Below are 72,089 nucleotides of genomic sequence, written 5' to 3'. Positions count from 1 at the left end.
TGCTATTATCTACATCCTCTGGCAATAATGGTTGCGCATCACTCATTTCTTCCAACTGATGTGTAAATAACTCCTCTGACAGATCAAGTGAAGCAGCTGTGGTGCTAGTGTTGGTGGTGGCAGGCGGGCGAGTGGTAACTTGAGAGGTGCCCGAAGCTGAGCTGGAGGAGGATGGTGCGTCAAGGTTCCGAGCGGAAGCTGTAGAAGATTGGGTGTCCTGTGTTAGCCAGTCAACTATGTCCTCAGAACTTTTTGAGTTCAGGGTACGTGGCCTCTGAACACTGGGCATTATTCTAGGGCCAAAGGAAATCACAGCACCACGACTACGACGGCCCCTTCGGGGTGGCCTGCCTCTGCCTGTCATTTTTTTTTCGATTAGTGGTACTATGCGTGCAAGCTACTGTGACACCAGATATGAGTGGTGGGCACTGGCAGTAGTAGGCACAGTACACGCTGTGGGCCTGACACACATGCTGGCAGGCAACTGCAATTATATTACAGTGAAAAAATTGTTTTACTGTTTTAAATGCAAGCTACTGTCACACCAGATATGAGTGGTAGGCACTGGTAGTAGTGGGCACAGTACACGCTGTGGGCCTGACACACACGCTGGCAGGCAACTGCAATTATATTAGAGAAAAAGAAAAAAAAGCAGACTGATGTACTAGCCCTAAAAAGGGCTTCTTGGGGTGCTGTCAGGACGCTGTCCTTACAGCAGATCAGATGAGTCTTTGAGGACTGGAGTGGACACAGAACACTGGCCTAGCTAACGATTTCCCTATTAAATCAGCAGCATCTGCACTGGCCCTGCTCTCACTAACACTGCAGCTTCCGAATGAATCTAAGATGGATGCTGTTCCTGCTTTTTGATAGGAGGTGGGAGGGTCTGGGAGGGAGGGTATGCTGATTGTTTGGAATGTGTCTGCTGACTGTGAGGTACAGGGTCAAAGTTTGCTCAATGATGACGTATAGGGGGCGGACCGAACATTGCATATGTTCGCCCGCCGCGGCGAACGCGAAAGAAGCTATGTTCGCCGGCGAATAGTTTGGGACATCTCTACTTCTAACCAGGGGTCTTTAGAATCCACCATTACATTTACAATCGTTTTAGTATCCTTGACCTTTGCAATCTTTTTCAAGAAACATTTCATGGTAAATTCTACGCAAACAACTATACAACCAACTATACAATCAAAGTTCCCTGCTATACAATATTACATTCACAAATGTACCTCACAATTACACTCAAACTTCCTACCTGGGGCAAGCCAATTATGCAAGAAATTATTATATATAAATATATACTATATACAATACACCCTCTTACTGGGTCTGATTCGAGGTTGGATGCAATAAATGAGACACAAGAGTGAACGTGTAAAAAAAAAGATATATTGTATAATGTGGAAAATTGATACTATAGTTGTTATTGGTGAGTATATATGGAGTTACAGTGGAACAAAAATAAATAAATATTACATAGAGAGAGACTTATACACACACAACAATAATTACAATTACTTCACCAATCCAAGATGACAAAACTTAAACAACAGACAACTCTTTAAACATTACAGTACATATTTACCACACATGGCCTTTTTAGGTCTGTCCACCAGTCTCCTATCCTGTCCCCTTCCAAGTTTCTCCCAGCCTCCTCCAGCTTCCCCCATATACCCCAAAGCATGGATCTTTTATTCCTTGAAAGCTCTCAATCCCCATCCTTGCCAATGCCCCATATTGGTTATCTGAGAGTCAGTGGGCCTACCCAGAAACTGAATCTTGGTCAACCAGTTATTTTAGCATTTTATGACACTTCTCCACTATTGACGCATTTTGGGTGCCTTTTGTTCTCTACCTATCAGCATAAGTAAGAGATACAGGATATTCCAGGACCTTTATCTGTGAGAATGAGGGTAAGACAAAAGGAGCTAGATACATACTAATGAAGAATACATACGTACAGTCACCTATCCGTCTCTGATTCACACAAATAAATCCCTCATAATCTATAAAATGCGTACATTATTACAAAACCTTTATTTCTTACAAAGGTTGACCTACACATCAATAGATACACCAAAAATTAGCACCAAACATATGTATGTATAAACATGAAAGAGTCTTTATTTAAATATACAGTACATTACTTGTAACATGTATTAAAATATACTTTGTAAAAACAGCAGCAAGGAAGGGGGAAACCTTCAGTGAGTAAAAAATAACCCTAGAGGAGGCTGAGGGGTCAACACACAGGGGTAAATATCCCCAGAAGAAGCCAGGTGTCACTGGCGAAACTGCGTCGGGAGGAGGCGGCTGAGGGTTCCACATGTACTCTTGGGTAGTTTATTGCTTTTCTTTTCCACAAATAGGTCTGTTTATGCCTTACTTTTTGATTCCAATGTCTGATGGCTTCTATTGCTTTATTGGCTTGCCTATGTGTGGCCTTTTCTGTAATCTATATACCCCTGTGTGTTGACCCCTCAGCCTCCTCTAGGGTTGTTTTTTCCTCACTGAAGGTTTCCCCCTTGCTTGCTGCTATTTTTTACAAAGTATATTTTTATACATATTACAAGTAATGTATATTTAAACAAAGACTTTCATGTTTATACATACATGTGTTTGGTGCTAATTTTTGGTGTGTTTAGTATATTCAATCGTTTGGTGCTGTTCTCAGCACTATATATCCCTTATAACCCGGTGATCAAATCTAGTGGGTACTACACATCATTAGGCAGCGGTACTCTTATGGCTGATCAGCATATACTGTATCCGCAAGAGCATAATCTGTCAGCATCATCTACCTGACCATGCATCCACCTGAACGATTTACAAAATAAGAAGAAAGCCCAGCTTGTCTCTCCTGGAATTATGGGGGAGATTTATCAAACTGGTGTAAAGTAGAACTGGCTTAGTTGCCCATAGCAACCATTCAGATTCCACCTTACATTTTTCAGAGCTCCTTTGGAAAACGAAAGGTGGGATCTGATCGCTTGCTATGGGCAACTAAGCCAGTTCTACTTTACACCAGTTTGATAAATCTCCCCCTTTGTGTTTAGATCTCCGATGGGTATTCTTCCACTTTGCAACAATGGGAGTCATTGCAGCAACTATTAAAGTCCTAGCAAGAACACTAATGTAGCTTTGCATTGCTGTTTGATGCAAGAAATAATGCACAATTTATTACACTAACTTTGGATGCAGAAACATTTTCTTTAATTAAAAAGGGAGATTTTATTGTGCAAAAGTTGTAAAACGTAAAAAAAAATATATGTATTTGGTGTCGCTGTAATTGTACCCACCCAGAGAAATAAGTTATTATGTTATTTATGCTGCAAAGGGAAATGTCGCAAAATTTACAATGTAAAAAGTCAGTGATGGAATTGCTGTTTTTCCCGTCCTCTGCACAAAGAGTTAATAAAAGTTAAGCAGTAAGTTATGTGTAACCAAAATGGTGCCATTAAAAACTACAGCTTGTCCCCCCAAAAAACAAGCCTTCATATGACTACATTTGCTTTGAAGGTAGCAGTTCCCATTGTAATGTAATCCTCAGACAATAGTGGAAGAATAGGGTTTGGACACTTAACCGCACTAAGCGGGTTACCTGTTGACAGTGGAGTTTTTTCCCTCAAAACAGATGGCTTACCGATGAGAAAAATCTATTAGTTAGTACAATAAAATGGTAATTTACTAAAAAAAAACATCCTGAAATAGCAGTATATAAGAAGTTACATTACAAAGATTTTTTAAATCAAATTTTCAAGTAAACCATGACCCATGTCCCATCCAGATCATGTACAAACTAGTGACATCCACTCGTACACAATAGATTACACATTTGTACATCGCCAAAGTTCAAGAGAATTGATCGACATGACCATGTACATAGTAGAACAATAGATTATTCTTTTACTCATGAATTCCAGAACATAGAGGAATTCTTTTCTGATACACTTTCATCTTTTCCCTGTTTTAAAATATCTTCCAAGATAAAAATTATGATTTAGCAAATAATTAACTATACTGCAGGCAATGACACCAGTTATCACTAAACTAGCGGTCTAGCTGATATCTGGTCAGTGGGCTCTGCTGCTTCTAAATATTTCCCTGAGATCATATATTTAGTAGACATATTGTAGGCAAATGTTGTTGCTTCGACTACAAATAAAATGGTTAACCCCCAATGATACATTTCGATGAAATGTGTGGTAACGCAGCAGTTCATTTGTACTCTAGTCCTAACAGAACTTGGCACAATTCAGTTATTTTTTTATTATAAAATGTGCATTGTTAAATTTAGTGGAATTTAGGAAATACCCACAACATTTAAAGGGGAGATCTAGGATTAGAGAACCATGGCTACTTTCTTCCAAAAACAGCATCACCACCACAGGATGTGTGTGTATTGCAGCTGTTCCCCTTTGACTCCAATTGAGCTAAGGTACAGAGGCAGACACGACCCATGGACATGGATGGTGCTGTTCTTGGAACAAAGCAGACATGTTTTTCTAATTATGGACAATCCCTTTATGTTTAAACAGATTTTATTTAAGTCAAAAGTACAATAAGGCAATTAAGCACATTTTAAATAAGTGTTCTAAATAAGTGTTCTAAGAACTGATATATCAGTGAGAATTAAGGTTATATTATACCACAGTAAATAGAATAAAACAACATGCTTTATCAAATCTCCAATGTAACCCAGGGAACAAATTTGCCTTCAAACAATTAATATGGAAAACAAAGAAGAAAGGAACAAGGTAGTGAGTGGAAAGAGAGAGAAGAAATAGGAAGAGAAGGATGGGGAAAGGGGGAGCGGGGCAAGGGAGGGAGAGGAAGAAGGGGGGAAGAAGTAAGTCTTAATTGGGTACCGTATGTTATATATTGATATCTCAGCTCAACTGAGAACAGATTAGATAGCCAATAGAGAAAGAAAGTCAGGGGATTCCTGAGCATCTATCCAACATGCCAAAGTCAATGGTATTTGGAAGACAAGTCTGAGGCTTCTGCAGCAATTTCCTCCATCCTAGCTATCTGCTGCATTTCCTGGAACCACTCTCTCATGGTAGGCACATGCGCCGAACGCCAATGTCTAGGAATTACTGCTCTAGCGGACAATCCCTTTATAAAATAAGCTCCTATCACTTCAGATTAGTTGATAGGACGGAGACCCTCTGTGAATAGGATTGCCATAAATAGCTGAAAGTAGCATTTGTTCACTGCTATGGAGAATTGGGTATGCAAGCATGGCCACCTCTTTAAGAACCAGCATTTGGGACCAACTAAATTTGATAAAGTGAACATTTTGTAAGAGACCTTTTTTTTTTTTTTTATTGGCGAGTGTCTTCAATGTCTCATAAAGACAACCCCAATTCATATGACTTATTAGCTTCTGACACCCCTCTATGAACCAGTACAGGCAGTTGCTTGGTAAGAATGGATGGCCATTCACTTGAAAGGCAGTCATGCAATGCCATATCTCTGCAGTGGCAGCCAGAAGCAGCTGCCACCGGTTATAACAGCTGATTGCTTTTATAATACATGCAGTGCGTGGCTGATGGTTTTCTTGACTTAGGCAGCGCCATATCCAGAGAAACATGTCCACTAACCAATGGGGTAGATATGGCTCTGTACTACAGACTGAGAACATGTGGTGCCTTTGTATAGCAATACATTTCTGAAATACAGTACCTCAACAATAAATATGCTAATATAAAACCTAGTACAAACTGCATTTTTTGCAACGTTTCTTCACTTGTGTGTTTTCAGGTCAGTGGCTTTTTTTCTTCAAAAACGTAGCATGCTCGGTCTATGGCTCTTTTTTTATACATTTTGTAATAGGGTTCTCTATAGGACTGAATTTGAACTCTTTCAGACCAAACTTAACAGTGGAAATGATCCTGTCATAAAGGCCCTGCTGATTTAGTCTCTCCTGTTTAGCACCCATGCAGGAAAATGTAGACCATCTGAATCTAGATGAAGACTGGGCCCCTAAAACAGTTATTTTCTTTACCAAAATGGTAGAGGGGCATGGACTGACAGCTGTTTCATAAGTCCAAATTAACTTCTGCACAGCTAACAAGGGGCAAATAGAATAAGAGTTGTGCCTTTTTAAAATATTTTGGGGACAAGAGCCAAAAAGGTATGAGAGTATAATTTTCCAAGGCTAGGACACTAGGTCTATGTTTGCTGCCCCTTCTCTATGGTCTAGGGCAGGGATCAGCAACATTTCACACTCCAGCTATGATGAAACTGCGATTCCCAGTGTGCAAACTTGCTTGGCTGTTCTCTGAACTCGCATAGAAGTGAATGGAGCATGCTGGGAGCTATAATTTCACAACAATTGGAGTGCCAGAGATTGTTGATCCCTGGTCTAGGGAGAAGATTTCCACCTTCCAGTTCTTCTTTGAATAAATGTACTTGAGTCATGACCCACTGATTCAAAATCTGTTTGAATACTCTAGGTAGCCTTGAGCGATTTGACCTTCGGATCATAGATCCAGTCGATACGTTTAAATACTTCGATGTTAATGCTGTTTCTGTAATGTTGTAATTAGGGATGAGCGAATAGACTTTGGATGAAACATCCGAAGTAGATTCGCTCATCCGTAATTACAACATTAGTTGTTACATAGGACACGTTTTGGCCCATCCACTTTGGATTCCTATTTTAAATAGTTTTTAAATGTGCAGATATGAATACAGTAGTAATTCCCCAAAGACTCACGTAACTTCAGGCGAGAGTGCCAATACATTTTAATGCTGTACAGAAACAGCATTACCATTTAAGTATTTGAACGAATCGTTTCGGATCTATGATCCGAAGGTCGAGTCACTCAAGCCTAGCTCTAGGTATAACAAGTAGAGGATCTGGTCAGCACTCAGACTTGTAGCGGTGCGCGTGGAAGGGATGTGGTCCCGGTCTTTTTTTAAAAGCAGATGATCCCAGCACTTGCTTTATTAAATATGCTTTTATTATTACAACTAGGGATGAGCGAATCGACTTCGGATGAAACATCCAAAGTCGATTCGCATAATATTTTGTTTGAATACTGTACAGAGCGAGCTCCTATAACTTCATAGATCAATTTCTACTGTAAAAAAAACATTTCCTGATTTCGGGTTCAGTTGCAAGATACTAATAACTTCGGCTCCTAGGAGCCAATACATTCTAAAGCCTAATTCATACATCAGTGTTCGGTCAATGATTTCAATCCGTGATTTTGAGACACAGCCAGGTGCGGCTCTAAACACAGAACAAGTGCAGATCTTTCCATTAGTCCTTATGTCTGTGAAGGCTCCAATCCTGTTTTTGACTCACAATCACTGATGGAAATCACTGACCTAAACACTGACGTGTGAATGAGGCTTAATACAGAGGTCATTGAAATAAAATGCAGATTAGGATTTCATATTTTCTTATGCTTATCTCAACAGGTCACTTGCCTATCCTTGATTTTGAAGGCCCATCAATAGGTCATCAATATCATAGGCAGGGGTCTGACCCCCGCCAGCTGTTTGAGGTCCAGTGAGCACTGTGATCTCTTGATAGTTTAAAGAGCCGTCCATTTGATAGTGGCTGTGCTTGAATGTGACTGAGCTGCGTCTAGGCCACATGACTGATGTACAGTGATGTCATTGGCCTAAGCGCTCACGGAGTGCTGCAGCATCTTCAAACAGTGGATCAGTTGGACCCCTACCGATCTTGCATTGAGGACTTTCCTGAGGATAGGCCTTCAATATCAAATTCTCAGCTAACCCTTTGAAGATGTATGACTGATGTACAGTGATGTCATTGGCCTAAGAAGAGGCCTAAGCGCTCACGGAGTGCTGCAGCGTCTTCAAACAGTTGAGGGTCCCGGTCGTTGAACCCCTACCAATCTTGTATTGAGGACTTTCCTGAGGATAGGCCTTCAATATCGAATTCTCAGCTAACCCTTTGAAGATGTACTTCTCAGACTCTGGATTCAAATGGCCCTTCTTTAGATTCTTTGTAACTGTCCACCATTTCTGACTTCATGACTTGCAGAGAGATCACAATTTTGAATTTCAGGGAATCCAGATATTTGACCCAAATAGACAGCACCTGCTGTGGAAGAGAACTGGAATAGGTTTGGGTTCACAGAACAGTTTGGATAAAGGACTTAAAAAACAAACAAAAAAAAAAAAACAGGCCTTTCAACTCTGTGATGGTAACTCCCTGGTTTGACTGAAAAAAAAAAAAAAAAAGGGTCTAATCAGCAGGGGGCCTGATCACTAGAACAGGGCCCGTTGATCCCTGTTTGAATGGAGAAGATGTGCGTGTCTGCTCCTCCATTGCACTCTCTGCGTCTAATGGAGATAGTCTAGCACTTGTACTCTACTGTTTTTGGCAGCCTCATATCGATTAATACAGGTGCATGCATGTTTGCTGCTCCAAATGGGAAGTGTGGAAATGAACAGAGTTTCTAACAACTCCGTGAGATCGGTTGGGCTTTCTGACATGATTCAGACCGGTCTTTTATTCCAGAGCTTTTTATTGGACTGAGGAAGAAAGACTTGTGATGAAAATTCGATCACGTAGCATTCCTGAACAAAGAATGTTTCTCTTCCTATACTGTAGATGTCCATTTACTATGCCAGATAGTGGCAACAAAGCTTAGAAAGAGCAGGTTTAAAAGGGTATGGACAAATTCAAGGCAATTTTTTAATGACTGCATTTTACAAATTTTGGGCCAAAAATCTTTTTTTCAATTAATCTTTATTAAAAATGTTCATTCGATTTTGAGATACATGAGTTTGCAGAGTATCACTTCTCAATCTTGTCAATGGACTGCTCATGTGAAGCCTCATCTCTGATCTCTTGACCTCATAAACACTCAAGTGGTATTTTTATCAGTTTGATAAGAGTTTAACTATAATAAGTATTTATGAAGTCAGAAGATCAGCGATAAGGCTTTGCATGAGCAGTCAGCTGACAAGACTGGGGAATGATACTCTGCAAACTGAGATTTTTAACCCTTGTGTCTCAAAAACGACTTAACATTTTTAATAAAGACCAATTGAAAAATGACTTTAGCTCGAAATAAGTAAAATTGAAATCATAACAAAAATTTTTCCCAAAAGGTGCCCATAGCCTAACCCCTTCCCTACCAGAGCCGTACTAGTACAGCGCTGGCCAGGTCTTTAAAGATAGAGCCCTCTCCTGAGTGGAGCAGGCGCCATAGCTGCAAGGTGCATGCCGTTTCACACAGCAGACACCCGCGGGTAATGCCGGTCGCAGACATTTTACACTTCAGATGCCGTGGTAAATGACAGGAAGCTGATGCACGCGTTTCCTATGGAGCCCTTGCCTGTAATAGGGCTCCATAGGAAACTAGTAATTTTCTCATAGACTCCAATGCTAATGCATTGGGTCTATGAGAATAGCAATCTAATGATTGATTGCTATAGTTGCCTATGGGAACTATAAAAAAGTGTAAAAAAAAAAAAAAATTAAAATCATCCCCCTTTTCCCAATATAAAAGAACTAAATAAAAAAAATACACATCATGGGTATCGCCATGTACGAAAATGACCATAGTATAAAAATAACTTCCCCATACGCCAAACGGCAAAATGGAAAAAAAAAAAACTGTCAAAATGGATGATTCACCGTTTTTGGTCGGTTCATTTTCTACAAAAAAAATAAAATAAAAAATGATCAAAAAGTCATACACACCCTCATGAATAAGGATCAGTATTAGAGTATCCAAAACATGTAGACTTGCTTGCCGTGTTGGATTTTTTATTCTGTGTGACATTGGAATAAAGAACTACGTCTTTTTTGGAAGCTGACATCCCGTCTTATTTCTATATAGTCCTAACTGGTGCCTTTTCCAAGCGCAGTCCGTGCTTCCACCGCAAGACTAATCAGGTGAGCGAAGCCCACGGAACGTTTTACCTTTGTGTCTACACCCCAAAATGGTAACATTGAAAAGTACAGACCGCTCTGCAAAAAATGAGCCCTAACAGCGCTCCGTACACATAATTAGGCCTCATGCACACGACCGTTGTGTGCACCCGTGGCTGTTGTGCCGTTTTTTTTTCGCGGACCCATTGACTTTCAATGGGTCCGTGGAAAAATCGGAAAATGCACCGTTTTGCATCCGCATCCGTGATCCGTGTTTCTTGGCCGTGAAAAAAATATGACCTGTCCTATTTTTTTCACGGCCAACGGTTCACGGACCCATTCAAGTCAATGGGTCCGTGAAAGAACACGGATGCACACAAGATTGGCATCCGTGTCCGTGATCCGTAGGTTAGTTTTTATACAGACGGATCTGAAGATCCGTCTGCATAAAAGCTTTTTCATAGCTGAGTTTTCACTTCGTGAAAACTCAGAACCGACAGTATAATCTAACACAGAAGCGTTCCCATGGTGATGGGGACGCTTCAGGTTAGAATATACTAACAGAACTGTGTACATGACTGCCCCCTGCTGCCTGGAAGGTGCTGCCAGGCAGCAGGGGGCAGCGCCCCCCCCCCCCTGTAGTTAACACATTGGTGGCCAGTGGGCCCCCCCTCCCCTGTAGTTAACTCATTGGTGGCCAGTGGGCCCCCCTCCCCTGTAGTTAACTCATTGGTGGCCAGTGGGCCGGCCCCCCTCCCCTGTAGTTAACTCATTGGTGGCCAGTGCGGCCGGCCCCCCTCCCTCGTAGTTAACTCGTTGGTGGCCAGTGGGCCCGGCCCCCCCCCCTCCCTCCCCTGTAGTTAACTCGTTGGTGGCCAGTGGGCCTTCTGTAAGTGACAGGTCATGTCACTTACCAGTAGGAGGAGCTCCCGGCCGGACCTGTCACTTACCAGTAGGAGGAGCTCCCGACCGGACGCAGACCATCGCAGCTCGCAGGTAAGTATAATGGTTCTACAAATTGCTAAGTAACCATGGCAACCGGGGCTGCAGCAGCGTCCTGGTTGCCATGGTTACCGATCGGAGCCCCAGCGATTAAACTGGGACTCCGATCGGTACACTCCGCTGCCACCAATGATAGGGGGGAGATTTTAATTAGGAGGGGGAGGCCACTGGCCACCAACGAGTTAACTACAGGGGAGGGAAGGGGGCCGGCCACACTGGCCACCAATGAGTTAACTACAGGGGAGGGGGGGCCTACTGGCCACCAATGAGTTAACTACAGGGGAGGGGGGGCCGGCTGCACTGGCCACCAATGAGTTAACTACAGGGGAGGGAGGGGGGGGGGCGGCCACACATGTGTTAACTACAGGGGCGGGGGGGGGGGGCTGCCCCCTGCTGCCTGGCAGCACCTGCCAGGCAGCAGGGGGCAGTCATGTACACAGTTCTTTTAGTATATTCTAACCTGAAGCGTCCCCATCACCATGGGAACGCCTCTGTGTTAGAATATACTGTCGGATTTGAGTTTCACAATGTAACTCAAATCCGACGGTATATTCTAACAGAGGCGTTCCCATGGTGATGGGGACGCTTCAAGTTAAAATATACCATCGGATTGGAGAAAACTCAGATCCGATGGCATATTAACTCCTGACTTTACATTGAAAGTCAATGGGGGACGGATCCGTTTGAAATTGCACCATATTGTGTCAACGTCAAACGGATCCTTCCCCATTGACTTGCATTGTAATTCAGGACGGATCCGTTTGGCTTCGCACGGCCAGGCGGACACCAAAACGACTTTTTTTTTCATGTCAGTGGATCCTCAAAAAATCAAGGAAGACCCACGGACGAAAAAACAGAACCCGTTTTGCGGACCGCAAAAAAATACGGTCGTGTGCATGAGGCCTTACAAAGAAGTTATAGGGGTCAAAATATGGTGATGAAAAAATAAAACTGATTTTTTTTTCCAACCTTTTTATTATTTCATCACTATCAAAGTGCAACAAAAACTAAACACAAAAGGTATTGCTGGATTTGTACCGACCTGTAGAATGAAAGTAACTGGTCAGTTTTAATCGCACATCAAATGTTGTGGCGGAATTTCTTTATTATTATTTTTTCAATTTCACCCCATTTGGAATTTTTTTGAGTTGGAAAATACAACTTGTTCTGCAAAAACAAGCCCTCATCCAGCTATGTGAACAGAAAAATAAAAGTTATGGCTCTTGGAAGGCAGGGAGCGCAAAACAAAAAAACCTCCAGGGTAGAAGGGGGTTTTCCGAGATTTTTTTTTTTTTTTTACTGATGACCTATTCTCTGGATAGGTCATCAGTATCTGATCGGGGGAGGTCAAAGACCTAGGAGCAGCTCAGCCCCATTCAAGTGAATGAGGCTGACTGTGATACCACTTACAGACACTATACATGTACGGCGCTGTGCTTGGTAAGCTGCAGAAGGCAGAGGAGCTCACAGCTGCGCCGCTGCCTTCTCAAAACAACTGATCGGCAAACCTATTTGAAGGTTCCCTTTATGAATATAAACACATACTTCACCAGTAAGACACACTTTATGATCCAAGCTGATGTTAATTTTGATGTTGTAAGTAACTTTCCACAATTAAGTTGCAATTGCCATTTGACACCCTTTACTGGAGCTACAGATTTTGTTCCATGAACAAGGCAAAGTAGGCAAATCTTTGCCTCGCATGACCTTTGAGGAAGATTTGATTGCTTTGACCCCATTCTTGGAACTAAATATACGGTCACCTGAATGGTGACTAAGGCCTCTTGCACACGACCGTATGCCCTCCGTGAGGGGGCCATATGTCCCGGAGCGGCATTGATCGTGCGCACATCGGGCCTCCGGCGGGGCTATTGTCCCGCACTCATAAAATTATATGGGAGCGGGACAATAGCCCCACGGGTGGACTGACATGCACAGCATCATTGTAATCGATCCCGTGCGCACGATCATTGGAACGTCCATTCAGAGATCGCAGCTGCACGCTAATTGTGCAGCTGCAGATCGGGTTGCCCGCTGTCAGTGACAGCAGGGCAACCCTTAGAGAAGGCAGGGACAGTTCCCAGGAGTCCCTGCCTTCTAGATCGATGTGTATACAGTGAAGGTAGCGCTATGCTCTTCCTGTCCCGGCCATCATATGACTGCCGGGGTCGGGAGAGTGCAGGAGCTGTCGGGTCTTCCACAGACCTCGATCAGCCCTGCACTGAGGCTGTACAGTGCTGTATTTGGCTGTACAGCCTTCTCTGGGATGTATTTCCCCTGTAACTGGGGCTGACATAGTTAATTTTTTTTTTTTTTTTTTTTAAGTTAAAATGTCCCACAGAGGTCTTGTAAAAAAATAAATATATATATATATATATATATATATTACACACACACACACACACACTCACCTAAATAATTATTAGGAACACCATACTATAATACGATGTTGGACCCCCTTTTGACTTCAGAACTGCCTTAATTCTACGTGGCATTGATTCAACAAGGTGCTGATAGCATTCTTTAAAAATGTTGGCCCATATTGATAGGATAGCATCTTGCAGTTGATGGAGATTTGAGGAATGCACATCCAGGGCACGAAGCTCCCGTTCCACCACATCCCAAAGATGCTCTATTGGGTTGAGATCTGGTGACTGAGATCAGTGAACTCATTGTCATGTTAAAGAAACCAATTTGAAATGATTCAAGCTTTGTGACATGGTGCATTATCCTGCTGGAAGCAGCCATCAGAGGATGGATACATGTTCTCATTCTGTTTACGCCAAATTCGGACTCTACCATTTGAATGTCTCAACAGAAATCGAGACTCATCAGACCAGGCAACATTTTTCCAGTCTTCAACAGTCCAATTTTGGTGAGCTCGTGCAAATTGTAGCCTCTTTTTCCTATTTGTAGTGGAGATGAGTGGTACCCGGTGGGGTCTTCTGCTGTTGTAGCCCATCCGCCTCAAGGTTGTGCGTGTTGTGGCTTCACAAATGCTTTGCTGTATACCTCAGTTGTAACGAGTGGTTATTTCAGTCAACGTTGCTCTTCTATCAGCTTGAATCAGTCGGCCCATTCTCCTCTGACCTCTAGCATCCACAAGGCATTTTTGCCCACAGGACTGCCGCATACTGGATGTTTTTCCCTTTTCACACCATTCTTTGTAAACCCTAGAAATGGTTGTGCGTGAAAATCCCAGTAACTGAGCAGATTGTGAAATACTCAGACCGGCCCGTCTGGCACCAACAACCATGCCACGCTCAAAATTGCTTAAATCACCTTTCTTTCCCATTCTGACATTCAGTTTGGAGTTCAGGAGATTGTCTTGACCAGGACCACACCCCTAAATGCATTGAAGCAACTGCCATGTGATTAGTTGACTAGATAATTGCATTAATGAGAAATAGAACAGGTGTTCCTAATAATATAAATATATATATATATTCATTTATATTAGGAACACCTGTTCTATTTCTCATTAATGCAACTATCTAGTCAACTAATCACATGGCAGTTGCTTCAATGCATTTAGGGGTGTGGTCCTGGTCAAGACAATCTCCTGAACTCCAAACTGAATGTCAGAATGGGAAAGAAAGGTGATTTAAGCAATTTTGAGCGTGGCATGGTTGTTGGTGCCAGACGGGCCGGTCTGAGTATTTCACAATCTGCTCAGTTACTGGGAGTATATGAGTATGTATGTATATATATATATATATATATATATATATATATATATATATATATATATATATATATATATATTCATTCTCAAGAGTTTTGAAAATAATTGTAAAAAAATAAATAAAATCCCACCCAAATCAGTTATTTAAAAACTATCTAAAAAAAATAGACCAAAAATTTTAATTGACATATTTGGTATCACCGCATCCGCAACTGTCTCTATAATAATATCATATGATCTAACCCATCAGGTGAACGCTGTATAAAAAATAAACATTGCGCCAAAACAGATTTTTTTTGTGAGCTCACCTCCTAAAAAAACAATGTTAAATCAATCAAAAAGTTGTATGTACTTCAAAATGGTAGCAATAAAAATGTTACCTCATCCCGAAAAAATGAGCCCCCATACAAGACCATAGCCAGAAAAATAAAAAAATATGGCTCTATGAAAATTGCAACACAATAACACGATTTTCTTTTTCAAAAATGCTCTTATTGTGTAAAATAAAATAAAAAAATACATTTGGTATCGCCACATCTGTAACAATTGGCTCTACAAAAATATCACATGATCTACCCCAAGTGAACGGTGTAAAAAAAAACAATAATTATGCCAAAACATTTTTTTTCAGTCACATCACAAAAAACAATCAAAAAGTTGTATGTACCCCAAAATGGTAGCAATAAAATAGTCACCTCATTCTGCAAAAAACAAGCCCTCACACAAGACTATAGCCAGAAAAATGGAAAAAATATGGCTCTAAGAAAATGGCAACACAAAAAAAAACATTTTTTTTCTAAAAATGTTTGTGTAAAATGCAAAAAAAAAAAACAACCACTAGACATATTTGGCATCATTGTGTCCGTAATGACCGGATCTATAAAAATATCACATGATCAACCCCATCAACTGAACGGTGTAAAAAATAAATTAAATTAAATAAAAATAGAAAAAAGGACACCAAACAGCTTTTTTTGTGACTTCCAAAAAATGAGATAAAAAGCAACCAGAAAGTCAAATGTACTCCAGAACAGTGACAATAAAAACTACAGCTTGTCTCGCACAAAATAAGCCCTCACGCAGCTCATTCAACAAAAACTAAAAAAAGTTATTGCTCTTAAAAACCATGACAGAAAATTCCATGTTAGAAAATCCAGATGCCGCTCCCTCCCTTGTGAGCCCTGGGGTATCCCCAAATAACAGTTTACGACCACAATTGGGGTGTTACTGTATTTAGAAGAAAGTGGGTAGCAAATGGGGGGGGGAATATTCTCCGGTTATCTTTTGTGAAAAAGAAAGTTTGGGCCTAAAACACCATTTTCTTGTTAAAAAAAATGAATTTTTCATTTTTACACCCAAAGTATTAAAAATTCTATGAAACACCTGTTGAGTGAAGTGCTCGCTACACCCCTTAAAAATTCCTTGGGTGGTGTAGTTTACAAAATGTGGTCACTTTTTGGGAGTTTTCACTGTGGGGTTACCTCAGGGTCTCTTCAAATGCAACATGGTGCCCAAAGACCATTCCAGCAAAATCTGCCCTCCAAAAACCATATAGCGCTCCTTGCCTTCTGTGCCCAAACAGCAGTATACAGGGTGGGCCATTTATATGGATACACCTTAATAAAATGGGAATGGTTGGTGATATTAACTTCTTGTTTGTGGCACATTAGTATATGTGAGGAGGGAAACTTTTCAAGATGGGTGGTGACCATGGCGGCCATTTTGAATCCAACTTTTGTTTTTTCAATAGGAAGAGGGTCATGTGACACAAACTTAGTGGGAATTTCACACGGAAAACAATGGTGTGCTTGGATTTAACGTAACTTTATTCTTTCATTAGTTATTTACAAGTCTCTTTGTTTACAGCCATTGACATGTCGCCAAGGTTAACACGTGAGGAGCGGATAGAAATTGTGTTGATGTCTGGTGAACGCAGTAACCGGGTCATTGCAGCAGATTTCAATGCAAGACACCCTACGAGACCACCCATCTCCCATGCTACAGTTAGCAAACTGCTTGCTAAGTTTCGTGAAACTGCTTCAGTGTTGGATTTGCCAAAATGTGGACGCATGAAATCTGTCTCTAATGAAGAAACATCAGTGGCTGTCCTAGCTTCATTCAGCAAGAGCCCACAGCGTAGCACTCGCCGCATGTCACTGGAGAGTGGCATTAGTCGAACATCCCTTCGGCGGATATTAGCTTCTCACAAATGGCACCCTTACAAACTCCAGCTACTGCAGCATCTCAACGAGGATGACCCAGATCGGCGAACTGAATTTGCAGAATGGGCAAAACAAAAATTGGAACAGGACCCTCAGTTTACGCAGAAGATTTTGTTCAGTGATGAGGCAAACTTTTATGTGAATGGTGAAGTTAACAAACAAAACCACCGCTATTGGTCTGACACTAACCCACATTGGATAGATCCCTCCAAGACTGTTGGAACAAAAAAATTGATGGTATGGTGTGGTATATGGGGTACAAAGATAGTGGGGCCATTCTTCATCAATGGAAACCTCAAGGCCACTGGATATGCGAAATTGCTACATGATGATGTGTTTCCCTCTTTATGCACTGAAGCTGGCACGTTCCCTGAGTTTTTCCAGCAAGATGGTGCACCACCACATTATGGGTGTCAGGTCCGAGCATTCATAGATGAACAGTTTCCTGGAAAGTGGATTGGTCGTCGTGGGCCAGTTGAATGGCCCCCAGGGTCTCCCGATCTGACCCCCTTAGACTTTTATCTTTGGGGTCATCTGAAGGCAATTGTCTAGGCTGTGAAGATACGAGATGTGCAGCACCTGAAACTAGGGATACTGGAAGCCTGTGCTAGCATTTCTCCTGCGGTGTTGCTATCAGTGTGTGAAGAGTGGGAGAAGAGGGTTGCATTGACAATCCAACACAATGGGCAGCACATTGAACACACATTTTATAAGTGGTCAGAAACTTATAAATAACTCATGAAAGAATAAAGTTACGTTAAAATCAAGCACACCATTGTTTTTCTTGTGTAATTCCCAATAGTTTGATGTGTCACATGACCCTCTTCCTATTGAAAAAACAAAAGTTGGATTCAAAATGGCCGCCATGGTCACCACCCATCTTGAAAAGTTTCCCCCCTCACATATACTAATGTGCCACAAACAGGAAGTTAATATCACCAACCATTCCCATTTTATTAAGGTGTATCCATATAAATGGCCCTCCCTGTACAACCACATATTGGGGTGTTTCTGCAAACTGCAGAATCAAGGTAATAAATATTGAGGTTTGTTTTGTTGTTAACCCTTGATGTGTTCCAGGAAAATTATTAAAATTGAAAATCTGCAAAAAAAGTAATATTTTCCTGTGGAATAAATGGTTAACAATATTTCTAAAACCAGTTTTGAATAGTTTTAGGGGTGTCATTTCTAAAATGATCACCATCATTTATGGGTTGGTTCTATTATGTAAGCCCCACAAAGTGACTTCAGAACTGAACTGGTCCTTAAAAAAGTTGTTTCTAAAATTCAAAACTTTCTAGCATCCTAAAAAAATTAAATTACTTTACTAAAATGATACCAACATAAAGTAGACATATGTGGAATGTTAATTAATAAATATTTTATGAGGCATCACTACCTGTCTTAAAAGCAGAAAGATTCAAATTTAGAAAACAGTGAATTTTTTCACATTTTTGTTAACTTTTGGATTTATTTTTTTTATAAATAAAAGGTAAAACATATTGACTCAAATTTACCATTAACATGTCACGAGAAAATGTCTGAATGGCTTGGATAAGTAAAAGCGTTCCAAAGTTATTACCACATAAAGTGACATGTCAGATTTGCAAAATTAGGCCTGGTCAGGAAGGGGGCAAATGGCCCAGTCTGGAAGTGGCTAAAGAGCATCTGTCAGCAGATTTGTACCTATGAAACTGGCTGACCTGTTACATGTGTGCTTGGCAGCTGAAGGCATCTGTGTTGGTCCCACTTTCATATGTGCCCGCATTGCTGAGAAAAATGATGTCTTAATATGCAAATGAGCCTGTAGGAGCAACGGGGGTGTTGCCGTTATACCTAGAGGCTCGGCCCTCTGTGCAACTTCTGCACTTCGATTGATAGGGCCAGGCGTGATGAAGTTTATACTGCCTGGTCCTGTCAATCAAAGTGCAGAGGAAGTGGCAGTTGCAGAGAGAGCAGAGCCTCTAGGTGTAACCGCAACACCCCAGTTGCTCCTAGAGACTCATTTGCATAAATTAAAACATTTTTATCCACAATGCGGGCACATATGAACATGGGACCAACACAGATGCTTTCAGCTGCTAAGCACACATGTAACAGGTCAGTCAGTGTCAGATACAAATCTGCTGACAGATGCCCTTTAAGCCTTATGCACACAACAGTATTTTTGGTCCCAGTCAGATCTATTTTTTTTTTTCAGTTCGGTTGAGGAACCACTCATTTCTACGGGGGTGCAAAAAAATTCGGACAGCAAACAGATGTCATCAGTGTGCTGTCTGCATCCAAGTGTCTTTTCTGCAAACTATAGAATGTCCTATTCTTGTCCGTTTTGCGGACAAGAATAAGCATTTCTATAATAGAGACAGAGGGAAGTGCGGGAAGAACATGGCTGGTATCCATAATTTGCGGACCTACAGTTGCGTGCATGAGGCTATAGGGATATCTTGAGCCAAGAGGAAAGGTAAGGAAGGACACATCTATGATGCAGCCAATAACACAATACAGCATATTTTTTAATGCAGATTGTATATTCACGATACAAGCAATCCTGTTGTGTACACTGAGAAAATGCTGATATCACTTATAGGGCTAGTACATAAATCTTAGGTTTCCTGCCGGGTACATTCAGATCACTAAATTCTACAGCTAGTGGGCTGTCTGACAAGTTGTGACGTCAAATCTGCAGTGGAAATTCATTTGAACTACGGAGTGGATACCCATAATGGATTTAGGCTCAGAATCAGCTTGAAAAAAAAAAAAAAAATACACAACCTAACCTTGCAATTAAAAATTACTAAACAATTTTTTTATTGTGCAAGAAGAAACCTGCTGCACAGTTGTGTCTTCATGTAATATGTACAAAATAAACTTATTAGACAACATAAAATGGATATTAATATCTGGTAGTTGTAGCAAAGTATATTTATTTAACCGCTGGTAAAAGTACCAGACTACAGCACAGCAGTCCTTACTGCATTTTAACTCACACCATTTAAAAGGGCAAGGAATACAACTGTACATGTAAATATACATTCATATCGAACAATTTAACTACCACAATGTGCTGTAAAAGAAAATGTAAAAAAAATCTGAAGCAGTGGTAAAAGATTTTAAACTGTTAGTGCTATGCATGGGGGAAAAAAAATACAAGTCACACTATACTGTGTCAACACATTTCATAATTAAGAATGTTTCAGGTTAATGTATATTGACCCAGGAGAAAAACTGTATATACATATCTGAATCCAAAAAAGTACTGTCTATAAACAGTAATGCAAGTTCAATATAATCAAGCACAAAAATAAAATCTAGGAGTTCAAAAGATAAATCATTGATAGTAAGGCCTATATCTAGCCTGATCGGGATGATGTGGCCCAGGGATAGGGGCTTGGTTTGGAGGACCCTGCATTCGTGGAGGTGGTGGAGGTCCCCTTGGTGCAGGCCATATGCCTGGGCTTATTCCCCCAGGCTGTGTAAAGGGTGGGCTAAGAGTTCCTTGCTCTTCACTAAACTGTGGTAAAGAGTTAGGATTATAATGATGTGGAGGAGGGGCATTTACTGGTGGGCCACCATGTTGTGGTGGTGGAGGTCCAGGAGGAGGATGATTCATGTAGGGTGGCAACTGAGCAATTATATGTCCAGGTGGAGGTGTAATTGGTGGTGGAGCAGTTGTCAAAGGTGGTGGGGGTCCTTGGCTGTACACCATGTGAGGTGTACCAGCTCCTTGAGGTGGGTGTTGCATTGGATGACTTATAGGGGGTGGTGGTGGAGGTGGTGGTGCATAATGTTGCTGTGGAGGCATAATATGATGAGGATGAGTTACTACTGGTTGACCAGGATACTCAGGGTGGTGAAGAGTTGGACCAGGTCCTTGAGGAGCTTCCCTAGCCCCAGAACTGGAATCATCTTGAATAGGTACGGTTATTAAATTGCTGTGTTTTCTCGTATTAATTCTGAAAGCATCTTGAGGAACAGTGCGAGGTGGAGCCATGGACATTTCTGCAGGAGAACCACGCATATCTTCGTGTTGCTGATTAAAATGTTCATGAGGCACATGCTGAATAGGGGGTGGGGGCATTAGCATGTGCTGCTTTGGAGGCATGTGACTCAAAAGGTGCTTGTCTGGGGGCATTATGAAACGTTCAGCCAAATCAGTGGGTGGTGGAGCCATTGGAGGATGAATTGGTTCAGGCGGAGGCCGAGTGGCTGGCTTCGCTGCTCTCATATGGCGATGGTTAATATGCGCCTGCAAATCTCTCTGGGACAGATACGTTCTCTTGCATCCTTGCACAATACTGCACATAAAGAGCGTTCCACGTGCACACTGCTCAATTCTCTGAACTGGATCATTACAGCTGAAAAAGACAACCGCGTATTTTAGAAGATAGCGAGCAGATGAGCCTCTCTCTAATAATGGCTTTAATTTTGTTATAAGAAAGAAGTATAGACCATTTCATGAAAATTTGTTCAATTTGCATAGATAGCATGCTTCCCTGCAGTGCCTCAAATTGGGAGTTCAGGGGGCTGCTACGCTTGTTTTTCATAGGGGATCTGAGTTAAAGTGGTTGTCTTACAAAAAATATTCTACAGTTTTCAAGCCAGCACCTGGATGTGAATACTTTTATAATTGTACGTGATACATTTTTTTTTAAATTATAGACAGTGAACTATTCAAAAGAACTATCTGTATAGCGCCATCTACTGTTTGCTCCTTTTCTCACTACTGTCCTGCTCGGAGATGGAAGCATATGTTCTGTTCCATCCCTCAACTACTACCAGCCACAGCAGACAGGACACGCCCTCTGAGAAAGGACACATCCCCTAAACTGCCAACTTGAAATAAATCTAGCAGAACAAACTGGAGCAATGAATGGAGATCCATGTGAGGTACAGGACTAGTTCTAACTTTGTTAGAAATAGGCTGTTATATACTAGATTATGTATGACTCATTTTTAAGATCAATCATGGGATACCTCCTTTAAAGGAATCATTCCCGGAGACAAATTCACTTTACAACGTATTCCTTATGTGTTCAGTACACTATTTTCTTTAAAACAGTTTCCCAGGATTGACAGCCTGTCCTTGGAAAAGGTTATCAATATGACACTGGCAAGTGTCCAACTGCTGGCACCTCCGCTGATCAGCTGTGCCTAGGGCATATGAGGTCACGTTCACTAGTCACATGGCCTAGGTGCAGCTCAGTCCTACTCAAGTCAAAGGGGCTGAGCTGTAATACCAAGCGCAGCCACTATACAATGTACATCGCTGTGCTTGGAGAGCTGCGAGGAGGCCACAGCCGACGGGCAGACCCCCAATGGGAGCTGGCAGGTTCCCTTTAAATGAAAAGGTAACTTATCAGATTTGAAATTCGATATGTTAATTCAGAGTCCAGCTGAAATATACATTAGATAGTTTTAGGCTAGAGCTGCACAATGACTGACTATTACGGCCCAGCAAGTTGTTTTACAATCCAGAGCTGTGGAGTATGAGAGAATTTTGGGTAGTGTCAGAAGAAATGTACCAACTCCAACTCTGGCTTCAAAAGAAAAATATTGCAAGATGGTGACAAAAAATAAATAAAATTGAGAAGCCAGATGTTTTAGTACGGTAAATTTATAGTTCCTTATACACATGGGAGAGTAGAAGCAGGGGGTGAAAGTGTAGAAAAATAGAGGATCCGGAAATCTGACTTGTCGACTCCATAACCCTGGTATAACTGCAGAATTGCTGCAACTGGTTTGGACTTCTTGCAATGTTCACAAGGTCACCCTTCACCAAACACAGAGATTGCTTTAAGGTAATGCAGTGATGTGATCACAACTTGCCGATTAAACGAAACTCACCATGTAGCTCTAGCCTTACCCGTAACTGCAAAAGTATGATCACGCTAAATAAGCAGCGTTTAGTATTAATCAACTGTAACCCACCTTACTCATCCTGCTGGGTGGTAGAGATTCGGAGTAACAGTTTGATACCCAAGACCAGTTTCAGATGAGCACGTCCGTAATGTGAAACAAAGCCTGTGTAACGGCCGCATTCCCTGAACTGACCCCCAGCTTGGATGCCACCAATTTATAATGCTGGGAGTACCAGCCAGACCACGGGACTACTGTCCTGTAATGAAAGGATGCTGTGTGTGAGAGATGGCAGACACATGGTCAGGCTGAACCTCACGGATTCACAGATCACTATGATGCTGTCAGTTTGGGTGAGCCGAGCCACGGCTGGTCCTGGTAAAGTAGCAGTCACATTGATCATGTTTCAGGGACCGCAGATGCTCATCTGAAAGCGGCCAAGGAAAAGGACCTGTGCACAAAACTACACCTGATGCAAGATCGGGTGGGAGAGGAAAGTTACAGTGATACTGTAGATATTTCATTTATAAACCTATTTTTTAATTCCCAAACAGTTAGTACTCATTTACTTGAGTAGCATCTTTATTTCTGAACCCACCATCATAGGATACCAAGCTGGCAATATCTGATTGTATTAAGATGTACAAAAAAAGTTTACTTACGAGTTAGACTGTCACAATAATAGTCTATGGGTGCATTCAAGATACTGCTGAAAACCGCTTAATTTTCTGTATGAGTACTCTGTTACTGCTAATCAGTGATGGCCAGTTCGCAGTGTTCGCCAACGAACACATGCAGGCTACCATCTTGACTCACAAGTCCGGCGATGCACAGGTAAGCCCTTACCTGTGCCGCGAGCCGGTCTGAAATCAAATGCGGTCACGAGGAGCAGGCAGTTCCAAGAACAGCCGCCGGGGGCCTTCATCGGGCTGTTCTTGGAACTGCCTGCTCCTGGTTACCGCATTTGTTTCAGACCGGCTCCACAGGCACAGGTAAGGGCTTACCTGTGCATCACCGGATTTTCGAGTCAAGATGGCAGCTCGCATTTGTTCGCCTTTCGAACACTGCGAACTGGCCATCACTGCTGCTAATATCAGTCACATTATTGCACAGTATAACTTGGTAATGTATACTTTTCTTGTACAACCCTTGTAAAATACACTGAACAGTAAAGGCATTCTACCACCAACCCTCAGCAGTGACCCTTAAATAAAGAAAAAGATTACTAGTCTTGTGAAACCTACCTCACACGTTTATAGGAGTCAGTACTTTCTTCAACAAGTGTTCTTTTGGGAAGGGGAAAGAAAATCATTATACCACAAAATAAAAGAACGATGAGCACATTTGTAGGCTATAGAAGAACAAAATGGGGACTATTATAAAAATGAAAAGGGGAACAGTACTAAGAAACTAACATTACAACTAATAATAATCGATGCCTCAATATGATTTCTAAAGATTATCCAATGTAATTAAAAGGGAGTGAACTGTACAGAATATACTGAAAAATACAAAGTAAAGACTCACATATTGAGGCAGAAACACTGTAAGGGAAACTCACCCTGGACAAAGCTTATCTGCCTTCTTCTCATGGAGCAAAGCACAGTCATAACAGAAAACGTGCTTGCAAGGTATCTGAAAGAAATATGACAAAAAGAAAAACAAAGACAGCAGATTTAGTAACCGGCAAAAAAAAAAAATCTTCCCCGGGTTTCATCGAGGTTCTATTCACAAGTTTCATGGCAAAAAGAATACGTTAACCTATCTGGTGAAAAATCCAGACTGTCCTTTGGGCACAGATTTGACAGCTGAACATCTAGATACTGTGACTTGAAAAGCAGTCTATCATAGTACTCAATGCTGCAGAGCAAATTTTCAGAATCTGAGAAAATGAATGAATATAGCTGCAGCGGCACCAGACGACGACTGGCAGGTGGCAATTACTTCGTCACCATGCATTCCATTCTCGGGCAGTCTGCATGCGCAGTTGCTGCCTCAGATGCTTACGAGAGACAGCGATTGTGAATTACAGCGATGAACCCCGACACCTCCCCCCACCGACGCAGGCATGCCTAGTACCTCTTCGCGCCTACATCCTGGTTACATTTACCAACCAGGAGCCAACGCACTCCCTCTATAGCGGTGGAATCCATCTGATCCAGTGTTCACTACTTCTCCAGGTGCGTTTTCTATGACAACATACTTACATCGCAATACTTACCCATGCCCATATTCTGGTCCCGGAACTCAGTCCATTTCTACTCCTGCCAACCGTTTTGCCCTCTATTTCATTATCACTATACCGTCTTCACAGCACTGGCGTCTCTTCATACACTCTCCAGTATACTGCTCTTAGTAACCGCTTCAGGTCTACATGTAATCTCCTGTATTACTAGTGACCTCCTCTTTATGTCCGATTTATATAATCAGTATTATTGCATTGATCTACTGTTAGGGCTCATTCACATGACCGTATGAATGGGTCCGCATCCGTTCCGCAATTTTGTGGAACGGGTGCAGACCCATTCATTTCAATGGATGCATAAAAGATAGCGCATGTCCCATTCTTGTCCACAATTATGGACAAGAATAGGCATTTTCTCTTATAGTGGCCGCCACGTGCGGTCCACAAATTGCCGAACGCCCACGGGCCGGCAGCAGTGTTTAGCGGATCTGCAATTTGCATACCGCAAAACACAACGGTCGTGTGAATGTAGCCATATTCTGTATTTCTATACAGATACGGCTTGATAAGGTCAGAATGACCGAAACGAAGTCATTTTTAAGGTTTTGAATGAAGTGATCTAATAAAAAAAAACAAGCGCAGGAGATCAGCTGTTACCGCCAGTGGCAGCTTCTAGGAAAATCCAAATGACTGACCATCCATGATGTATGGACGCACCAGACCTGCCACTGCGCACAGATGGGGATCCCAAGCTGGTGCACTCATGCCACAGTTAGATAAGATAGGCGACCCCAGTTACCACTTACCATCCGTCCATATATTTTGATTGGCAGGCCACATTTGTCACAGAAATGAACAGGAGTATCATCCTTCTCTCCAATAAGATTAAGCTGTAAAAACAAAGCAAACACATGCAGAGGTTGTGAAATCCAAAATGACATCTACAGCACATGATTAACAGGTAATGAAAAAGTGAACCATTATTACGAGCGTTTATCAACATACATATAGATACACAGGGTACTGGTATGTTGCTAATACAGAAGCACGCTTTATCTATGGGATAGTTTGGGGATTTTATTTTAGTCTTCTGTTTGATCATTGATTATTTCTGACAGGAGCAGAGATGAAAGTGGACATGCAGAAATTGAAATTAATTCTAGCTTCTGTTCTGAAGCATTAAAAAAAAAAAAAACTAAAATCAGCGAATGTGGTAAAATAAAGCTTACTGTGTACTTAACTTATACTCAACTGCTAATTCCTCAGCAGCAATAATGTGCCAGAAATGCACACGTGACCTCTGCAGCCAATCACCGACTTCAGCAGTGATGCCTCCATGTACCGTATTTGAGCACTGAGGCCAGTGATTGGCCGCACAGGTCACATGCACATGTATGACACATAATGGACAAGTAAACAAAAATCCCGGGAACAGCGAGGGATACACCCAGGTGAGAATTGAGGTTTTTTCTATTTTACCATGTTTCCTGATTTTATTTTATTTTTTTAAATCCTGGGCTACCCATTTAAGAATAGAAATGAGAACAGTACCAGAGAGGAATGTTTACTTCAAAGACTAGAAGACAGCATCGCGGCCTGCTATTGGCTAGCCCCCCACTGTATGTTTTGATCCGTGCGACAGGGAGATGCAGCTGCGGGCATCAGGAGCAAAGCGGATGCCGAGAAGAGGGGTAAGTATAACCTGAGGTGCCCAGGCATTAGGGGGGGGGGGGGGGGGCTATATAGGGGTGGGATAACCTCTTTAAAGCCATGGAATGGCATTATATATCATAAATTATACCAATTAATTTGATTCTACTAAAGGATCAATAACTACAATATGAAGACCGTTACTGTTTGCCGTTATATATTCTACTGAAATACCGTACCTTAAAGTCCCAAAAAACATGAGCAGGAAACCTTCTTTGATTGCCAAACATATCACTTCCTTTACCGTCATACCTTTCATCTTCATTATAATCAAAACCTCCTTGAAAGAAAGACAACAGCTAGAGCAGAATTCAAACGCCATACCAACAATATAGCAAAAACCTTCACAGAAATTCGCACTGTGCTCTGCATGAGTTGCATTAAGTCCATATTAAAAGGGCATCTGTCAGCAGATTTGTGCCTATGAAACTGGCTGAACTGTTACATGTGCACTTGGCAGCTGAAGGCATCTGTGTTGGTCCCATGTTCATATGTGCCGCATTGCTGAGAAAAATTATGTTGTAATATATGCAAATGAGACTCTAGGAGCAATGGGGGCGTTGCCGTTACACCTAGAGGCTCTGCTCTCTCTGCAACTGCTGCACCCTCTGTACTTTGACAGTTCCAGTATGTTGAAGTGCATAGGGTGCAGCAGTTAGAGAGAACAGCGCCTCTAGGTGTAATGGCAACGCCCCCATTGCTCCTAGAGGCCAATTTGCATATATTACAACCAGGGCTGTGGAGTCGGAGTCGAGGAGTCGGGGGAAATTTTGGGTACCTGGAGTCGGAGTCGGCAAACAATGCACCGACTCCGACTCCTACTAAATTTAGATTGGAATAAAAATAAAAAAAAGCAAGTTTAAATGTCCCAATTCACAAAAAGTTATAATTAATGACTTCTCTACTGTAAGAATAAAGACCAATGCATGCAGTGCCTCACGTAACCGCAAAACGAACACGTTAAGTGACCATGAAGAAGCATGCTTTTCATGTGCTTCACTATATGGCACGCAACGCACAATTAGGAGCTGCAATACTTATACTTTCCATAGTGTTGTGTTCTGCTTTTACAGGGAACGCAGCGTCCATGTGTAACCTAGCCTCTCACTGATAAGGGATTAAATAAATATGTTTTTTGCAGGACTAGAGAGTGAGACACTTGTATAAGTGAAGGGAATGGAGGGCCAATAGCTCAAGACTGAAGCTGTAAAACATTGGAAAAACGGCTGTCATTCAGCTAAGGCTATAAAAACTTGTAAACTCCGATTGTTAGCTTAAACTTTAAACATGACTATGGGATTCTCCTAGGAAAATCATGTTTTAGAATAAATGCCCCTTCCCCTGCCCCGTCCTGGATCCTCCCACTGCCCTATCTTCAGCAGAAGATCAGCACACAAAGGAGAAAGCAGCTTCCCAGCCAGTAGTTCTGTGGTAGGTTGCGTTTCTTTCCCTCAAGGAATGTATAAAATACATTCGCATATTAATACAGAGGAGTCGGAGAGTCGGAAGTACATAAAACTGAGGAGTCGGAACATTTACCCTATCTACCGACTCCACAGCCCTGATTACAACATGATTTTTCTCCACAATGAACATGGGACCAACACATACTTTCAGCTACCAAGCACACATGCAACAGTTCAGCCAGCTTCACAGATACAATCCATAGTGCTATTAAAGGGCATCTGTCAGCAGGTTTGTATGTGCTAGCTGAGACCACAGATGTCAGGATACTGTCATTCAATGTGCAATGTTATAAACTGTAGGGGAGTTTACTCATGTGATTGCACATAGACACTGTGGTAGACTTACTAATACTCTTGTATTTAGACAGTGTACACTTAGTGTAATATATCAGATTTATCACAGTGGCTCCTTATCTATACTCTGACCTTATAGACACTCATTAAAGCTCCATCCTTATCTTACTTCTAGGAATGTGGTGTAAATAAGGGTTTATGACCTCTTAGTAGTTTAGGGATAAGGGTTATTAGATGACACAATTAGGCCCCTTGCAGACAACAGTTTGTCCGCAGCGCACTGCCAGGGATCACATACCATTATATTGATTTATGATGCTACTGTATGTAACCCTTAGATGTCTGGAATGTACTGGATAACACTGGCAGCATAACACAATACATTCCAGAACTGTAAGGGTTACATAGCATCATAAATCAATATAATGCAGTGGCGTTGCAAGGGGGGTGCGGGCCGCACAGGGTGACACCAGTCTGATGGGGTGTCACCTGCCCCCACCGGCCGCCTTACTGCAGTACAATTTAAATGTGTTAAATTCATCACCTAGGTAGGTCTGGCTGGCGGCTGCTACAATGGGGTGTCACCCGCCGCCGGACTGACTTACTGCAGTGCAATTTGAATGTGTTAAAAATAAATTAATCACCTAGGTAGGTCTGGCTGGCGGCTGCTACTGTCTTGTCTGGCCAGCCTACGTGTGTGCCGTGCGGTGCGTCCGGCGCTCAGGCCTAAGGGGGCGTGACTGAGTCTGTCAGTGGGGCCGCGGCGGACGGCAGCGCCGGCGCAGCTGTCTGGAGGACTCTGGATGGAGGGAGGCGAGGATGCGGAGCTGCTCTGCTGTGGCCTGTAAAAGTTGCCTCTCCAGGCTGGCAGCAGAAGGACACAGACAACTTAAGGCTGAGACTGGAGCCAGGACCCCAGTGATATATCAGGTACAGTACTACTGATCATTCTCAGCCCAGAGGAGCTGCTGAATTGATTGGGGGGGGGGGGGGGGGGAGGAGGAGAACACACGACTGTATTGTAACAGAGAGGGGTAGAAAAGAGATGAGGGACAAAATGTACAACATGTCTGTGCCATGGAGCCTGGAGGGGAGGAAAAGAAATGTGCCACCCATGGGGGGGGGGGGGAGGGGATGACATGATGAGGGGACCCGGGACAATGATGAAGGGAGGGACAATGTTGGAGTCTGCACCATCAGGGGGGGTGACATGATGAGGGACAATGTTGGAGCCTGTGCCATGGGGAAGGGGGGGGGGTGACATCATGTCACAGACTCCAACATTGTCCCTCATCATGTCACCCCCACTGATGGTGCAGACTCCAACATTGTCCCCCATTAGGGAGCATAATGGATGGGGGGCTGACGACTGACATGGGGGGCATGATGGATGGGGGCTGACATGGGGGGCATGATGGATGGGGTGCTGACATGGGGGGCATGATGGATGGGGGCTGACGGCTGTCATGGGCATGATGGATGGGGTGCTGACATGGGTGGCATGATGGATGGGGGCTGACGGCTGACATGGGTGGCATGATGGATGGGGGCTGACATGGGTGGCATGATGGATGGGGGCTGACGGCTGACATGGGTGGCATGATGGATGGGGGCTGACATGGGTGGCATGATGGATGGGGGCTGACGGCTGTCATGGGCATGATGTATGGGGTGCTGACATGGGGGGCATGATGGATGGGGTGCTGACGGCTGACATGGGAGCCTGACATGAGGGCATGATGGCTGACATGGGGGGGGATGATAGATGGGGGCTGATCTGAGGTATGATTAACATTGGGGGTCTGATTGCTGGTCTGACCTGAGGTATAATGGAAAATGTTGTTTCTTATTATACTCCTCTAAAACCTATGTGCGTCTTATAGGGCGAAAAGTACAGTCCTCAAACCAGCGATTGAAGCAGAGCGAAGATACCAGGACCACACAGAGGAGAAGCCAGCTGCTGCAGACAGAACCAGGACCAGGTGAGCTGCAGGGGGGGTCACCAAGATGTAGCTTCGCTTGTGTTGCCAAAAAATCCTTGCACCTGCACTGGTCACGTCCACGTGACAGCAGTGACTCACTCACACAGGTGACCCGCCCAGTGTCTTCAGCTTGTCCTCTTCCTCCAGTGGCCAAATCCCGCGCCTGTGCCGAGGATCCGGATGTCCGTGCCTGCGCACTGGTTTCCCGATTACTGGCAGAAGCATCGGCGTATCCAGTGCGCAGGCGCAGGCCCGTACAGTGACACTCCTGCAAGCGCCGCATCGGAGGGCTGTTCAGAGCTGCACGAAGAGGCGTGCCGTGTTGGAGCTGAAGGCCTGCCTACCTCCTGACTTTGGCAATAGCAATATTTTTACTGCACAGTACGTGTCCCCTATATTTATATGTAATAAATAAAGCGTCCCACAGTACATAATGTGGGCAAAATATACTTAATTACATAGCATTCCCAATAAATAAACTTATTTTTATGTGAAAAAAGGCTATTTTACATTTTTATTAGTGATACTGTTTGGTGCCAGGGGGTGTACCCTGGCATTTTTATTATGGTACACCACCTGGCACCAAAGTGTATCACTTTAATAGCCATTTTTCACATAAAAATAAGTTTATGTTTTGGGAATGTTATGTAATTAGCTATATTTTGCCCACATTATGTACCACATTATATAACATATTTTTGGTTATATGACTAAAATATTATTGCTTCGGGGGGGGGGGGGGGGGGGGGACACCATTTTCTACTGCACCGGGTGACACCAGCCCTAGCAACACCACTGATATAATGCTATGTGACCACCCCCCCCCCCCCCACCCAGGCAGCGCTGGGAGTTCAGGCAGGTAGCTGCGCTGCGGACTCGCAGCATGACAAATGCTCGTCTGCAAGGGGGCCTTAGAGAAACAGTTAATCCTTTGTGACAGAATGGCTCAATATTTGTAATAAAGGCCAATTGAAAATATGATTTTTTTTGCCAAAAATGAGTAAAATGCAATCATAAACAAAAATTGCTTCCAAAGGTGTATATAGCCTTTAAACTGTGTAGTCTATCTTTACACCACCTATTAGCAGGCAAATATTACACCAAAATTGTGTGCCAAAAGTTTTCTTAAGCCACACCCCCTTGTAACTAAACGACACCCCCTATCACAAGAGTTGCAAAAAGGCCCAAAATGTCAAACACTTATGAAGTACGGTGCAAAATTCTGGTGCATTTTGATTTTAAATGTCCCTCATTAAGTGCACTTTTGGTGAATAATGTTGCATTAATTTTTAGACCTACAGCACCAGTCAAGTTTGGACAGACCGTTACATTCCATAGGTTTTCTTGATTTTATTTTCTACACTGTAGAATTATGTTGAAAACGATGTAAGACATATCAAATTGTGGTAAATATAAAAAAGTTAAAGCGAATCTTTCACCTGGATTTCACTTAATAAACTATCAAAAGTACCTTATAGATCATCCTCATTGTGTTAGCACACGGTCTTGTCCCGCTTTTCTGTCATGTATATGCATGGAAAAATCGCTTTATAAAGTACTCTTCTCCAGCTCCACAAGTCACGGTAGAAGTCAAGGAGGGTTGCCCTTCCCTCACTCCAGGCCGTCGGACTCAAGCGCGGTCCTGTAACGATTCAGTTACAGGATCGCGCTTGAGTCCGACGGCGCATGCGCCGCCTGTACAAGCGCAGTCCCGGCGACTGAGCCGGGTGTCAATTAGACTGCATAGAGGCGGGGTTAGGGCAGGGGAGTTACAGCCTGGAGTGAGGGAAGGGCTACCCCTTGACTTCTTCCGTGACTTGTGGAGCTGGAGAAGAGTACTTTATAAGGCGATTTTTCCATGCATATACATGGCAGAAAAGCGGGACAAGACCGTGTGCTAACACAATGAGGATGATCTATAAGGTACTTTTGATAGTTTATTAAGTGAAATCCAGGTGAAAGGTTCGCTTTAAACAGACTATGCTTTCGATTTTACATTCTTAAAGGAGGGCCTTTCACCGCTCCTCACATGCCTGTTTTAATAGCTTCAAGCATTCCCCATGTAATAATTCTGGAACATCTATTCTTATGTCTCTATGTTGTGCCATTCCTCTATTATTTCTACTAGAAGTTATGAATGAATTGCTAGCAGTCAGGGTACAGAGGGGAGGTAACCAGTTGGGCGTGTATGCAGTCACAAAATTATTACATGGGGAATGCATGTAGCTATTAAAACAGGCATGTCAGGAGTGGTGAAAGGTCCTCTTTAATAACGTTGCACCCTTTTACTTTGATGACAGATTTGCATACTATTGACATTCTCTCAACCATGAGGTAGTCGCCTGGAAAAGGTTTTCAGTTAACAGATGAGCCTTTTCAAAAGTTAAGCCTCATGCACACGGCCGTTGTTTTGGTCCGCATCCCAAACGAATTTCTGAAGTGATAAACAATAACGGCGGAGCTACTCATTACTGAGTTCATGTTTGGAGGTTGGATTTCTATTTTTTTAGGGGGGGGGGGGGGGAAGCGGGGTTAGTTTTTTTTTGGAGGTGTGGTCCCCTAAACCTTTGATCAGCTGAAAAACAGCCTGTTTCAGTTTTTTCGTAGTTTTCATTAAATTGAATGCTCAAAAATAGTTTTGTCTCACTCCCATTTCTTCTTGTTGCATGTTGAAGCTCTACTTGGAACCTTGTTAAGATCCAGCCATGCTAAATATGATTTTTTGCCATTTTTCAAGTGGTCTTAAACTTTTGATCAGGACTGTAGTTCCCTCTCTGGCTGGTGGCTCACGGTGGTGATTTGCACCTGGTCGCATTTATCTATTAATACAGATCATCCTCCTGATTCTGGTCTGTTCTCGCCTCATAGGTAACTAAAGAGGCACAGAAGAAAGCTAAAAAGCCAGCAAAATGTATTTCTTGTTTCAAAAAATTGCCAGATTTGTACCCTAAAAAAAAAAAAATCTGCAAGGATTGTATTGCAAACATTGTCAGTGAGGAGTGTGTCTCTTTAAGTGACGAGTTCAGATCCATGATACAGGAGGAAATTTGCTGTTTTGGTGGTAACGAGACCATTACCACCAAAACGGCAAAAATTAAAAGCACCCTCTTCCTCCGATTCTGAATGTTTGGGTGACGATGCCTCTTCTTCCAAACAATGGGATAAGGAAGACCCCCTCTCGGATGGAGAAGTTTCGGAAGGAAGTTAAAAAGTTCTACTTTGTGGCGGACGAAATGTCTGACCTTTTAAAGGCAGTAAGGGCCACCATGGGGGTGGAAGTTTCAAAAAGACCATTCAATCCAGGAGGATTCTAAGAGTTAAAAGAGCAAGAGTGTTTCCCATTAACGAGAATATCAGAGACATGATCCTAGAGGAATGGTCAGACCCTGAGAAGAGGCTAGGGGGTGTCTAGGGATTTCAAGAGCCGCCTGTTTGATCCTGGCGAGTCAACATTTTTTGATGCGATTCCTAAAATAGACGTTCAGGTAGCCATGGTGAACAAAAAAAACTTCACTACCCTCTCAGCTGAGAGACCCTATGGAAAGAAAAGCGGACAGTTTATTACGTAAATCTTGGGAAGCTGCTAGGTTTAATCTGAAATCCAACACTGCAGCAACTTCAGTCGCAAGGTCTATGTACCTTTGGTTGAATGAGTTGGAATCTCATCTAAGGAACAAGACTCCTAGGGACTAAATAAATTCCATCCCTCTACTTAAATCAAACGGCCTTCTTGGCAGATGCTTCTGCCGAATCTGTCAGATTTTCAGCCAAAGATGCAGGACTTTCCAATGAGGCTTGTCGAGCCCTTTGGATGAAGTCGTGGTCAGGGGACAAGACTTCAAAGTTGAAGTTATGTTCCATCCCCTTTTCGAGCATATGTTTTTGGGCCAGTTTTAGATAAAATTCTGGAGAAGGCGTCAGACAAGAAAAAGGGCTTTCCTGAGGATAGACCATACAGGAGGAAATTTCCCTTTCGTTCCTTTTCGGGTCAGGATAAATCCTATAGGGGGAAAGGGAAGTCAGGACGCTGGAGTTACCCTAAAGGGGGTAAGGGGAAAGGGTTTCTCCTTAAAGGGAACCTGTTAACTTTATGTTGCCCATACTAACAGCAGCATAAAGTAGACACAGGCGAGTTGATTTCAGCGGTCTGTCATTTATAAGTTAAAAGTAAGTGGTTGCCAAGAACCAACATCACAATCCTTGCAGACTAGGCCTGGAAAAGAGTCACGGCCACCTGAGAAGAGTCATGGATATTAATGAATTCCTACTCTCCCTGCCCACCTGCTGATGATTGACAGGCTTCTACCAAGGAGAGAACTGCCAATCATCAGCAGATGGGTGGGGAGAGCAGGAGACTATGAATAACTATGACTCTTCTCAAGTAGATTTGACTCTTCTCAATGCCTAAGCTGCAATGATTATGATGCTGGTTCTCGGCAACCACTTACATTTAGCTCATGAGTGACACACCGCTGAAATCAGCATTTCTGTCACTATTTTATGCTGCCTTCAGTGAGGTTAGCATAAAGTTGATGACAGGTTCCCTTTAATCCCCAGAACAAGTCCGGAGATAAGCAATGACGCCAGAGTAGGCAGGAGACTGAAGAATTTTCTTTCATCCTGGGAAAAAATAACCTCAAATCCCTGGGCATGGGAGGTAGTCAGAGTTGGCTACAAAATAGAATTTTCTTCAGTCCCTCTGAGAAGATTCCTGGTGACAAACCTGGGGTCTGTAAAATCTGGCAGGGGGTCCAAGAACTAATAAAACTAGGAGTTGTTGTTCAGGTCCCGATTCCAGATCAAGGCCAGGGGTTTTATTCCAGTCATTTTCTAGTAAAACGCGCTGTAAAACGCCCTACGCCCCAAGAAGTACAGGAGCTTCTTTGAGGCGTATTGTGGCAGTTTTTCATTGGATGCCTTTGTGGTTAATCACACAAACGCACGTACTACGCCTCAAAAACGCCCGATAAAAACACCTGTAAAAAGCGCTTATCGAACACGCTCAGGTGTGAACCCAGCCTAACACTGTTCTAAATGGTCTAACAATGAGTCCGTTCTAACCTTTGAATGACTGTCCACTCAAATTTCTATCTTTCAAAACAGCTTTTCTAATAGCGATTACGTCTGCAAGGGGGCTGGGTGAAATCCAGGCTATTTCCATCAGAGAACCTTATCTTTAAATTTTGGAGGATAGAACAGTGCTTAAGACTGGACCCTGGGTTCCTTCCTAAGGTGGTGTCAAATTTTCATAGGGATCAAGAAATTATCCTTCCTTCCTTTTCTAATAACATAGTAGGGACTCTGTCTTTCACACTCTAGATGTTAATGTACAGTTTTGAAATACTTAGAATCCACTAAGAGTTTCAGGAAGTCTTAGGCGTCTTTCACACGGGCGAGTATTCCGCGCGGATGCGATGCGTGAGGTGACAGCATTGCACCCGCACTGAATACCGACCCATTCATTTCTATGGGGCTGTTCACATGAGCAGTGATTTTCACGCATCACTTGTGCGTTGCGTGAAAATTGCAGCAAGCTCTATATTCTGCGTTTTTCACGCAACGCAGGCCCCATAGAAGTGAATGGGGTTGCGTGAAAATCGCAAGCAAGTGCGGATGCGGTGCGATTTTCACGCACGGTTGCTAGGAGACCCGATCATTATTATTTTCCCTTATAACATGGTTATAAGGGAAAATAATAGCATTCTGAATACAGAATGCATAGTAAAATAGCGCTGGAGGGGTTAAAAAAAACAACAAAAAAAACTCACTCACCTTAGTCCACTTGATCGCGGCCCGGCATCCCCTTCTGTCTCCTTTGTTGAATAGGACCTGTGGTGAGCATTAATTATAGGTCAAGGACCTTTGATGACGTCACTCCGGTCAACACATGGTACGTCACATGATCTTTTACCATGGTGATGGATCATGTGATGACCGGAGTGACGTCATCAAAGGTCCTGTTCCTGTAATTAATGCTCACCACAGGTCCTGTTCAACAAAGGAGACAGAAGGAGATGTCGGGCTACGCGATGAAGTGGACTAAGGTGAGTTAAATAAAAAAAAAAAATTTTAACCCCTCCAGCGCTAGTTTACTATGCATTCTGTATTCAGAATGCTATTATTTTCCCTTATAACTATGTTATAAGGGGAAATAATACAATCTACAAAACACCGATCCCAAGCCCGAACTTCTGTGAACATTTTCCCGCAACGCCCGTGTGAAAGAGGCCTTATAGCCTTTCTATTCTGTTCTCAGGCTAGAATAAAAGGTAAAAGACTTACATTACTCTTACCGGTAATCGTTTTTTCCCTTTAGCCTCCACAACGGCAGTAAACATGGAGATTATCCCGCCTTCTCAGGGACAGGAAAACAGCTTTGTGGACCAGCCCATATAAGGCCCCCTCCCTCTTACCTCTCCAGTTAGTAACCTAGTACTCAGAGATAAATGCAAGGAAGGTTTAATAAAGAACAAAAGTAACAAATATCAGAGCCAGTCTGCTCTAACTTAGAAGAACATATATATTTCATCAATAGAATATATAAGTATGAATACGTATTAAATAATGTATATCTAAATATAGTAGATTTTTTTTTTTTTTTTTTTTTGGGGGGGAATTCCTCCTGCCGTTGTGGAGGCTAAAGGGAAAAAACGATTACCGGTAAGAGTAATGTAAGTCTTTTCCCTACGCCTCCACAACGGCAGTAAACATGGAGGAAGTAACATAGGATAATAGCCTAGGGTGGGACAACTGCAGATAGGACTCTCCGCCCAAAGGCTAAATCCCTATTTGCAGAAACATCTAACTTGTAATGTCTAAAAAATGTACATGGATTGGACCATGTGGCTGCACGGCAGATGTCCTCTAAGGAAGCTGAAGCACCCTCGGCCCAGGATGTGGCTAGGGCCCTGGTAGAGTGAGCTTTGAGAAACGGTGGAGGAGGAACACCCTCTGTCTGGTAGGCTAGATAGATACAGGACTTGATCCATCTTGATATTGAAGTTTTGCTGGCAGCTTTCCCCTTCAACATGCCCAGGTATTGAATTAGAAGTTGATTAGTCTTCCTAATCTCCTTAGTGGCTTCCAGGTATTGGAGGACACATCTCCTGACGTCCAGGTTATGAAAAAGTCTCTCTTTTTCGTTCTTTGCTGCGAGGCCTTTATCCAACCCTGCTTGGAGAAAGTCCAGTATGAGGGACATCTGAGGTTCTCCTGATGGGTCGTATTTATCCTCCCCGAAGAGTAGAAAGGATTTCCAGGCCCTCAGATATATTTTCGAGGTGACTGGTTTCCTACTAAGAAGTAAGGTGGAGATCACTTTCCTAGAGAAACCTTTGTTCCTCAGGATGTTTCTTTCAGCCTCCAGGCCGTCAGACGGAGTTGGGCGACTTGAGGATGAGAGACCGGCCCCTGAAGTAGAAGGTCTGAGCGAGGAGGGAGGATCCAGAATTCTTCTCCTGCCAGAATCTTCAGGATCGGAAACCATGATCTGCGGGGCCAAAATGGAGTGATCAGGATGATTCGTACTCTTTCTTCTAAAATCTTTGCTATGACCCGCTGTATGAGGGAGAATGGTGGGAATGCATATAACAGGATTGGCGGCCAGGGTACCGAGAGCGCATCCACCTTTAAGGGTTGATCTTCTACCGCCAGAGAGTAGAAATTCGGAACCTGTCTGTTTTTTCTCCTGGCGAACAGGTCGATCTTCGGCGTTCCCCACCTGGAACAGATCTGCTTGAATACCTGAGGGTTTAGCATCCACTCTCCTGCGTTTAGCTGGTCCCGGCTGAGGAAGTCCGCCACCTGATTCTCTTTTCCTCTCACATGTGCTGCTGAAAGGGACTGAATATTCTTTTCTGCCCAACTGAAGATTTTTGTCACCACCAGGGCTAGCGACAGGCTTCTTGTGCCGCCCTGTTTGTTCAGGTATGCCACTGTTGTAGAGTTGTCCGACAAGATCTTTACATTCCTCTGTAGGAGGGAGGGTGCAAATGTCTTCAGGGCTTCCCAAACCGCGGACAATTCTCTCTTGTTGGAGGAGGCTTTTTGCAGAACGAGACCCCACTGGCCTTGAGCTAGTTTCCCTTCCATGTGGGCTCCCCACCCTTGTTGGCTGGCGTCTGTAGTAATAACTACCTGATCCGATGGTCTCCAGGGTACTCCTTTCAAAAGATTTTTCCGATCTGCCCACCAATTCAAGGATGTTTTTACTGCATGAGGGATTTTTACCTTCTTGTTTAAGGATGTTTGTTTTTTGTCCCAGGTTCTTAAGAGAAATGATTGGAGGGTTCTTGAGTGGAACTGTGCCCATTTTACTGAAGGGATAGTGGATGTCATTAGACCCAGGATGACCATCATCTCTCTGAAAGAGACCAAGTGTTGTTTCTGAAATCTTCTCACTGTCGTGATCAGGCCATCTTGTTTCTGTAGAGGAAGAAAAGAGATCATTTTCTCCGAGTCCAACAGTACTCCTAGAAAGTTTATCTGGGTTGAGGGTATGAGACAGGATTTTTCCGTATTGATTATCCACCCCAGGTTGGTAAGTGTGGTCCGGATTGTCTGGAGCTGCAGGAGTAACAGATAGGATGATGGGGCTGCTATTAGGAAATCGTCTAGGTACGGAAAAAATAGAATTTCCTTTAGGTGAAAGAACTTGGATACTTCTGTTATGACCTTCGTGAAAAGCCTTGGGGCTGAGCTGAGACCAAACGGAAGTACCCGGAACTGGAAGTGGCACAGCTCTCCCTTGAACCATGTTGCCAGTCTGAGAAATTTCTGATCCTCCTTCTTGATGGGTATATGGTAGTAGGCATCTGCCAAATCTAATGTTACCATGGCGCCGTTTTTTGGGATCAGGCTGATGACTGTTTTTATGGTTTCCATCTTGAACCTTTTGTATATGATGTATTTGTTTAACATCTTCAGGTTTATTATTAATCTGAACGATCCGTTTGGTTTCTTTATCAAGAAGATCGGGGAGTAAAACCCTTTCTTCTGTTCTTGCTTTGGGACTGGGATGATGGCCCCTTTCTCCAGCAGAAGTCTCAACTGATGATCCATAGTTAGTTGGCTTATCTCCCCTGGACGAGGGTTCTCCATATATCTGTCTGGTGGGCAGGTTTTTAACTCTAGACTGTACCCATTTTTTATGACTGACAGCACCCATGGAGAGGCCTGGATATTTACCCAGGCTGGATAGAACTGGGACAGTCTTCCTCCCACTACGCTTTTGGCGTCATTGAGTAGAGGTGTGGGCCGATTTGTCAGGGTTAAACAGGAACCCTCTGCCTTTACCCCTATTGGACTGCCAGGTTGGTCTAGTGTCCTTTCTTTTTTGGTCCGGCCTACCTCGTTTCTGGGACCGAAAGGACCGTCTTTGTTGAAAAAATTTTGATTCTGTAGGAAAGCCCTTCTTTCTATCTGAAGCTTTCTCTAGAATGTCGTCCAAGGCCGTACCAAACACCCTATCTCCCTCACATGGCAGAGTGCACAGCTTGTTTTTAGAGGCTGTGTCACCCGACCAGGTGCGTAACCATACTGCTCTTCTAGCAGAGTTAGAGAGGGCAGCAGATCTGGCTGAAAGCTTCACTATGTCTGCTGACGCGTCTGCCATAAAATTAGCGGCTTGTTTTAGCATAGGTATAGAAGCTAGGATGTCTTCTCGTGGAGTGCCTGACTCTAGATGTTCCTCCAACTGTCCCAACCAAAGGCCCAGGGTTCTAGCTGTATAAGTTGCAGAGATCCCTGGTCTTAGAGTGGCCGTAGAGGATTCCCACATCTTTTTAAGGAGGCTTTCACATCTTTTGTCCATCGGATCTTTCAGAAGGCCGAGGTCTTCAAATGGAAGGGCAGTTTTTTTGGAGATTCTTGCTACTGGGGCATCTACTTTAGGGGTCTTATCCCAGGCCACAGAATCATCTTCCGCGAAAGGGTATTTTCTCTTTAACCACTTAGAGGCGGACTGTTTTTTCTCAGGGTCTCTCCATTCTGAGTGTATTAACGCTCGGATGTTAGGGTGGACGGGAAAAACACGTTTTTTCCTGTCCCCTAATCCAGCAAACAATTGGTCCTGTACTGAAAGGGGTTCTCTGGGCTCTTCCAGGTTTATTGTAGCCCTAATAGTTTTCAGAAGGGAATCCGTCTCCTCAACTGAACAGAGAGGTTTACCGCCTGCTTGATCTGAAGTATCAGAGTCAGACCCAGAGGAAATTTCACCTTCATCCAGGTCAGAGTCCTGCATATTAGAGACTATCGCTCCTGAGGTAGATGGTCTGGGAGGCAATGTAGATAACTTAGCTTCTACAGCTGCACCTACTTCTTCTCTGATTATGGTTTTCAGACTTTCAATTAAGGATGGGGTCTCCTCTGACACAACCTTGTCACAACACTTTTGGCACAATGATTTCTTGTATGTACCAGACAGCGATTTCTTGCACATTACGCATTTTTTCTTCAAAGGCGGATCCTTTTTTGAGGATTCTTTACCCTGAGAGACACAAAGTTAGAGAGGAAAGTTTTATCCTTAGTCTCTAAAAGAGAAGGGTAAAGAACCACCACCAAGGAGACCCCCATACAGGATAAGCACCCTGTTATTTTAGTAATGGGAGGAGGCTTACCGGGCTAGAGGGCCTGGAGGTATCTGTGGGCCGCCTGGGCGAATCGTCAGCTTGCTGGGACATCTTTCTCAGGAGAAGAGCGCAGGAGCTGCATCTGGACGCCGGCAGCCGCGCTCTTTTACTTCCTGGTTCCCACTGATGACGACATATGCCCCGCCCCCCCCTCGCGTCACGCGCCGGCCTTCCGACGTCACATAGAATCCAACTGCCGGCGCGCGCGCATAGGGGAAGAAGTGGGGAGCGATCCCAGGCCCAGGAACGCTCCCCCGGCTCGCAGAACAGGGCCGGTCCGCACTGGACGCGGGTCCAAAGCCCGGGGTGGCCAGCAACGCTGGGCTTAAACCTCAGGGAAGGAGGAACTTTTATAGAGTTCCGCGACCCTATCCCCTGCCTCAGCCCTCCGGCCAGAGCCGGGATACAAACCGAAAAGGCTGGGCGCGTGACTGATCCATTCCGGCAAGTCCTGACCTTCTGAGGGACAGGAAACAACTGGAGAGGTAAGAGGGAGGGGGCCTTATATGGGCTGGTCCACAAAGCTGTTTTCCTGTCCCTGAGAAGGCGGGATAATCTCCATGTTTACTGCCGTTGTGGAGGCGTAGGGAAAAAAAAAGTGTCCAGATCCTCTATTGCCAGGTGGATTAAAAAAAACACACCATTTCTTATTGCTATAGTATTCAGGGGTTTTCTTGTCCCGAAAACTTAAAAGCTCACTCCACAAGGGCTATGTCCTCATCCCAAGCGGAGAAAGCAGGTGCCTCTTTGGAAGACATCTGTAAAGCGGCAACATGGTCCAGTATGCATACTTTCATAAAGCACTACCGTTTAGATTTTTCCAATACTTCTGAGTTGTCTTTTGGACGTAAAGTTCTCCAGGCAGTAGAGAATGTTAATGTTACAATTTTGTATATCTCCTTGTTACGCCGTCATGGTGATGATATGGAAATTCTGAATTAGACTTACCGGTAATTTGGTTTCCATGAGATCACCATTAACCCCTCCCAAATTTTCGGTGAAGGTTCATTGTTGGTATGAAGTAATACCTTCTGACCCTATATTATTAGGGTCACTATAATTTAATCACCACCATCTTGCCCTTTAGTAATTTTGGTGGTGGGGGTGTTTTAACCTTTTCTCTGTTCCTGCCCCTACAGAGGTCAGGGGTCAATCTCCTTGTTACGCCATCATGGTGATCTCATGGAAACTGAATTACCGGTAAATCTAATTCAGAATTTTTGTTTCCAACCACCATGTCTTTGGGAGCTGCAGAAAAGGTGAGCAGATGGTTTCTACATGTGTGGTTCCCACTGCAAAACATGGAGAAGGAGGCATGATGGTGTTGGGTTGCTTAGCAGGCAACATTGTTGGTGGTTTATTCAAGATTCAAGGCACTTTTAACCACCATGGGTACCACAGCATTCTGCAGTGACATGCCACCCACTCTAGTCTGCACTTAGTGGGGCCATCATTTGTTTTTCAACAGGACAATGACCCCAAACGCACCTCCAGGCTATGTAAAAAAATAAAAATAAAGTGGAGTGCTGTGTCAGATGACATGGCCTCCACAGTCACCTGACCTTAACCCAATTAAAGAGGACCTTTCACCGATTCTTACCCTATGAACTAAGTATACATACATGTGGAGCGGCGCCCGGGGATCTCACTGCACTTATTATTATCCCCGGGCGCCGCTCCGTTCTCCTGCTATGTCCTCCGGTATCTCCGTTCCCTAAGTTATGGTAGGCGGAGTCTGCCCTAGCGCTGGCCAATCGCATTGCAGAGCTCACAGCCTGGGAGAAAATAACCTCCCAGGCTGTGAGCTCTGCGCTGCGATTGGCCAGCGCTAGGGCAGACTCCGCCTACCATAACTTAGGGACTGGTATCTCCGCCTACTATAACTTAGTGAGCGGAGATACCGGAGGGCATAACGGGAGAACGGAGCGGCGCCCGGGGATAATAGTAAGTGCAGTGAGATCTCCGGGCGCCGCTCTACATGTCTGTATAGTTAGTTCATAGGGTAAGAATCGGTGAAAGGTCCTCTTTAAGATGGTTTTGGATGAGTTGGTCTACAAAGTGAAGAATAAACAGCCAACATGTGCTCAGCACCTCTGGGAACTTCTTCAAAATTGCTGGAAAACCATTCCAGGTAACAACCTCATGAAGCCGATTCAGAGAATGCCAAGAGTGTGCAAAGTTGTCACAAATGCAAAAGGAAGCTGCCTTAACGTTATTCTAGTTTTACACTTTTTTGTTTACTACTTAAAAGGGTTTATATGTCACTAGAATTTTCACTATTAAAATAGCCGACATTGACATTAGCGATGTGCTAATGTCAGCTGCAACTAACTCTGCTATGCTTGTGATAATTCATGCCCCCCTTACTGCAGAATTGTTACTTTTATAATATGCAAATTAGCCTCTAGGAGGGAGGGGGGAGGGGGATGCTCCTGCTCCTAGAGGCTCCGTTCTCCCACCTCATTACACGCTCTCCAAGTCTCGCGCCGTTCAGTATTTGGCGCAGGCTGCCAGCAGGAGGAGACCAATGCTGGCCTGGCCCTGTCAATCAAGTGTACGAGGGCGTGTAATGAGGTGGGAAAATGGGAAAACTGAGCCTCTACGAGCAGGAGCACTTGAGAACTTGTCAGCGCTAATGCCAGTCATTGGCTGCTCACAACCCCGTCCATACGCCCTCTAGAAGTAAACAAGCCGAGGACCGGAATATTGCTGAATCGGAGGGTTGAGGAGCAAATGAGCACGAGGTTTTCAACAGGAACTGTAGGCACTAGGTTAAGAACAAAGCCCATAATCCTGGAAAACTCCTTATAGTTTACACGGTCTTAATTTTGACAGGCTTAGCAAATCTGCCCCTGTCACGCATTTTAAAATAAGAAAATAATAATTTAGGCCAGTTTTACACAAGTGTTGGTCTGGAAAACACTAAGTGATGGCTGCATCTCAGAACAAACACTGTGTTTCTGATTTATGGTGCTGTGAGTTCCTGCCTTACCACAAGTCTACTATAAAGTACTCAGGGCATTATACGAGTACAGTACAGTAGATCCACAGTCAGGCAGGAACTCACAGCATCATAAACCATTATGATATGAGTTCACGTCAGAGGAGCAGAGTTTGGTCTGAGAAACGCGGTCATCACCCAGAGCACGTTTCCTGGATCATGCTTGTGTGAAACTGGCTTTATGCAGAGGGAAGGATGATCTCTCGCAATGAGCTAATTTACAGTCAGAAAGCGGTTAGAGTGCTGCCACACAGCGCAGTTGTGATGCAGTTGAAAACCGTTTGCGGTTGATTGCATCAACATCCGGATCCGTCTGACAAATGCATTGAAATGCTGTATCCGTCTCTCCGGGGTCAATTTTTTTTGCACCTTTTTTTCGGTCTGCGGCATGCGCAGACCTGAAAGCTGGATCCGTTTGGCTGGAACACTTAATGCCGGATCCGGCACTAATAGACTTCAATGTAAATGAATGCCGGATCCGGCGTGTGTTCAGTCTTTTTGGACGGAGAAAAAACTGCAGCATGCTGCGGTATTTTCTCTGTCCCGAAATGGCAAAAAGACTGAACTGAAGACATCCTGATGCATCCTGAACGGATTACTTTCCATTCAGAATGCATTAGGATAAAACTGATCAGTTCTTTTCCGGTATTGAGCCCCTAGGACGGAACTCTGGAAAAGAATAACGCAAGTGTGAAAGTACCCTTAGGACAGTCATCGTATCACATTAGTTTCCACCAGAGATGACTCTTCATGTTTTAATGTTGCTGTGGGAAGCAGGAACAGTATGGCATAAAATGGACACAAGCTATAACTACAAGCTATACCTTCTTCTCCCTGCGGCGGCTTTGAGGGGATCCTGTTCATATTTCTCATTGGTCGAGCCGAGAGTTTATTTTTGTTCGGTTGTTTGGAAATCAGTTTAATTGGGATCCGTCGTCTGACGTCCAGTCCACTCAGAGATCCCATACTGTTCGTCCCCTGTAAATCATTGTCTAAAATAAGATGCAATAAAGACACAGGTTAGCAAGGACTGTCCATACGCGCACCTCTGAGGGTATGGCCACACAAAGTGGGTCCACAGCATCCGTATTATGCACATTTTCACTGTGCATTTTGGTGCAGAAATGCTGTGGACCAGAAGCAGATTTCATCATTGCAACAGGTGTAACCCACGTCAGATACCCACGAATTAAATTGAAATGCTGCGGATTTAAAAGTTATGTCCGATGGACACTCTGTGGCATGTGGATGACTTTTTTTTTTATTTTTTTTATTCTCATCCAATCACACCTACTGTAAATGCTGCAGGTTTTCCACATGAACTTCTGCAATGTTTTTGCCATGTGAGGCCAGATCTTAACACTATAGGCCAGTGATGGCTAACCTCTGGCACTCCAGCTGTGGAGAAACTACCACTCCAAGCATACTCCATTCATTTCTATGGAGTTCTGAGAACAGCCAAGCAAGTGTGCATCTTGGGAGTTGTAGTTTTACCACAGCTGGAGTGCCGGAGGTTAGCCATCACAGCTATAGGCCGTACCCTAAGGAATTAGGGCCTTTAAATCTGGAAACAAGGAGGAGCTTAAAACTGTGCAAAAGGAGCTGAGAAGGAAGATCAGAGAGGGGAAAACCATCTACAGGAATAAGATGGAGGACCAGCTGCAGCAGAATAACACACACGGGGTCTGGAAAAGCCTGAAAACCATCTCCGGTCACAAACCCGGTCAAATCCAGACTGCAGTTGACTTGGAGTGGGTTAATGAGTTGAACAAGTTCTTCAATAGGTTTGACCAGATACCCACCAATCCCCTGACCCAATCCCCCATGCTGCTACAAACACCCCCCCCCCCCCCCCCCCCCCCCCCCCGCCCACTATCTTCTTCCCCCACCACCACCATCACTGCCTGTTCACCTATTAGCAACCCACCACCACTCTCCCCCTCTACACCAGAGGACTCCATCGTTCACCCCCTCCCCACATACCCACCTTGTCCTTCACCACACTCCAGGTGAGAAAGGAACTACAGAAAATCAAGGTGCGTAAAGCTGCAGGACCAGACAGCATCAGCTCCAGGCTCCTGAAGTGCTGCTCAGACCAACTGTGTGGCATCATGGGTCACATGTTCAACATGAGCCTGAGGCTGGGGAAGGTTCCACAGCTGTGGAAGACCTCCTGTGTGGTACCAGTGCCAAAGACCATTCATTGGATCCACTGCAGTTTGCCTACCAGCCTGGCATCGGGGTGGATGATACCATCATCTACCTCCTACACCGAGCTCTAACTCACCTGGAGAGGCCTGGAAGCACTGTGAGGATCATGTTGTTTGATTTCTCCAGTGCTTTTAACACCATCCAACCTGGACTTCTGAGGGACAAGCTGGAGATGGCAGGAGTGGACCACCACATGTCACACTGGATACTGGACTACCTCACAGAACGCCCACAGTTTGTTAAATTTTAGGGTTGTGTCTCTGACAAGCTGATCTGCAGTACGGGAGCACCACAGGGAACTGTGCTGGCACCTTTCCTCTTCACCCTCTACACTGCAGAGTCAGACTTCTCCATCAACTCCCCAGGCTGCCACCTACAGAAGTTCTCTGATGACTCTGCCATAGTCGGCCTTATCACAGGTGAGGACGACTCAGAGTACAGACAGGGAACACAGGATTTTGTGGACTGGTGTCAGCTGAACAAACTCCAGATCAACGCGGGCAAAACCAAGGAGCTGGTGGTAGATTTCCGCAGACACAGGCCCTCTGCTTTGGTTCCAGTTAACATACAGGAAATGGACATTGAGGTGGTGGACTCTTATAAGTAACTGGGTGTTCACCTGAACAACAAACTGGACTGGAGCCATAACACTGATTCTCTTTTCAAAAAGGGTCAGAGCAGACTATCTGTTGAGGAGACCGAGGTACTTTAGTGCGTAGGGGGATGCTCCTGAAGACCTTCTTTGACTCAGTGGTGGCATCAGCCATATTCCATGGTGTGGTTTGTTGGGGGGAGCAGCTTATCTGTGACTGAGCAGAGATTAGATAAGCTCATTAAGGGTACTTTCACACTTGCGGCAGGACGGATCCGACAGGCTGTTCACCATGTCGAATCCGTCCTGCGGCTATTTCGCCGTGCCGCCGCTCCGTCCCCATTGACTATAATGGGGACGGGGCGGAGCTCCGGCACAGCACGGCGAAAGGCCGCCGGACTAAAATTACTGCATGTCAGGCTTTTTAGTCCAGCGGCTTTCGCCGTGCACCGCCGTGCTGCGCCGGAGCTCCGCCCCCATTATAGTCAATGGGGACGGAGCAGCGGTCCGGCGAAATAGCCGCAGGACGTATCCGACATGGTGAACAGCCTGTCGGATCCGTCCTGCCGCAAGTGTGAAAGTAGGCTAAGAAGGCCAGCTCTGTGCTAGGTTGTCCCCTCGATCCAGCGCAGGAGGTGGGTGACAGAAGAACTCTAGCAAATTTAACACGACCGTTCTACTGCGGCTCGTGTGCGGACCCATTCATTTCAATGGTGCCTCAAAAGATGCGGACAGCACTCCGTGTGCTGTCCGCATCCGTTGCTCCGTTACGTAGCCCCGCAAAAAAATATATAACATGTCCTATTCTTGTCTGTTTTGCAGACAAGAATAGGCATTTCTACAATGGTTTCCACTGGTGTCCATGCAGAAACCAGGGTGGACGTTTGCGTTGGCACGGTCACGGTCTGGCTGTTCCGTTAATTGCGGAAGGCACACGGGCGGCTTCCGTGTTTTGCGGACCGCAAAAAACGGAACGGTCGTGTGCATGAGACCTCAGACAATGTCTCCCACCCCATGCATGAAGCTGTTGTGGAGCTGGAGAGCTCCTTCAGTGACAGATTGCTGCATCCTAGGTGCACAAAGGAACATTATCGGAGGTCCTTCCTCCCAGCAGCGGTTAGGATTATAACCACCACTGTTCCCAGAAACCCCGAAGTAAATTCTGTGTTATGTTTTTCTTGTATTTTACTCTTTAATTTCTAATTACTCTTATTTTAGCTCTTGTTGTGAGGGACAATAAAGGGATTTTCTTCTTTTTCATGCATGCGACCATATTCGTTTTGTAGCCTGCAAATTGCGGATCCGCAAAATACAGATGCGGTCTCTCTGCTGCCCACATCTTATTTGCTGACCCATTGGCCACAAAACGGGTCCATAGTATTCTTTTTGAGGAACAGACATATGGACCAACATAATTCGGACCGCTGACCCACTGAAATCTTTTGCGCACCCGTGATTTGCAGACCACAAAACGGATATGGTTGTGTGCATGGAGCCTTAAACGCAACAACATCCCAAAACCCAGACTATCAGAATGTGAACCTGCAAGGGAGAGTTCAGAGGGAGGATTTTATCCACGGGTTTCAACATGGATTCTGCCTCAAAAACCGTCTCGCACCGCTTTCAATGGGAGTGTGCGCCGCCGTGCATTATTGACGTGTGGTTTTCCAGACCGTGCCAACGCACACGTCCACCCTGGTTTCTGCATGGACACCAGTGGAAACAACGGTGGGGGTCCGATTATAGATTAGCCTCATTCAAACTGGAAAAACCACAGCAGATTTTGACTTTGGCATACCAAGCCTATCCAACATCACCTCCATTTACTTGCACCCTGGCACTGTGCCCACTAATCAATACCAATCTTCTATTCTGTCCATTTCACAGCTATCTCAAGCACATAGACATCAAACATGGCAAGGCCAGGCTCAGAGTCTCCATAGGAAGCCCAGCCTAAGTGCTACGCGGCGCTACTATGGGCAGAGGAGCGGGTACCAGCATGACAGAGGGTGAAGGAGCACAGGAGGTGTCCACCAGACTGCGGTGACAGGGGGAAGGTCTCCTACTGCCCTATACTCAACAGGAAGCAGCGGCATAACAAGGCCTCATTCGAGCGCCAGAGCCCTGCACGCAGCACTGATCAGAACTCAGTAACCCTGGTGGCCGCCATGACACCGGGGGGCGCTGGGCCTGGAAGAGACAGCCCGCAGACAACGGGGTGAGTAGGAATTCGCTCCTTTCCCCTCGCACTACTCACCGCTGTGGTCCATGATGCGGCGCGGAGCACTCCGGGAGCGGAAGCCAGAAAGAGGAAAGAACGCCGCCGTCACTCTAGAATGCGCATGCGCCGAAAGTGCTTCTAGCTCTGCGCCTGCCCAGGAGGCTGGAAGGGAGGGGAAGGACGGTCAGTCTGGAGAATAACGTGCACACGGGTTGTAATGATTTATCTCTCACATTGTTCACTTTTTATTAATCTTTGGCAGGTTTACGCTTCCAACATTGGTCCTTGTCCTTATATTGATGGATACAGAAACAAGCATGTATCATTGCTACAATGTAACTCTAAGGTAACATTCACACAGGGTCTTAGCTCTCCGCAGCGCTTTCCTTCAGGGGTATACACAGAGGCGCAGCTAGAACTGACTGGGCCCCACAGCAAATTTATGTACACCCCTCCCACACTTCTTCGCAAACCCCTCTCATATGGTTATTTTGTGACTTTTTATTTACTGTATTTATTTATTTGCCTCTCATTTTTAGCACAACTTTATTGGTTTTTAACATTTACAGTTGCTGACAGAGTTTACCGTATTTTTCGCCCCATAAGACGCACTCCCCCCCCCAAAACTGGGGGGGGAAATGCCCCTGCGTCTTATCGGGCGAATACTAATGAGCGCTCCATTATGGAAGCGCTGATTAGTACCGGAGGACCAGGAAGCGCTGAAGGCTCTGTACTCACTGCTTCCTGGTCCTCGGCTGTCGACTGTGCAGTGGCTGCGCACAGCGTGAAGGCGCTGTGTGACCTTACACTGTGCGCGCTAGTTCACAGCACAGCTGACAGCAGGAGGAAGAAGATTGCGCTGGAGGAGAGGAGCGATGGCGTCCAGGAGCAGAAGAGGTAAGTGGTTTATTTATTTTGTGATCTGGGGGTGCTGAATAGTGGCTGGGGCACTGGCGGATCCACAGTGAGGGGGGGGGGGGCAACGGGTCAATTCAATTGAGAGAGAGGGCTTCCGATCGCCCTACTTCCCCATTCCGCCGGCGCCACCCGGGTAATGTGCGGGCTGCCGCTGCACTGCTGAGCGCCTGTGATGTCACACGCCGGCGCTCAGACTCAGCGTGGTATATATCAGTGGACACTGACAGTGGTGGAGGGAGCTACATGCGGAGTCGGCCTCAGTGTGTGTGACGGTCAGTGACTGCGCCGGTAGGTACTGGATGTGCTCTGGAGCAGCCGCAGGTCGAGATGCCTGTGTGCGGTACCTGAGGGTTAATGGAGAAGCATGGCGTGAGGGAGGCTCATGGAGCTGCTCAACTTGTCAGAAGTGTAGTGTTCTCCTGAGTGCAGAGCAGGCGCCATGTGTGTGACACACCGGGGACAGGTGCTGGCACAGCTGAAGACTGGGAGGTGTGCTGGGATGGACACCAGTGAGCGGCCCCATTCCAGTATGGGATACAGGCGCAGTACTGGGACAGCAGAGCACACACTCCACACCGGCATCTTCATCATGGGGACTCCACACCGGCATCTTCATCATGTATACTAATGCCAGAAGCCTGACTAATAAAACTGGTGAGCTGGAATTAGTGATGTGTGAGGAGAACTATGACATAGTGGGAATAACTGAGACATGGCTGGATGATAGCTATGATTGGGCAGTTAATGTACAAGGTTACAGTCTGTTTAGAAAGGATCGTCAAAACCGGAGAGGGGGAGGTGTTTGCCTTTATGTAAAGTCCTGTCTAAAGCCCACAGTCCGTGAAGATATAAGTGAGGGACATGAACATGTGGAGTCACTGTGGGTAGAGATACATGGAGCTAAAAACAACAATAAATTACTAATAGGAGTTTACTATAAACCACCTAATATACCAGAGTCCACAGAAAATCTACTACTAAACGAGATAGACGAGGCGGCAAATCATAATGAGATGGTTATTATGGGGGACTTCATCTACCCAGATATAGATTGGGAAACTGAAACTTGTATATCTCATAAAGGAGACAGGTTCTTGGCAAAAACCAAAGACAATTACCTCTCTCAACTGGTTCAGGACCCGACTAGAGGGACGGCCATACTGGACTTAGTATTAACCAATAGGCTTGACAGAACAACAGACGTGCAGGTTGGGGGACACCTGGGAAATAGTGACCATAAAGTAATAACCTTCCAATTATCATTCAAAAGAGCGTTTCTACTGGGAGGAACAAAAATACCAAACTTCAAAAAAGCTACATTTAGCCAACTAAGAGAGGCCATAGGCCTAACTAACTGGGACAAAGTCCCTAAAAATAAAAATACAGCCACAAAATGGGATATTTTTAAAAGCATCCTAAAATCTCATTGTGAGAGGTACATACTGTATGGGAATAAAAGGTTAAGGAACAAAAAGAAACCAATGTGGATAAATAGAGCTGTAAAGAAAGCAATAAATGACAAAAAGAAAGCACATAAATCACTAAAACAGGAGGGTAGCACGGAAGCACTGAAAAACTATAAGGAAAAAAATAGAACATGTAAAAAACAAATAAAAGCGGCCAAACTAGAGACCGAGAGATTAATTGCCAAAGAGAGTAAAACTAAGCCTAAAATGTTCTTCAATTATATAAATGTTAAAAAGTATAAATCTGAAGGTGTCCTCCCTTCAAAGAGTAATGAGGGGGGAGTCGCAGAGAGCGATGAGGAGAAAGCAAAGCTGTTAAATATTTTTTTCTCCAATGTATTCACTGAGGAAAATAAACTGTCAGATGACATGCAGAATGTAAAAATAAATTCCACATTAAAAGTGTCCTGTCTGACCCAGGAAGAAGTACATCAGTGACTTAAAAAGATTAAAATAGACAAATCGCCAGGACCGGGTGGCATACACCCCCGTATCCTAAGGTTTCCGCTAACTTGTGCTAAAAAAATGTCTGAATGGAGCCTTACAGGGGGGTGATCACCCCATATAGACTCCCTGATCACCCCCCTGTCATTGATAACCCCCCTTTAAGGCTCCATATTTTTTTGGCACAAGTTAGCGGAAATTGATATTTATTTATTTAGTTTTTTCTGACAAAGTCTCATATTCCACTAACTTGTGACAAAAACTTAAAATCTCACATGAACTCATAATACCCCTCACGGAATCCAAATGCGTAAAATTTTTTAGACATTTTTATTCCAGACTTCTTCTCACGCTTTAGGGCCCCTAAAATGCCAGGGCAGTATAAATACCCCACATGTGACCCCATTTTGGAAAGAAGACACCTCAAGGTATTTTGTGAGGGGCATGGCGAGTTCATGTAAAATTTTCTTTTTTGTCACAAGTTAGCGGAAAGGGAGACTTTGTGAGAAAAAAAAAAATATTTCCGCTAACTTATGCCAAAAAAAAAAAACTTCTATGAACTCGCCATGCCCCTCACGGAATACTTTGGGGTGTCTTCTTTCCAAAATGGGGTCACATGTGGGGTATTTATACTGCCCTGGCATTTTAGGGGCCCTAAAGCGTGAGAAGAAGTCTGAAATCCAAATGCCCTCCTAAAAGATACTCATTGGAATTTGGGCCCCTTTGCGCACCTAGACTGCAAAAAAGTGTCACACATGTGGTATCGCTGTACTCAGGAGAAGTTGGGCAATGTGTTTTGGGGTGTCTTTTTACATATACTCATGCTGGGTGAGAGAAATATCTCTCTATAATGACAACTTTGTATAAAAAAATGGGAAAAGTTGACTTTTAGAGAGATATTTCTCTCACCCAGCATGGGTATATGTAAAAATACACCCCAAAACACATTGCCCTTCTTCTCCTGAGTACGGCGATACCACATGTGTGACACTTTTTTGCAGCCTAGGTGGGCAAAGGGGCCCAAATTCCAATGAGTACTTTTAGGATTTTACAGGGCATTTTTTACACATTTGGATTCCAGACTTCTTCTCACGCATTAGGGCCCCTAAAATGCCAGGGCAGTATAACTACCCCATAAGTGACCCCATTTTGGAAAGAAGACACCCCAAGGTATTTCGTGATGGGCATAGTGAGTTCATGGAAGTTTTTATTTTTTGTCACAAGTTAGTGGAATATGAGACTTTGTAAGGAAAAAAAAAATCATCATTTTCCGCTAACTTGTGACAAAAAATAAAAAGTTATATGAGCTCACTATGCCCATCAGTGAATACCTTAGGGTGTCTACTTTCCGAAATGGGGTCATTTGTGGGGTGTTTGTACTGTCTGGCCATTGTAGAACCTCAGGAAACATGACAGGTGCTCAGAAAGTCAGAGTTGCTTCAAAATGTGGAAATTCACATTTTTGTACCATAGTTTGTAAATGCTATAACTTTTACCCAAACCATTTTTTTTTTACCCAAATTTTTTTTTATCAAAGACATGTAGAACAATAGATTTAGAGAAAAATTTATATAGAAATGTAGTTTTAAAAAAAATAATTTACAACTGAAAGTGAAAAATGTCATATTTTTTCAATTTTTTTGGTAAATTTCGATTAATAACAAAAAAAAGTAAAAATGGCAGCAGCAATGAAATACCACCAAATTAAAGCTCTATTAGTGAGAAGAAAAGGAGGTAAATTTCATTTGGGTGGTAAGTTGTATGACCGAGCAATAAACCGTGAAAGTAGTGTAGTGCAGAATTGTAAAAAGTGGTCTGGTCATTAAGGATGTTTAAGCTAGGGGGGCTGAGGTGGTTAAAATAAAAAATTTCTACTCTCTTCTCTATATTTCAAATTTATAACAAGCCCCTTCAGGTGTGAAAACTCTACATACACACCCTACACTAAATAAAGTTTTACACATTTCACAAAAAACATCCCAATAAAATAAAAATGGTTTACTCAGCTGAAGAGGCATACGCGTATCTTGCCTCTGATACTGAGTCGGCCAGTGTGGGAGAAGAGGATGCCACTTTTCTCTACCCCCTCATTATCATCCGCTGATGAGGGACCCTCTAGAAGGCGCCCCAGGGTAGCAGCAGAGGCAGCCCCCCAGAGTGACCCCATATGGACCCCAGCCTCTAACGATTAACAGCCCCAAATTTCAGATTTTGTGGGCAGCTCCGAAATACAGATAGACAATGCGGGCTTCACAGAAGAAAATCTTTTAATGGTGGCCCAAACCAATTTGTATGCCTAACAATTTATAGCTCAGAACAATTCCTCGCCATATGCTGGACCCCAGTAAGTGCAGCAGAGATGATGAAATTTTGGGGACTCGTGCTGCATATGAGCTTAGTAAAGAAGCCAAACGTCAGACAATATTGGAGTTCGGACATTTTCTACCAGACTCCAATTTACAGTAACACCATGACCCGGAAGCGTTTTAAGTCAATTAGGAAATTCCTACACTACAACGACAATACACAGTGCCCACCCCCAAATGACCCGACATTTGACCGTCTGTTCAAGGTTAGGCCCGTTTTTGACCACTTTAACACCAAGTTTGCTGAGGTGTACAACCCAGAGAAAAATGCAGGGCTTTTTTTCTGGCGGAACGCACCGGAACGGCGTTCCGCCACCTTTTGACATCGCAGCCTGCGATGTATCAGCGGGGAGGGACTGGGAGGAGGAGCTGGGGGCCGGTGCGTTCACTGTGCTCCGGCCCCCAGCTCCAGTAGAGATTTATAAAATGTGTAATTAAATGAATAATGCTTTATTCATAAAGTAGGCGGCGCACGCACGTGACGTCAGTCAGTGACGCTGCCGCTCGTCTGCCCGGCCGCCTGCATTACGATAACAGTAGCCGGCTGTGAGTACAATATATTGAAAGTTATCTTACTGAGGGGCAGCAGGAATCATTATTCATTTAATTACACATTTTATAAGTCTCTACTGGAGCGGCAAGGGGGGTCTGTGGATGACACTGTTATGGGGTGGGGGGGTCTGTGGATGGCACTGTTATGGGGTGGGGGGTCTGTGGATGGCACTGTTAAGGGGGGTCTGTGGATGGCAGTGTTATGGGGTGGGGGGTCTGTGGATGGCACTGTTATGGGGTGGCGGGGGTCTGTGGATGGCACTGTTATGGGGTGGGGGGGTCTGTGGATGGCACTGTTATGGGGTGGGGGGGGGGGCTGTGGATGGCACTGTTATGGGGTGGCGGGGGTCTGTGGATGGCACTGTTATGGGGTGGGGGGGTCTGTGGATGGCACTGTTATAGGATGGGGGGGTCTGTGGATGGCACTGTTATAGGATGAGGGGGGGTCTGTGGATGGCACTGTTATAGGATGGGGGGGGTCTGTGGATGGCACTGTTATAGGATGGGGGATCTGTGGATGCCATCCCCAGATCCTCCACCCCATAACTGTGCCATCCTCAGATCCCCCCATTAACAGATTAACAGTGCCATCCCCAGATCCCCCATTAACAGTGCCATCCCCATCTGGGGGGTTTCTTTGCTGGGCTGGACTTTTATACCCCCCCCCCCCCCAAATTTTACTTGCGGTCCTAGGGTTGGGTAGAGGGGGCGGTCCTAGGGGTGGGTAGGGGGCGGTCTTAGGGGCGGGTAGGGGGCGGTCCTAGGGTTGGGTAGGGGCGTGGCCAGGGGAGGGGGGGTGAGTTCCACCACCTTTTCTCTGAGAAAAAAAGCCCTGGAAAAATGTATGTGTAGATGAGTCCCTGTTACTTTTCAAAGGGAGGGTTAGATTCCGCCAGTACCTGCCTAGCAAACGGGCAAGGGATGGCATAAAAATCTACAAACTTCGTGAGAGTAGCTCCGGGTACACCCACAAGTTCTGCGTTTTATGAAGGGAAAGATTCCCGCATAAAAACCCCAGAATGCCTTCCCCCCCCCCCCCCCCCGCCCCCCCCAATCCTAGGAGTTAGTGGAAAGATTGCTGCACCCACTTCTGGATAAGGGATACCACCTCTATGTGGATAACTATTATACCAGCATACCCCTATTTATGTCCCTAACTGCCAGAAGTATTGTGGCTTGCGGCACAGTGCGCAAAAAATCAGAGAGGCTACCCTAAATCCCTGCTAGGGCAACCACTGAGAATGGGTGAAAGTAGGGCTCTCCTCCATGAGAACATGCTGGCGGTTAAGTACAAGGACAAGAGGGATGTCCTTTTACTGACCACCGTTCACACAAATACCAGCTCCCCTACTCCTGTGCGAGGTACCACTACCACTGTCCCCTAACCAGTTTGCATCTTGGACTAGAATAAGCACACGAAAGGGGTTGATCTTTCAGATCAAGTTCTGAAGCCCTACAGTGCCACACGAAAGACAAAAGTGTGGTACAAAAAGCTGGCTGTACACATTGTACAGGTGGCAATGTACAATGCGTACGTGCTATTTCAATCTGCAGGCCACAGAGGAACTTTCCTCCAGTTCCAAGTGGTGGTTACCAAGGCCCTAATTTTTCAAAGCCAGGCCGGGGAGGGTCCCAGTACTTCATGGAGTCATGGTGCCCGTGTTGTACCAGGGCAACAGTTTCCAGGTCAAGTCCCGCAGACAGCAAGGAAGGGAAGGACCCAAAAAAGATGCAGGGTGTGTGCCAAAAGGGTGATAAGGAAAGAAACCATTTGCCATTGCGAAACCTGCCCTGAAAAACCTGGCCTGTGCATGCAGGAGTGTTTTAGAACATACCACTCATTCATGGAGCATTAATTTCATCCATGATGTACCCTGTAATTTTACAACCTTATACCTCTGATTTAGTCCGCATAGATTACATATCCACTTTTCACCAACCACTACATACTAATTTGTTTGAGTCACCTGTTTGCTGAAAAGTACATTTTCCACCACTTAAAATGTTCGTACGGGGGTGCTCTTTCCGAAATGGGGTCACTTCTTGGGGTTTTTCATTTCTGGGGACCTCAGGAATTTATTTAATGCGACATGGCACCTAAAATACATGTCTGCCAATTCAGTTCAGCAAAATCCATATTTAGCTGTTTGACTCTAGAGCCCTGCGCCCATACATAATTTTTTGAGCACATATAGGGTGTTGGCGTATTTGGGGGGAAATGGGGAACAAAATGTGGAGTGCATTTTGTCCTGTTACCGCTTGTGAAAGTGAAAAATGTGGGTGTAAAGCAACTTTGTCTGGAAAAAAAGTTGAATTTTTCATTTTCACAGCCAAACGTTTCCTAATTCTGAGACACGCCCGATGTGTCAAAGAGCTCACTACACACCTTGAAATATTCCTTGAGGGGGGTAGTTTCCGGAATGGGGTCACTTTTTGGGGGTTTCCACTGTAGGGCCACCTCAGGGTGTCTTCACATGCGACATAGCTCCCAATTACCATTCCAGCTTAATCCGCTCTCCTAATGCCATATGGTGCTCCTTCCACTCTGAAGCCTGCTGTGCGCCCATACATAATTTTTTGAGCACATATGGGGTGTTGGCGTATTCGGGGGGAAATGGGGAACAAAATTTATGGTGCATTTTGTCCTGTTACCCCTTGTGAAAGTTAAAAATGTGGGTGTAAAGCAACTTTTTCTGGAAAAATTTTTCATTTTTCATTTTCACAGCCAATTCCATGAATCACCTTTGAGGACAAAGTTCTCACTACACATCTTGAAATATTCCTTGAGACGGAGACATGGATGCACTCTCCACATACATGGACGCACTCATACATGTGTTCACCATATACATAGATGCACTCATATACGCACTCTCCACATACATGGACGCACTCATACATAGAAACATAGAATGTGTCGGCAGATAAGAACCATTTGGCCCATCTAGTCTGCCCAATATATCTGAATCCTATTAATAGTCCCTGGCCCTATCTTATATGAAGGATAGCCTTATGCCTATCCCATGCATGCTTAAACCCCTTCACTGTATTTGCAGCTACCACTTCTGCAGGAAGGCTATTCCATGCATCCACTACTCTCTCAGTAAAGTAATACTTCCTTATATTACTTTTAAACCTTTGCCCCTCTAATTTAAAACTGTGTCCTCTTGTGGTAGTTTTTCTTATTTTAAATATGCTCTCCTCCTTTACCGAGTTGATTCCCTTTATGTATTTAAAAGTTTCTATCATATCCCCTCTGTCTCTTCTTTCTTCCAAGCTATACATGTTAAGGTCCTTTAACCTTTCCTGGTAAGTTTTATCCTGCAATCCATGTACTAGTTTAGTAGCTCTTCTCTGAACTCTCTCTAGAGTATCAATATCCTTCTGGAGATATGGTCTCCAGTACTGCGCACAATACTCCGTGAGGTCTCACCAGTGTTCTGTACAGCGGCATAAGCACTTCACTCTTTCTACTGCTTATACCTCTCCCTATACATCCAAGCATTCTGCTGGCATTTCGTGCTGCTCTATTACATTGTCTTCCCACCTTTAAGTCTTCTAATAATTACTCCTAAATCCCTTTCCTCAGATACTGAGGTCAGGACTGTGTCAAATATTCTATATTCTGCCCTTGGGTTTTTACGCCCCAGGTGCATTATCTTGCACTTATCCACATTAAATTTCAGTTGCCAGAGTTCTGACCATTCTTCTAGTTTTCCTAAATCCTTTTCCATTTGGCGTTTCCCTCCAGGAACATCAACCCTGTTACATATCTTTGTGTCATCAGCAAAAAGACAAACCTTACCATCGAGGCCTTTTGCAATATCACTTATGAAGATATTAAACAAAATCGGTCCCAGTACAGATCCCTGTGGAACCCCACTGGTAACATGACCTTGTTTTGAATGTTCTCCATTGACTACAACCCTCTGCTGTCTGTCACTCAGCCACTGCCTAATCCACTCAACAATATGGGAGTCCATCACTCAACATATACATTGATGCACTAATACACGCACTCTCCACATACATGGACGCACTCATACATGTGCTCACCATATACATAGATGCACTCATATACGCACTCTCCACATACATGGACACACTCATACATGCGCTCACCATATACATAGATGCACTCATACACACGCTCTCCACATCCATGGATGCATTCATAAACACAGTCACCACATACATGGACGCACACATATACAATACACATATATAGACACCCAGCTTTCCTGCTGTGCCTCTCCCCCATACTCTAATGCACCTGTGCCATGCAGGATAGCAGGGAAGCTGGATGACATCTCATGATATAATTCACCCAGCTTTCCTACTGTACTGCAGGTCACATGTGCACAGTCTGGGAAAGCTGAATATAACCTCAGTTCCCCTGCCACTCACATTACTGGTGCAGTTGTGGCAATCCAAATTATGTTCAGCATGCTGGGCATGGAAGGTTCATGCTGCAGGAATCGCAGGTAGGAAAGGGGGCGGGATATGCTAGCTCCTCCCACATTGGATCGTCCTGATGCTGTCACTGTCCATCATCAGAACTGAGGAGGGGAAGAGGCGGAGCAATGTCACTGATGTCAGGTCAGTGACAGAGGTCCAAGTGCAGGACTCCGGACCCGGTGCAGGAGAAGTTGCTCTGACAGGGGCCCGGGGTGACGAAGTACAGTGACTGCTCCTGAGCCCCTTCTGAGCTTGGGCCCCCGAAGCAGCTGCTTCCCCTGATTCCCTGATAGCTAAGCCACTGGGTATACATCTGAATAACAAAACAGTACTGAGACAAGCACATTGCACAGGTTTCCTCTTGGAATCTGTTTTCAGTTCCTTTCCAGTTTTCCTTAGAACTCCATTTGAACCATTAAAGTCAATGTCCTTGTTGCGGCATATGTTTGCATACTGTTCTCTGGTATTCAGGTGAATACCCCTGAAGGAAAGCCCTGCGGAGGGATAAAACTTAATGTGAATGCTGCCTAATACCTGCCGGTAAATAGAAACAGTATCCGCCAGTCCCATAGACATTGAACTGAGGACCAGACTACTCACTGTTGCTGTACAACAGCGATGGAAGGATTTGGGCCCATCTCTCCAGTTCTTGTGATGGATGGGCCCCTCCAGTGATCAGACATTTATCATCTGTCCTCTGGATAAGTAATAAATGTCCATCCAGAGTCGTCGTCGTCCCCCACTAAGGGCACGACCACACGTTCAGGCCAAAATCAGGAGTGGATCATCAAAGGAGAGAAAGTTTAAAGGACAGATACAAGTTAGAGTGGGTTCACATCACATTTTATGCCTCCATTTGACATGTACATGACAAAAAAAAAGAAAGGGATACAAAAATACCACGTTCTTGTATCCTGCACAGCCCGGTAAAAAAGTGTACTTTTTTATTTATTTTTTTACAATGGAACTCTATGGTGAACGGATGCCACTGTACGTTTTTGTATATGCTAAACGGATGGGAAAAACGTGATGTGAACCGACCCTTAGTAAATTTGCCAGGGCTGAAATCCTGAAACCTACACGCCACCGTCCCACCCAACTGTCAAAAACTTTTCAAACCGGCTGTGTGACGTAATATTGACATAGACGGTCCAAAAGGAGACTTGCAACTATTTTTACATCTAAAATTGTTGCAAGTCCCTTGATAAATGACCCCCTAGACTTTTTGTAGCACTACTTATTAGGGGACATTTACTAAGATGGCTTTTTATGTCAGTTTTAGTTCCCCCCCTGCGCTGCTGTACTATACAGCTAATTTATGACGAGCCGTGCTCATTCGTCAGGTGATTGTACCATTCAGCCGACACCAAGAATCATTTCTGCTGTATAAACAGTAATCTGCTGCTCAAAAACAATGATTATGGGGACAAGTGATCTTGTTTGGATCATTCCTGATAATTACCTGAAACATCTGTCTGTGTAAAAGGACTTTAAGAGTTTTCCAAGATTTGAATACTGATGGCCTGATCGGCGGGATTTCCTGATATCCTGAGGAAAAAAATCTCGGAAAACCCTTTTAAGGGTAGGTTCACATGTGTTGGGTATATACACTAATAAAAACTGTCTCTGTGAAGGGATAGAAATTCACCAAATCAGATGATGGCACAGTGTCAGCAGTTCCCTGCAAAAAGGGTAGTATGTGCTAAATATGCAGAGATTGAAGCCACTAGAATTCCCAAAGGGATAAAGTAAACCCTATTATAATCAGAGGAACTCAATATAGTAGCTGTACCCCTATACTTAACTGCAAAAAACACCCAGTGGTCAGTTTAAACCCCACTGGGTGTTGTTTGCAATGCAATGGTTAATCATATCCACTGACACCTTAAAAGTGTTATCCCATGATTAATGTAAATAATTACAATCATATAATACATGACAGTCTCTTTCTAACAAAGCTAGAACAAGCCCTGTACCTCACATGGATCCAGAGATCTCCCCATTGCTCTGCTAGATTTATGTCAAGCTGACAGCTCAAGGGGAGTGTCTATTCTGCTGCAGCTAAGGAGGCGTGTCTCAGCTCTCCCTATCACAGCTCAAGGGGAGTGTCTTTTCTGCTGCAGCTAAGGGGGCGTGTCCCAGCTCTCGCTATCACAGCTCAAGGGGAGTGTCTTTTCTGCTGCAACTCAGGGGGCGTGTCTCAGCTCTCTATCACAGCTCAAGGGGAGTGTCTTTTCTGCTGCAGCTAAGGGGGCGTGTCTCAGCTCTCCCTATCACAGCTCAGGAGGCAGTTGAAGGATTTGAGGAGCCAACCCGGAAGGAGGCCATTTTAGATTTAGTATTCACAAATGGGAATTTGGTATATGATATTACTGTAGGGGAAAGCTTGGGATCTAGTGATCACCAGTCAGTGTGGTTTACTATAAGTACAGTGACTGAGTCACACCACACAAAAACAAAAGTTTTAGATTTTAGAAAAACTTTTTTCAAAAATTTGATTAGTGGTATACGAGTCCCTATCAGATTAAAACAGTTTCATTGGAGTCCAGGAGAAATGAGACTACTTAAAAGTGGCACTATTGAAGGCAACAGAAAATTGCATTAGGCTTGTCAGTAAAAGCAAAAAAAGGAAGAGACCACTGTGGTACTCAGCAGAAGTGGCCAAAATCATTAAAAACAAAAGATAGCATTTAGGAATTATAAAAACAAAAACAAAACGAGGATGACAGGCAAATTTATAAGATTAGGCAGAGAGAGGCCAAACAAGTTATAAGAGCTTCTAAAGCACAGGCAGAAGAGAAATTAGCTCACTCAGGGAAAAAAGGCGAAAAGGCATTCTTCAGATACATAAATGAAAAAAGGAAACTAAAACAAGGAATTACAAAATTAAAAACAAAAGAAGGAAGGTATATGGAAGAAGATAAAGAACTAGCTGACTGCCTCAATGAATACTTCTGTTCAGTTTTTACTAAGGAAAATGAAGGAAAAGGACCTCAGTTAGGAAAGAAGACTAATGAATCCTTTGATGCATGTGTCTTTACAGAGGAAGAGGTTCTAAGTCAGCTGTCTAAAATTAATACAAATAAGTCACAGGGGCCTGATGGGATACACCCAAAGCTATTAAAAGAGCTCAGCGGTGAACTAGCAAAACCATTAACAGATTTATTTAACCAATCACTGGCAACAGGAGTCGTCCCAGAAGATTGGAAATAAGCAAATGTTGTGCCCATTCACAAGAAAGGTAGTAGGGAGGAATCGGGCAACTTTAGGCCAGTAAGCCTGACATCAATAGTGGGGAAATTAATGGAAACCATACTTAAGGAGAGGATTGTGGAACATCTAAAATCCCATGGATTGAAAGATGAAAAACAGCATGGGTATACTTCAGGGAGATCATGTGAAACTAATCTTATTGATTTTTTTGATTGGGTGACTAAAATAATAGATGGCGGAGGTACAGTAGAAATCGCTTATCTAGACTTCAGTAAGGCTTTTGATACTGTCCCACATAGAAGGCTTATCAATAAATTGCAGTCTTTGGGCTTGGACTCCCGTATTGTTTAATGGATTAGGCAGTGGCTGAGGGACAGACAACAGAGGGTTGTAGTCAATGGAGTATATTCAGACAATGGTCTTGTTACCAGTGGGGTACCTCAGGGAACTGTTCTGGGACCCATATTGTTTAATATCTTTATCAGCAAAATTGCAGAAGGCCTCGATGGTAAGATGTGTCTTTTTGCTGATGACACAAAGATTTGTAACAGGGTTGATGTTCCTGGAGGGATACACCAAATATGGAAAAGGATTTAGGAAAACTAGAGGAATGGTCAAAAATCTGGCAACTAAAATCTAATGTTGATAAGTGCAAGATAATGCACCTGGGGCGTAAAAACCCAAGAGCAGAATATAAAATCAGTGATACAGTCCTAACCTCAGTATCTGAGGAAAGGGATTTAGGGGTCATTATTTCAGAAGACTTAAAGGTAGGCAGACAATGTCATAGAGCAGCAGGAACTGCAAGCAGCATGCTTGGGTGTATAGGGAGAGGAATTACCAGTAGAAAGAGGGAGGTGCTCATGCCGCTCTACAGAGCACTAGTGACACCTCATTTGGAGTATTGTGCTCAGTATTGGAGACCATATCTCCAGAAGGATATTGATACTTTGGAGAGAGTTCAGAGAAGAGCTACTAAACTGGTACATGGATTGTAGGATAAAACTTACCAGGAAAGATTAAAGGACCTTAACATACACTGCTCAAAAAAATAAAGGGAACACAAAAATAACACATCCTAGATCTGAATTAATTAAATATTCTTCTGAAATTCTTTGTTCTTTACATAGTTGAATGTGCTGACAACAAAATCACACAAAAATTAAAAAATGGAAATCAAATTTTTCAATCCATGGAAGTCTGGATTTGGAGTCACACTCAAAATTAAAGTGGAAAAACACACTACAGGCTGATCCAACTTTGATGTAATGTCCTTAAAACAAGTCAAAATGAGGCTCAGTAGTGTGTGTGGCCTCCACGTACCTGTATGACCTCCCTACAACGCCTGTGCATGCTCCTGATGAGGTGGCGGACGGTCTCCTGAGGGATCTCCTCCCAGACCTGGACTAAAGCATCTGCCAACTCCTGGACAGTCTGTGGTGCAACGTGACGTTGGTGGATAGAGCGAGACATGATGTCCCAGATGTGCTCAGTTGGATTCAGGTCTGCGGAACGGTCGGGCCAGTCCATAGCATCAATGCCTTCTTCTTGCAGGAACTGCTGACACACTCCAGCCACATGAGGTCTAGCATTGTCTAATGGCAGTCAGCCTACCTCTGGCGAGCACATGGAGGGCTGTGCGGCCCTCCAAAGAAATGCCACCCCACACCATTACTGACCCAATGCCAAACCGGTCATGCTGGAGGTTGTTGCAGGCAGCAGAACCTTCTCCACGGCGTCTCAAGACTCTGTCACGTCTGTCACATGTGCTCAGTGTGAACCTGCTTTCATCTGTGAAGAGCACAGGGCACCAGTGGCGAATTTGCCAATCTTGGTGTTCTCTGGCAAATGCCAAACGTCCTGCACGGTGTTGGGCTGTAAGCACAACCCCCACCTGTGGACGTTGGGCCCTCATATCACCCTCATGGAGTCTGTTTCTGACCGTTTGAGCAGACACATGCACATTTGTGGCCTGCTGGAGGTCATTTTGCAGGGCTCTGGCAGTGCTCCTCCTGTTCCTCCTTGCACAAAGGCGGAGGTAGCGGTCCTGCTGCTGGGTTGTTGCCCTCCTACGGCCTCCTCCACGTCTCCTGATGTACTGGCCTGTCTCCTGGTAGAGCCTCCATGCTCTGGACACTACGCTGACAGACACAGCAAACCTTCTTGCCACAGCTCGCATTGATGTGCCATCCTGGATAAGCTGCACTACCTGAGCCACTTGTGTGGGTTATAGACTCCATTTTATTTACATTTGGTCACTAGGACCATAGATGTCCCTGATTTACACGTGTTATGAGTTCTAAAATTTAGCATTTATTTCTTGTCCTTAAAATGTAATGAACACTACTATTAAAATAATCAGCTATGCATACTGGATACATATATAGATAGTGCCAGTGATACTGTTTCCTGAGTTCTCAGTGTTGCCAATAGAGGGCGCTTATGACCATAGGCTGTTTAAGGCTCTCCTGCCTGTAATTATAATGCCCCGATACTAGGTTGCTGCGCTCTGTTATTAGCACAGTGCGCTACTTTCGACAGCGGACGCCCTCATAAGGTACACTCTCTCACTCTGTATCCTCTACAGATCACTTCCTAGTCATGCATAAGCTGGCTAAAACACGCTATCTGCCCCCCGACATGTTTCGCCAAGGCACTTGGCGTCTTCAGGGGTTTGGGCAGTGAAGTGTGTGTTGGGGGCGGATCCCGGTTTATAAGACCTCCCTATAGGCGTAGCCATTCTGTTGTCCAATACCTGTCTCTCTTTTTCTGAGTATTTACCGCTCAGCCACTCATGATGTGTCTACCATCTATGATTCTTAGATGGCTCCTCCTAGTGTTTCAATAGCCAATGATGGTTCATCTGCGCCGTGTGAGTTGCGCTAATACTTAATCTAAGTTGCCGATCTCTGTGGTCACTTGCGCATGTCTGGGCACTTAGCCGCTGGCTGATGTCAGTTCAAACTCTATGCGCTTCTCCGTTCTGGATGACGCCTTAGCTATGCGCCGTCATCCATATGCGCATGTCATCTGACTTAGTATCAGTGCCGTCCGATCATGGAGCATATTGCGGCTGCTCAGGGTGATTGTGCAAGAATGTCAGATCAGTGAGATACTTGTATTGATTCTCCCCTGTATGTTATAGGTCCTGATGCACCTTTACAAGTATCTCATTAGGTTCTTGTCTCCTAACCTAATTTATAGTTCTTATACCAGCATATCTAAATATACGTTCCCTTATTTTTGTCCATATTTGTATCCTTACTTGGGATGTGATGTTTTCTATCTATATTTTATTATTATTGGACATTGCCTGCCCTGTGTCAATATCTATTTTACATTTATGTATTGCAGGTTCTTGTAGGATCCCACCTATCCCAGGATTCCCTCAACTCTCACTACGTAAGTATTTTTGTTACTTACCTTGTGCATTTAGGCTCCTGTTCGTTATTGAATATTTTTTCTTGATTTTTATGTATTTTTTATTATTATTTATTTTATATTTATTTATTTTTATTTTTATTATTTTTTGGAATTTTATTTATTAAATTAATATTATTTGGATTAAATTATACATTTAGTGATGAATTCCCAACATTATTTATATGTGCTGGCCACACCTAACTGAATTAGTGCTCTCTTTGATTACAGTATCTATTTTTTCATTTATATATTTTATATATTACCGGTTCTTGTTGGGTCCCACATACCCCAGGATTCCCTCAGCTCTCCCCCCGTAAGTGTTTTTTAGTGCATACCATTGCAATTAGGCTCGTGCTCATTATTAAGTATTTTTTCTTTTTAATATTGTTGGATTATATCTATTAAGTTGTTATTATTTTTATATTTAAGTCATGTATTACATGATGAATTGCCCATACCTTAGTGAATTTGTGCTCTCTTTGATTATATTTATTTATTAATTTTCACACCTTTTATACATGGTGGTTTATAGATCTAAAATTATTTTGGTGATCTTGACAATCCTGGTGGGTCAGGGTTGCTGGTTATTATCTCCTTCGCTCATTGTATTTTATTTCTAGTTTATTGTTATTATTGTTTCTAATCTTCTAGTTTTTATATGGATCTTAATTTCTAGGGACACAGATATAATTGGAGGATTCGTATATATATTATGTAGTTCTGTGCATCTAGTTTCTGCTTATTGTACTCACATACGTCTATTTAATGCTACATCATGTCTACCAGAATAATATCAGTATTCTGATTGGTTCCTTGGTTTACTGGGAGTGCCTTAGTCCGTCCCCAACTTACACATTTCATATGGTTCATACACATTTCTTCTATTTGTATTCAAATTAATTAGTTTTTCAGGAATCTGTCTCACAAAAATGAGGCATAAGTAAATCCCTCATTTAGGCCATGTGGGGCCAAGCTGCCTAGCCGATATATCCATCTGGTTTCTACTTGTTGTAATCTCTGGTCTAAGTTGCCCATTCTTGGGCCTGGTTTGAGTTTTTGTATTCCCCAGACTCTCAGATGTTGAACATTGTCATTATGTATGTAGTGTATATGTCTTGAGAGAGGTGTGTCGCCAGTAGTATTGATCATGCTAAGATGTTTTGAGATGCGTCTTCTAAGTTCTTGCGTGGTTTTACCCACATATATCTTTGGACAGTCACATTGGATGGCATAAACCACTCCCATTGATTTGCAATTAATGTATTCTTTGATCTTGTATTTTTTGTTGTCATAGGGATTTGTGAATTCCTTCTTTGGCGACATCAGCCTGCAGAAGCTACAGTCCCCACATGGATACGACCCAACCGTTCTGAGCCAGGTGGGTTTAGCTTGTTTCTCATCCTGAATAAAATGACTGTGTACTAGTTCTTCTCTTATGTACTGCCCTCTTCTATACGTAATGGCTGGTCTGGGGGTGATAATTTCTCTTAGTTCATCATCTGAGAGTAGTATTGGCCAGTGACGTGTCAAGATCTTACGTATCTTTTCATGTTGTCCGTCATACGTACCGATGCACCGTATTACTTTATCATTTGATGTTCTTATTTGTCTATTGCCGATGAGTAGAGTTGTTCTACAGCTTTTCTTCGCTCGGTTATATGCAAAGTGTAAGGTCTTTTTTGGATATCCTCTTGCCAAGAACTTATCATATAGGAGCCCACTATCTTTTTCAAAGTCTTCAGTTGTCGAACAATTTCGTTTTGCTCTCAGATATTGTCCTATTGGGATTCCTTTTTTAAGGCTGGTTGGATGGTGGCTCCCCCAATGTAGGAGGCTATTTGTCGACGTGGGCTTCCTATAGATGGTCGTTCTGAGGCTGCCATCTGACTCCAGAGCAATTGTGAGATCTAGGAAGTTGATGGCTCTCTGGTCTATCTCAGCAGTAAATTTGAGGCCTAGTAGATTATTATTGAGTTTATTAACAAACTCATAAAATAGTGTGCTAGTGCTGTCCAACAAAATAATAATGTCGTCTATGTAACGACCCCAGTATAATATGTGATCTGTAAACTGTAAATTATCCTCTGTGAAAACCTCCTGTTGTTCCCACCACCCTAAAAATAAATTAGCAAAACTAGGTGCACAGATAGTCCCCATTGCTGTCCCGGTGATCTGTAAATAATATTTCTCCCTAAAAGTGAAATAATTGTGTGTCAACAAAAAATTAAGTAGTGATAAAACAAACTCATTGTGCTCTTGATATTGTATCCCTTTTTTGTTTAAGTAGTATTTGATTGCTGCTAGGCCAAGATCGTGTTGAATGCTGGTGTAGAGAGCTTCAACATCCAAGCTTGCTATATACGTGGTCTTGCTGACCTGGATGTCCTGGAGTTTCATCAGCGTGTCCTTAGTATCTTTAAGGTAAGAGGATAGGCTAGACACAAATGGCGATATGATCTGGTCAACATAGCTGCTAATCCCCTCACATAGACTCTGATTCCCTGATACTATTGGCCTCCCTGGTATAGGGTCACGTTTTTTATGTACCTTGGGGATGGCATAGAAGGTAGCTATAGTTGGATGGGGGTTATAGAGGACTCTCATCTCCTCCTTGGTGATGAGACCCCTTCCCTTCGCCTCATCCAAAATAGCTTTAAGTTCTTGTTTAAACCTCTCTGTAGGGTTCTCTCCTAGTAATCGATATGTGTTATTATCGTTTAGGAGGGTCATCACCATACTTACATAGTATTCCTTATTCAGGAGCACTATGTTCCCTCCTTTATCAGAGGGCTTAATCTCCAAGTCATCATTTTTGATCAAACTATCCAAAGCCCCTTTTTCCTGTGGAGTTAGGTTAGATCCCAGGGAGGTTTTGCTGGTCTTGATTTTTTGAAGATCCTTTGTGACCAGGTCTACAAACGACTCTATCTTACCATATTTCGTGAATGGCGGAGTGAATCTGGATTGTGGAGTTAATGTACTATGAGGTGCCCTAAGTGGCACTATTTCTCCCTGGTGTTCCCTCTGAAGATCTTCTAAGATTTGTACCGCTTCTGCTTCTCTAGCGCTTTGTTTTGTTGGGTCTCTTTCCAAATTTTTGTGCTCTTTGTATAATGCCAGTTTCCTAGCAAACAAATTCACGTCTTTGACCCAACTGAAGCAGTCAAAATATGGTAATGGTGTAAATGATAATCCTTTGCTTAGCATGGTCTGATGTTCTGGGGTTAGTATCATATCACTAAGGTTAATAATTTGCATGTTAGTAGACGGTATGGCAGCTAGGTCCCCTGACGATACCCCCACTTGTCTCTGTCCCTGAGCTGTATCCCCGGTACTAAAAAATGGGGCATCAATGTCTGGGTAATGTTCCCTACTTGATTGGGATTTCCCACTGACCCGCTGGTAGTGGGTTGAGGTAATGATAAACAGGATGATGACTGTGCTGTAACAGCTTGTTCTCCACCTCCTCCTGTTATTCCACTCATGTTTGTTGGTACTTGATTGGGACATCTTGAGGTATCTTGCGAATACCCTCTACTATGAGCCTGCCTGTAAGATCTATTGTTTCCTCTCCGTTTGTATCTGGGTCTATAGCCAGTCTTATACGTAGTGGTATAATTTTCAGGTTCCGATATATCTGACTCTGAAATGTCAGTATTTTCGCCGCGGTTATAGTTGCTGCGATAGTTAGTTTGATTATTTTTAACGTATATCTTCCATGTCTCAAAATCCTTTTTATCCCTGTTATACTTGCAATGTTTCCTTTCTTTAACTTCGCTTTGCAAATATTCAATATTTTTTTGGAGTTTGGTCTCTAAATTTGTAAATTCCGTTTGTGCCCGAAATACTTGTATATCATTAATCTCCTTCTCTAGCTGTATTGCTATTTTGTTCAATGACTGTTTTTCATACTCTAACAGGTATGTTTGCATACGCAGGGAGCAATCAGTCAGCAGCTCTTCCCAGCCTTTCAGGAACTCAGGGTCGTCCTGATGGGAGTTGGGTCTGATATTAATCCTAATACCCCTGTATACAATATTTTGCTGTAAATAAGTCTCCAAACTGGTTATTTCCCAGATTGATCTTATATATTGTTTATATGTTCTATTCAATTCTTTGAATGCAAAGTTAATATCCAGAGCATTTACGGGTAGATTTTGTGATGAGAAGACTCTGCTTGCCTCAGATAGAAAGGCTGACGTTGTGGGTTGATTGGACAGAAAGCTGGCCATACTCTATCCTGGTTGACCCTCTGTGAATAGGATTCCTTTGTCTGGGGAGTGTTTTGTTTGGGGTTTTCCCCCACTTCTTTATCTAACTTCCTTTACATATCTCTCCCTAACACGTGTTGGGACTGTACAACATTTTATTTACATTTGGTCACTAGGACCATAGATGTCCCTGATTTACACGTGTTATGAGTTCTAAAATTTAGCATTTATTTCTTGTCCTTAAAATGTAATGAACACTACTATTAAAATAATCAGCTATGCATACTGGATACATATATAGATAGTGCCAGTGATACTGTTTCCTGAGTTCTCAGTGTTGCCAATAGAGGGCGCTTATGACCATAGGCTGTTTAAGGCTCTCCTGCCTGTAATTATAATGCCCCGATACTAGGTTGCTGTGCTCTGTTATTAGCACAGTGCGCTACTTTCGACAGCGGACGCCCTCATAAGGTACACTCTCTCACTCTGTATCCTCTACAGATCACTTCCTAGTCATGCATAAGCTGGCTAAAACACGCTATCTGCCCCCCGACATGTTTCGCCAAGGCACTTGGCGTCTTCAGGGGTTTGGGCAGTTTGGCGAAACATGTCAATAACCAGTTTGGAGACTTATTTACAGCAAAATATTGTATACAGGGGTATTAGGATTAATATCAGACCCAAATCCCATCAGGACGACCCTGAGTTCCTGAAAGGCTGGGAAGAGCTGCTGACTGATTGCTCCCTGCGTATGCAAACATACCTGTTAGAGTATGAAAAACAGTCATTGAACAAAATAGCAATACAGCTAGAGAAGGAGATTAATGATATACAAGTATTTCGGGCACAAACGGAATTTACAAATTTAGAGACCAAACTCCAAAAAAATATTGAATATTTGCAAAGCGAAGTTAAAGAAAGGAAACATCGCAAGTATAACAGGGATAAAAAGGATTTTGAGACAGGGAAGATATACGTTAAAAATAATCAAACTAACTATCGCAGCAACTATAACCGCGGCGAAAATACTGACATTTCAGAGTCAGATATATCGGAACCTGAAAATTATACCACTACGTATAAGACTGGCTATAGACCCAGATACAAACGGAGAGGAAACAATAGATCTTACAGGCAGGCTCATAGTAGAGGGTATTCGCAAGATACCTCAAGATGTCCCAATCAAGTACCAACAAACATGAGTGGAATAACAGGAGGAGGTGGAGAACAAGCTGTTACAGCACAGTCATCATCCTGTTTATCATTACCTCAACCCACTACCAGCGGGTCAGTGGGAAATCCCAATCAAGTAGGGAACATTACCCAGACATTGATGCCCCATTTTTTAGTACCGGGGATACAGCTCAGGGACAGAGACAAGTGGGGGTATCGTCAGGGGACCTAGCTGCCATACCGTCTACTAACATGCAAATGATTAACCTTAGTGATATGATACTAACCCCAGAACATCAGACCATGCTAAGCAAAGGATTATCATTTACACCATTACCATATTTTGACTGCTTCAGTTGGGTCAAAGACGTGAATTTGTTTGCTAGGAAACTGGCATTATACAAAGAGCACAAAAATTTGGAAAGAGACCCAACAAAACAAAGCGCTAGAGAAGCAGAAGCGGTACAAATCTTAGAAGATCTTCAGAGGGAACACCAGGGAGAAATAGTGCCACTTAGGGCACCTCATAGTACATTAACTCCACAATCCAGATTCACTCCGCCATTCACGAAATATGGTAAGATAGAGTCGTTTGTAGACCTGGTCACAAAGGATCTTCAAAAAATCAAGACCAGCAAAACCTCCCTGGGATCTAACCTAACTCCACAGGAAAAAGGGGCTTTGGATAGTTTGATCAAAAATGATGACTTGGAGATTAAGCCCTCTGATAAAGGAGGGAACATAGTGCTCCTGAATAAGGAATACTATGTAAGTATGGTGATGACCCTCCTAAACGATAATAACACATATCGATTACTAGGAGAGAACCCTACAGAGAGGTTTAAACAAGAACTTAAAGCTATTTTGGATGAGGCGAAGGGAAGGGGTCTCATCACCAAGGAGGAGATGAGAGTCCTCTATAACCCCCATCCAACTATA

General features: G+C 43.8%; 1 protein-coding gene across 2 annotated transcripts; it reads right to left on the bottom strand.

The window, feature by feature from the left end:
* Nucleotides 1-19,038: 19,038 nt before the first annotated feature.
* CBLL1 (Cbl proto-oncogene like 1) lies at nt 19,039-49,106 on the bottom strand. 2 transcript variants are annotated; one of them, XM_040412955.1, is made up of 7 exons: nt 48,963-49,106; nt 44,727-44,894; nt 26,711-26,808; nt 25,628-25,711; nt 24,198-24,271; nt 23,881-23,922; nt 19,039-21,135 (listed from the first exon to the last, which is right to left on the bottom strand). In XM_040412955.1, the coding sequence occupies exons 1-7, from the start codon at nt 48,973-48,975 to the stop codon at nt 20,109-20,111; spliced, it is 1,506 nt and encodes a 501-aa protein (XP_040268889.1). In that variant the 5' UTR covers nt 48,976-49,106; the 3' UTR covers nt 19,039-20,108. The 2 variants fall into 2 exon arrangements, with proteins under 2 accessions (XP_040268889.1, XP_040268881.1); XM_040412947.1 differs by having other exon boundaries at nt 19,545-21,135; nt 26,711-26,811; nt 48,963-49,103.
* Between the last annotated feature and the right edge of the window lie 22,983 nt (nt 49,107-72,089).

This window comes from Bufo bufo, chromosome 1, assembly GCF_905171765.1.
Source record: "Bufo bufo chromosome 1, aBufBuf1.1, whole genome shotgun sequence".
Classification (NCBI taxonomy): domain Eukaryota; kingdom Metazoa; phylum Chordata; class Amphibia; order Anura; family Bufonidae; genus Bufo; species Bufo bufo.
The sequence above is the reverse complement of the archived record's forward strand: the minus strand, read 5'-3'. Positions and strand labels throughout refer to the sequence as shown.

Coding starts and splice junctions, on each gene's coding strand:
- CBLL1 (XM_040412947.1), bottom strand. Junction 24,272..25,627: donor TCAAAATATATGGACGGATG/GTAAGTGGTAAC, acceptor TATTTCTTTCAG/ATACCTTGCAAGCACGTTTT. Junction 23,923..24,197: donor GCAGATAAGCTTTGTCCAGG/GTGAGTTTCCCT, acceptor CCTTCCCAAAAG/AACACTTGTTGAAGAAAGTA.